The sequence below is a fragment of the Erpetoichthys calabaricus genome, chromosome 12, assembly GCF_900747795.2.
Source record: "Erpetoichthys calabaricus chromosome 12, fErpCal1.3, whole genome shotgun sequence".
Taxonomy (NCBI): Eukaryota; Metazoa; Chordata; class Cladistia; order Polypteriformes; family Polypteridae; genus Erpetoichthys; species Erpetoichthys calabaricus.
The window spans coordinates 147,206,012-147,278,100 of record NC_041405.2 but is presented as its reverse complement, the minus strand read 5'-3'; the positions used below and the strand labels follow the sequence as shown (position 1 = coordinate 147,278,100).

The 72,089-nt window shown below is 43.7% G+C and overlaps 1 protein-coding gene across 1 annotated transcript; it reads right to left on the bottom strand.

The window, feature by feature from the left end:
* Positions 1–13,924: 13,924 nt before the first annotated feature.
* On the bottom strand, positions 13,925–45,352 carry lpl (lipoprotein lipase). Its single transcript, XM_028816523.2, has 10 exons — positions 45,025–45,352; positions 31,651–31,826; positions 31,377–31,556; positions 28,723–28,834; positions 26,440–26,673; positions 25,481–25,723; positions 25,273–25,393; positions 20,659–20,841; positions 20,471–20,578; positions 13,925–19,603 (listed from the first exon to the last, which is right to left on the bottom strand). Exons 1-10 carry the CDS (start codon positions 45,116–45,118, stop codon positions 19,552–19,554), a joined length of 1,503 nt encoding a protein of 500 aa, XP_028672356.1. The 5' UTR covers positions 45,119–45,352; the 3' UTR covers positions 13,925–19,551.
* Between the last annotated feature and the right edge of the window lie 26,737 nt (positions 45,353–72,089).

The window sequence follows — 72,089 nt, the reverse complement described above, 5'->3', positions numbered from 1 at the left end:
GCACCACAGATGTGATGTTTGCTCTGAGGATGTTAATGGAGAAGTTTAGAGTAGGCCAGAAGGAGTTGCATTGCATCTTTGTGGACCTGGAGAAAGCATATGACAGGGTGACCAGAGAGGAGCTGTGGTATTGTATGAGGAAGTCAGGCGTGGCAGAGAAGTATGTAAGAGATGTACAGGATATGTACGAGGGAAGTGTGACAGTGGTGAGGTCTGCAGTGGGAGTGACGCTGGAGGTGGGATTACATCAGAGATCGGCTCTGAGCCCTTTTTTATTTGCAATGGTGATGGACAGGTTGACAGATGAGATTAGACAGGAGTCCTCGTGGACTATGATGTTTGCTGATGACATTTTGATCTGTAGAGATAGTAGGGAGCAGGTTGAGGAGACCCTGGAGAGGTGTAGATATGCTCTAGAGAGGAGAGGAATAAAGGTCAGTAGGACCACCACGATAAAATACATGTGTGTGAATGTGAGAAAGGTGAGTGGAATGGTGAGGGTGCAGGGAGTAGAGCTGGCGAAGGTGGATGAGTTTAAATACTTGGGATCAACTGTACAGAGTAATTGGAAGTATGGAAGAGAAGTGAAGAAGAGAGTGCAGGCAGGGTGGAGAAGAGTGCCAGGAGTGATTTGTGACAGACGGGTATCAGCAAGAGTGAAAGAGAAGGTCTACAGGACGGTAGTGAGACCAGCAATGTTATATGGGCTGGAGACATTGGCACTGATGAAAAAACAATAGACAGAGCTGGAGGTGGCAGAGTTAAAGATGCTAAGATTTGTATTGGGTGTAACGAGGATGGACAGGATTAGAAATGAGGACTTTAGAGGGTCAGCTCAGGTTGGGAGACAAAGTCAGAGAGGCGAGATTGTGTTGGTTTGGACATGTGCAGAGGAGAGATGCTGGGTATATTGGGAGAAGGATGCTAAGGATAGAGCTGCCAGTTAAGGGGAAAAGAGGAAGGCCTAAGAGAAGGTTTATGGATGTGGTGAGAGAGGACATGCAGGTGATGGGTGTGACAGAGCAAGATGATGAGGACAGAAAGATACGGAAGAAGATGATCCACTGTGAAGAAGAAGAAGAAGATTTGATAATTGACTAATGTGGCTCATTCTTCTTCTACCTCAGGAGGTGTTGACATGTAGCCCATTCAGGGGAGTGCAGCTTGTGAGTGGAGTGGCGTCTTGGCCCTGCTAAGATTTTGAAGCCATGTTGCTCTCTTTGATTTGTTCAGCCTTTTCAAAAGGTAGCCATCTGGGATGATGGCTCTTGAAGCAGCTCTTGGCCTTTGCTAAGGTTTTCTGAAGTTGCTTTGTATTTGCAGGCCTTTGGCTGCTGTTGTGTCTGCAATGTGATTGATGACTGCGGGGTGTACATGTAAATCAAGGCTAATCATTTCGGCATTTCCAATATTAACTTGTCCGCCAATATACAAAGAACCTTAGAAGTTAAAGTAAGTTTCATCCAGTTGGGGGCTACTGGGACCTTAGCACAGGGTCTCGAGCATTTATCAGGGCCATCTTAACAGCATCATGGGCCCCCAGGTAAAGTAGTGCCCTGAGACCCCTGTTTTGATTGCAACATTGTGGGCCCCCGTGCTCCTGGGGTCCCCAGCCAGTGCCCATTGTGCCCCTACGTTAAGATGGTCCTGAGTTTAGCCCCTGATCAATCGGAAGTCTTTGTCCAATCTGTCTAATGAACATATCCTTATAGCCCTTGATCTTCAAGACCCCAGCTCTTGCTCCTTCCATTTAGCATTCTGATCCCAGTCGTCATCAGCAATGAAAACTCCACAGGATACCCGCTTTTCCATTTAACTATTATGATGAGGTAATGGGTTTATCACAGAGGGGTCTAAGCCTCTAATAGATGCTGAAGCTAGTGATGCCCCTGCCTTCTTGGACACTTTCCCACCACAAATGAATGTAGAATGGAGAAAAAGAAGCTAATGATATAATAGCAGGCGATGGCGACCAGAAGTGTACAGTGGCAAACGATGTGAAAAATTATGTTGCATTATTCATTTGTCTGTTTTCTAGACATCAAAACATTCAAAATATTGTTGCTAAAGTATTGTTGTGCACTTACTTCCTGAATTATCAGCACACAGGTTAAACAAAAACCTAAAGCCTCATGGGAAAGCCCTTTTGAGTTGAAGACCCGCCTCTCCCCATATTTCATTGGTCAGAAGTCCTGCCTTCAATTCAACCAGTCTATTACATTTCTTTTCCTACAGCCTTATTTTCTATTTGTTTTATGCACAAAGAGCCACGGACACTGGGACTAGGAGCAGAAATGACAGTTAAGGAAAATTTGGAGCACCAATCGGGTTGTCCCTTTTATTGTCCATGCACAACAAAGTGAAAAGATACAAAAGAAACAACACCCTGTGGGACCGGTAGCCAGTAAGTGACATCTCCTTTCGGGACACTCGGGACACCCTGGACCGGAAGAAGCGGGGTCAAAAGCCTTCATTGGGCAGTCTCTCAGTGCTGAGGGGCAAAAAAGAGAAGACAAAGTGAGCACTAGCGCCCCCTCTTGTCCTGGTGGGGTACTACATACCCCAAATGAGCCTTGGATGAGGTCCGCCAACGCGCACAAGGAATACATGAACACGTAGTGTAACTTGATAGTAGGACTTTTGGGACGGCCTTATGTTATTTTGGACAATCTGGTCTGTCCTTGTCACAATTGTCCTAACGTTATAAAATAAGAGCGGTATGGACAGACAGACTGACTGATCGATGTCACACTGTACTCCCGCATCCTCGCAGTGCAATCCTCCAAGGATCCCATGTCCTTCATTGAACAAAACTCTCTGACGCTGATAAGCCTGAGAAGTGAGCACACAATAGACGGGGGGGCACAGACGGCGTCATCAAGGAGACGTGGCCTCAGGGCAGTTGGGACACAAGGGCTCCTTTAAGGAAGTCACTACAATGGCCCTTTCTGACTACAACCTTCTGTGAGGCTCGAGAAATAATATTCACACGCCAAGTGGTGGGCTTTTTTCCCCAGAGAACTCCTTTGACGGCCATTATATGGAATAGACTTATTTCAGTTGAAACAGTTTGAATAGACATTTCGAGAAATGCCTTGAAGGGTCAAATTTTTGAAGCAGATCTTCTGGAAGGGCCTACAAACTGCCACATAACTCCACCCTATGATGTACAGTGTGCAGCCCTCAAAGGAGGAAAAACGGTGATGCATAGCAGCGCGCTACAAACGCAGAGATGTGCTGGGCCACACGGGGGCAACATCTCCCAATTCATTCGTACATTTTTACAAAGAGAGATCAAAAAGTTTAGCGGCTGACCCTTAAAGGGACATTGCATTTTAGGCACTTCTGTGTCCTCAGATCTGTGAATGACATGTTTCCAGACTTTATGGTTTTTTCTCATTTTGTTATTGTTTCAGATTCAAGGCAACGGGAAGTTGAAAAACACCAAACCAAATATTGACCAATCGTTGAGGTTCTAATGCAACCCAACAATTCGCCGTTACATCGATGTCACATTACACGGCTTGTGGTCGGAGGGAACGTCAAATTTATCGATTCCAGCCGTTGCTGATCTCCTCACCTTAAGGCTGTCAGACTGCACAACTAGAAACCGCAGAGGATGAATAATTACAGTAGCTGACCCTGAGGCAATTTTCCGGCACAGTTTCACATTTCCAAAGTATCTCAAGCTCTCCACTGTCTGACAGCCAGTAATGTCTGGTCTGCCAGAGCTGGTGCTGTACAAATGCTTTCCAGGTGTATTGAGCCCTTTTGATTCCTTTTTTTGCTTTCTGTCTTGGTATGTCAAACACGAGCCTCTCTTCTGCTTAAGGGGTCCAAAACACCCACGTTACTTATTCCTTGTGCCCACATTGTACTTCTGGGTGAACTCTGGTTAGTTGTCAGCTGTCATGCACACAGAGTGCCCACCTCTATGGCTTAGGGCAAAATTAAACATGTCATGTTGGGCTTCAGACTGGCTGGAGTGATGGAGTCACTGGCTGTGTCAAACTACATCACTGGAGGTCACGGGAGTGCAACATGACTGCCACCAACTCACTAAAGTTATATAAATGAAGTCTGTGACTGATAATCAGTGTACAAACATTTTGTTGTGGTGGGGTCCTAGGATGCCCGTTTTACCATTCATACTCTTTATTATGAGACCTGAACAGAATGCCCAAATCCCTGCTGTAGTCCTCATTATACTACCGTTAATGACTGTGACCTCAGGCAACAAGTTGGAGTACTAAACAGGCAGAAGATAAAGTTACAATTGAATATATTACTAGCTATGCTACCCCACTAAGACGGGTTTATATACAAACTAATCAACATAGACTTTAACGTATCACTCACATTTGAAGTACACTGTGCAATGCATATGTCTGTGTTATATGCCATTTGGTATGGGATTCGTAAACGCAGTGTTAATGTTTGTGATACGTCTTCTACTGGAATGACAAATGTAATGCATTGGTAGGTCTCTGTTATATGCCATTTGGTATGGAAATCATAACAGCAGTGTTAATGTTTGTGATGTGCCATCTGTTGGAATGACAAATGCAATGCATATGTCAATCTTATATGCCATTTGGAATGGGATTCATAAAATCAGTGTTAATGATTGTGATGCACCATCTGTTGGAGTGACAAATACAATTCATATGTTTCTGTTATATGCCATTTGGTATGGGATTCGTAAATGCAGCGTTAATGTTTGTGATGCATCTTCTACTGGAATGACAAATGCAATGCATTTGTAGGTCTCTGTTATATGCCATTTGGTATGGAAATCATAAAAGCAGTGTTAATGTTTGTGATGTGCCATCTGTTGGAATGACAAATGCAATGCATATGTCAATCTTATATGCCATTTGGAATGGGATTCATAAAATCAGTGTTAATGATTGTGATGCACCATCTGTTGGAGTGACAAATACAATTAATATGTTTCTGTTATATGCCATTTGGTATGGGATTCATAAAAGCGGTGTTAATGATTGTAATGCACCATTTGTTGGAATGACAAATGCAATGTATATGTCTCTGTTATATGCCATTTGGTATGGGATTCGTAAACATGGTGTTAATGATTGTGATGCGCCATCTACTGGAATGACAAATGTAATGCTTATGTAGGTCTCTGTTATATGCCATTTGGTATGGGATTCGTAAATGCGGTGTTAATGATTGTGATGTGCCATCTACTGGAATGACAAATGTAATGCTTATGTAGGTCTCTTTTATATGCCATTTGGTATGGAAATCATAAAAGCAGTGTTAATGTTTGTGATGCACCGTCTGTTGGAATAATAATAATAATAATAATAATAATAATAATTCATTACATTTATATAGCGCTTTTCTCAGTACTCAGAATGACAAATACAATACATATATTTCTTGTTATGTGCCATTTGCTATGGGATTCATAAAAGGAGTGTTAATGTTTCTGTAGGAATGACAAATGCAATTTGTTTTATTACTAAAATTGTTTCTGATGCACAACCTTTTGAATTGACAGAGACATAGCAACATGAAGGACGCACAGACAGACATGCAGACACTTATCCAATTATTAAGGTGGACTAGTAAAACATGCAGCCCTATTGTCCTAAGGACGTAAAAGCAGTGCTTACATATGGTTGGAAGTTTTGGGTATTTGACAATTTTCTCATTTGTGGACTGCATTAGTTTCTTGTTCTTCCATGCTGTATCCTGAACTTTGTTTTTGCATGCTTGTGATTTGCATGATTTGTTCAGGAGATATTGTTGTTGTTCTTCTTCTTTGTCTTCCTATTATTGTAGGGGTTAACAGTTTGTTTCACTATGACTTTACTATAAACAAAGCAGCACAGGTCTCTTTGCTCTCATTTCTGCATGCTTTATAACGTGAAATGATTGCTGTTCAATAAATATGTTAGGATGCTGTTTTGATAAGCACACTTTTTTTAGATTGTAAAGAAAGGAGCCTTTTGACTAAGAGATGGGGTGGTGTTTCTCAACCAATGACTACAAATAAAACAGCTCTTTACACACATAAGGACTCTCACATTATTATGACTTCCGAACACATATTTGGCAAGCTTCTTGCCGTGCATTTCTTCGTCTTTCTCGTTCTTGCATTTCACATCCTGCACTTGACGCTCAGTACATTTTGGTGCGCTTCCTCTTTTTTTTCTTATTATGGTATTGCTCATCACATAAAGAGGTCTGTGAATTCACTTGACTCTCAGCAGATGTCGCTTCTCTTCTTTTTCTTTCTGCCCCACCACTTGGTTTAGTGCTCACTTCGCTGTACTAAACCCACGATTGCAGATCACTTTGCAGAGGCTGCCACTACCTAAACTGTGTTGAATTTCCAGAATGGATCAGGCCATACGCTTTTGAATAAGACCAAGATCATGGTTCTAGCTCTAGCAGTTCAAGATTAGTTACATGACAGATGGGCAGACCTTTGAATTTTATTAGGCATGATAAACGAACTTAGTTTCTAATTATTCCTTAAATGTTAAGTGACAAAAATACCATTGCAACCTATGCAGCAGTTCACCTTGTGTTCATATGCTTACTGTCAGGTGGCTCTCTGTGTCTTTCAGTATTTCAGTCAGTCATTTTCTAAATTGCTTAGTCCTGAACAGGTTTGTGGGGGTCTGCTGGAGCCCCTCTCAGGTGGCATAGGGTGCAACGGCAGAACAAACCCGGGACAGTGAGCCAGTCCATCACAGGGCGAACACACACACACACACACACGCACGCACACACACACAGGCACACACACATGCACACACACTCACACACGCACGCACACACACATGCACATGCACACACGCCCGCACACACACTCACACACACACACACACATACACACACACACAAACACACAAGCATGCTCACACATGCACACAAACGCATACACACACCCACACATGCACACATGCACTCACACACACAGAGGCGCACACACACGCACATGCGCTCACACACAAACACACACACACGCTCGCACAGGCACTCACACACGCATGCACACACACATGTGCTCACACACGCACTGATACACATGCACACGCACACACATGCACATGCACACACACTCACACACACCCACACATGCGCTCGCACACACACACACACACAAACACACACGCACACAAACACATACACACACCCACACATGCACACACGCACACACACCCTCACACACACAGAGGAGTGTTTTGCTGTATAGCAGATTGATGCTGTCACTGTACATACTGATTTTTATTGTTTATTATCTTTTATATTCCTCTTCTAATTCACAGCCTTGGAATTTACCAATTGAGCTATTCATTACAAAGTGTAAAGTGTACTGTGTATATAATTGTATGTGACAAATGACATTTGCTTTGACTTGATTTGTTACATACTGTGCCAAATAACTTTAAGATAATACTTCATAGTTATAAATTCCATTCCTCCATCTGTTCCATGATGCGACATTTTCCATTAGAGTATCACAGGCAGATGAATCACAGATAAAACTGAGAGATGTTAATTATTGGAGGGAATGCTGCTGATTTCTATAATATTTAGTCAGTAACTAACTCAGCTGGAGTCACCATTAGTTTTACTGAATCAGCCCACAATCTCGGTGTTTTCTTTGACCCTAGCATGTTGTTTACAAAACTATCCAAAACATTTTTTTACATCATAAAAACGTTGGAAATTTAAGTTGTTTTCTAAACATGCAGGAAACTGAGAACTTAATTGATGCATTTATTTCTGGTAGGATTAACTACTGCAATGAGGTGTTCTCTGCCTGTTCAAATTGTTCTTTACGCAGCTTTCAGTTAATTCAAAATGCTGCTGGAGGAATCATTACAAGAACTAGAAAATAGAAACTCATCACTCCAGTTCTTAAATCCTTACACTGGCTGCCAGTTAAGTTTAGGGCAGATTTCAAAATCCTCCTTTTAACATATAAAGCCTTAAATGGCCAAGGACCTGCTTACTTATTTGAACTTATTATGACTTACAAACCAGAACACATACATTAAGATCTCAAGATGCCGGTCTGCTTAGGATTTCAAGGATTAATAAAACAACAGTGGGGGGTCGAGCTTTTAGTTACAGGGCCCCTAAACTGTGGAGTGGTCTGCCTGCTACTATAAGAGATGCTCCTTCAGTGTCAGCTTTCAATCCCAGCTGAAGACTCATTATTTCAGTTTAGCACACCCTGACTAGAGCTGCTGATTAACTGTGCAGACTGCATCTCTGTTGTTAGTCATTAGCACTAAAATATAAGTAACATGATAGTTATAATCTGTTGCTAACTCTCACCTGTTCAGTTTCTCTTCTCAGTATCCTCATGTGACACTCGGTGCCACTGCTGTACTGCCAAGTTGTTTGCCTTCCGTGAAAAGTCACCTCAGATAAAGGAGCACTGGAATCATTGGAATCATCTGATTGGCTGGCCCAGCACTGACTCAGCTGTAGAATGGCCAAAAGGGGGGGGGGGGGGGGCAGCTTGTTGGCTGACGTCTTCAGGACTCTGACTGTGTCTGCTTGTCTGACTCCTTGTCTACAATCTGCCGGTGGTTCTCCAGTCAGCTGATGGTCACATGTTGTTGTTTCTCATTTATGTTAATTGGTTTCTGTTTTGTTTTTGATGTATTTGAGTAAATCTGTGTCCTCACGTGTGGTAGTTCTGTTTTTAGAGAGTGGTATCATCTATTCTTGCAGTTTGCCTTGAGAGTTGCCATGGCGGTCCGTGCCTCCACTTGGCGACGCCACTGAGCAAGAACAAAGTCACTTGTATTGTTGTGTTGTATTTCTGAGGTGGCCATGACGGATTGACCATCGGGCTCTGTGAATGGATCACTTGTGTTGTATTTACCCCATTTTTTTTGATGCCCATTGAGCTCCCATCATACCTGGAATTGGGTCTCTCTCTGAATTGCCTTTCCGGAGATTTCTCCATTTTTTTCCCAACAATGGTTTCTTTTGGGGGAGTTTTTTCTTGTTTTCTTAGGGGCTGTCAAAAACAGGGCATGTTAAAGCCAATTGTTTTATTCCTTGTGTGATTTTGATCTATACAAGAAATAAATTGTTGTTGGTGTCCTTGTTTAAGAAGAATCCTGCACCTTTACCTGGCCATGAGGCCATGGGAGACAGATAGCTAGGAAGCTGTGATATTCCCCTGCTGTGCCAGGACAGGGCCACAGGAAGAGGCTGCAGCAACAGCTATAGAGGAGTTGGCATCCCAGCAACCTCAGAAGGACACTTTGATTGGGCTAGGGCTCCTGGAATGCCAGGACAGTGGGTGACTATCTGCTATGTGCAGAACGTTCCCCCCTACACTGGATGGTTGCATCCCGTCTGGCAAGCCCTGGTATGGACACCCACAGGCTAGCATGGGAGTTGTAGTCCCAAGGACCTGCCCTGCCAGGTTCTGTGGGGGCCGCCAGGGAGAACTGTTGGATACTGACGACACAAGAACCATTTGGGTTCCTGCCCGACTTGGAAGTGCTTCCTGGGGGGGCAATAGATTAAGCACCGGGTCTGCAGTTAAAAGCGAGTTGGAGTCGGATGTAGAGGAGGGCATGGAGATGTAGAGAAAGAAAAGAAGGAGGTACGGTGTATTGCTGAGTTGTGCAGAAGGTGTTGTTTAAATTAAAAACACTTCAATTGAACTGGGAGAGTTGTGGTGTAATCGTACCTGGGGGGTAGTGGTGCCCCCTAGTAGCCACAAAGTCTATTCTTGCAGCACCAAGCATACATCATCACAGGATCAGAAGGCGCATTCACTCACAATACAACAAATGGAGACCCATGAATAGAAATAATGAATAAATCTCTGGAATATCCAGGGTGAAAACCCACAGGAGCACAGCAGAGAAAAGGCAAACTCCACACGGGCAGTCATCAGGCCAGGACTTGCACCCGGGTCTCTGCCAGCTACACAGCAGCAGTTTGAATCCACATGCCAGTACAACGTCTATGTGCTAATCGTCATCCTCATTTTCACTGTCCTTTCCAAGATGAGGGTCACCGTGGCAAAATGGACTGAGCAGGCAGGCCTCCCTGGCCCCACAGCAACTTCCTCCAGCTCCCCCTGGGCTAATTATTCACAGGGCTAGGAAGTGACCCATCAAGAAGGACTGAAGCGGATGAGATGTTTAGATAGTTTATCTTTGGATTTGACAGTCCTAGGAAGAGCACAGGACATTACGGCCCTGGTATTGCAATTGCCAGGAAATAAGTTAAGAGATAAAGCATTTATCATAATGTTCTCATACTGATTTCAAGATGCCATCTCATAGAAACAAGATGCTTATATCGTAAACATAGGATGATACTCTTTTGGGTATTTATACCCCATCTATAATAGGAACTGTGGTGTTTAGCGGCTAAGGCTTTGGACATCAAACTCTGCAGCTGTGGGTTCGAATGCCACTACTGATGCTGTGTGACCACCAGTGAGGCACTTCACCTGCCTGGGCTCCAATGGGGAAAAAATGCAAATGTAATCAACTGTATCTCAAAGTTGCCATAGATTAGGGAGTCAGTCACGTAATCATTTAAAATAATGATAATAACAACTAGGGGGCTCTGCCTCCTGCTCGCTTCACTTGCCAACTCCCTGGGCAGGCGCTGGGTGTCAGCTACGTTGCAGCTGAGCTGCTCAAAGGGCATCGGGGTGGCCCTCAGTTAGAGAAAGAGATTGGTATATAGAAGAGTATGCTGGACGTGGGAGGAAGACGGCTTGGTCCTTAGTTATTATAGATAGAAAATCAGTTACTTCAGTATTTCTCTACAACTGTCTATTTTAAAAATCAATAAGTAATAAAATGTAGTAAAAAGTAAAAGTAGATGTAAAAATTTGCATGTGAGCGTCAGTAAGCTTTAGGAACCAAGTTACCCAAACTATTCTCTAACATTTCAGTAATTATTTACCGCACTGATGCTGATCTTTCTGATCATAAAATATGTCATTATGATAGCAACTGATGAGAAGAATTTATACTTAAGTGCAGAATTACTGTATTTTCTGACATGATTTAGCTCAAAAATTAATCAGCACACTGTCATCTCATAACAGGCTTAAGTTTTGACTTTGGTATGTTTCCATCCAGCCGTTTTAACTCGAAATCGTCCTCAAGAAACTGTGACACACATAGACACACACGGACACACGCTATTACTGAGATATTGATGTTTTTCGGTATCGGGGGACGCTAACACGTCGAAATCCATTAAAAATCGGAGATCGAAATTTTTGACAAATCTAAAGATTTCGCTCCTCCACCATAGACGATAGATAGATAGATAGATAGATAGATAGATAGATAGATAGATAGATAGATCTATCTATCTATTATTATATACTGCCTTTCCCATCTATCTATCGATCTACCATATAGTGCCTTTCATATCTATCTATCTATCTTATAGTGCCTTTCACATCTATCTATCTATCTATCTATCTATCTATCTATCTATCTATCTTATAGTGCCTTTCACATCTATCTATCTATCTATCTATCTTATAGATATCATACACTATAATATAGTGTCTTTCATATATAATATTGTTATATAGTGCCTTCTATCTATCTATCGATCTATCTACCATATAGTGCCTTTCATATCTATCTATCTATCTTTCTATCTATCATATAGTGTCGTTCATATATATTGTAATATAGTGCCTTCTATCTGTCTATCTATCTATCTATTATATAGGCCTTTCACATCTATCTATCTATCTATCTATTATATAGTGCCTTTCACATCTATCTGTTATATAGTGCCTTTCACATCTATCTATCTATCATATAGTGCCTTTCACATCTATCTATCTATCTATCATATAGTGCCTTTCACATCTATCTATCTATTATATAGTGCCTTTCACATGCTGATACACTGCACAACAATTTTTTTGAAAAGTCTTGCTTCCTGAAACAGATTGTGACAGGTACCTACTGGGTATGCACAAATATCATTTTGGTTTTACTGCATCACGTAGGAACTCTGAGAAATAGACATTTATATGTTTACTGACAATTACTGACTAACGTATTTAGTCACGTTTATATTTCCATCCATCCATCCATTATCCAACCCGCTGAATCCGAACACAGGGTCACGGGGGTCTGCTGGAGCCAATCCCAGCCAACACAGGGCACAAGGCAGGAAACAATCCTGGGCAGGGTGCCAACCCACCGCAGGACACACACAAACACACCCACACACCAAGGCCAATTTAGAATCGCCAATCCACCTAACCTGTATGTCTTTGGAATGTGGGAGGAAACCGGAGCGCCCGGAGGAAACCCACGCAGACACGGGGAGAACATGCAAACTCCACGCAGGGAGGACCCGGGAATCGAACCCAGGTCCCCAGATCTCCCAACTGCGAGGCAGCAGCGCTACCCACTGTGCCACCGTGCCGCCCCAACGTTTATATTTCGCATAAGCTAATAAATTCAACAGAATTAAAAGTGTTTTGCTCCTGATTTTGTTTTGTATTCAATGTCTGGTGCATGGACGGCACGGTGGCGCAGTGGTAGCGCTGCTGCCTCACAGTTAGGAGACCCAGGTTTGCTTCCCGGGTCCTCCCTGTGTGGAGTTTGCATGTTCTCCCCTTGTCTGCGTGGGTTTCCTTCCACAGTCCAAAGACATGCAGGTTAGGTGCATTGGCGATTCTAAATTGTCCCTAGTGTGTGCTTGGTGTGTGTGTGTGTGTTTGCCCTGCGGTGGGCTGGCGCCCTGCCCGGGGTGTGTTTCCTGCCTTGCACCGTGTGTTGGCTGGGATTGGCTCCAGCAGACCCCCTGTGACCCTGTAGTTAGGATAAGCATCAGCAAGCACTGACAGATTCCAGGTGCCCTGGTATCGTCTCTCCATCGTAGCAATGGCCTGGTAAAACCTTTCACCGTGTTCGTCACTGACAGCACTGAGATTTGCGGGGATGAAGTCCAAGTGTGAGTGGAGGAAATGAATCTTGAGTGACATGTTGCACTTCATTGTCTTGTATACTTTGAGAAGTTTGTCTACCAGCTGAATGTAGTTTAGGGCTCTGTAATTGCCCAGAAAATTGTCAACAATGTCTTTGAAGGCTTTCCACAGTCCATGCTGATAATGAAACTTGGTATTGAACTGTTTAGCTTGTCAATGCTTGCATTCAAGAGCAATTTGAATTGCACTGTAGAGTTTCCTTCTCTGAGACCAAAATCCAAGTGTTTTGTGGACCAGAATAGATTTAAACTTAGTGCTCCTTCCAATTCTCCTCTCATTCATTTCTAAACATTTTTTATCACAGATACTTCATGGTAAGCATGTGAGCTGGAGAGCTGCTGGTTTATTGGTTATCTGCATCTCATTATTAATTAAAAGTTAAATGCAGCTGCTAGAATCTAAAATAGGCAATTAAGGGTTCTGAATGGTAACAGGCAAGAGAACTAAAATTAAGCCCAAAAAACATATTGCTTTAGTAGTAAATAAAAGGGTTCTAATTAAGAACTTGGTTAAAGTGAAAACCTGCAGCCACAGCAGACCTCCAGGCCAGTAATTGAGGACCTCTGATCTATAAAGTGACTCAGATTTGTCTTTGATGAATAAAGGCACTAACAAGGCATAGAGTTAAACAGCAGCTTTCATTATCAGCAAGGCCCGAGTTCTAATTAGGACGCTGGCTGGAATGAAAACCCGTAGCCACTGCGGCCCTCCAGGACCGTGACTGAGGACCCCTGCTTTAAACTGTGGAGCAGAGAGGCAAATCAATCCCATACATTATGGAGGGCACTGTGTCTCAAATGATCCAAGTCACCATGGATGAAGGTGTCTGTCGCGTAATAAAGCACATTTTGTTTTTTAAAATGATACCCATTATGTAACAGGAAGGCATATTGAAAACAAATAACAAGAAAGCAGACATTTTTTTGGTCACAGTGCATTTATTTCATAAACAGTTTGAACAGACAAAACATTTGCTTAGAACAGCAAAGCTTACCAACCCAGAACATGGAAGCTCCATTTGTGCTAAAACTCGCCCCACAAAGCACAGCCCGTCTTCAGTAATAAGAGTTCACAGTATGGAGCAAATTTGTCCCATATATTTCCACATAAATATATATATATATATATATATATATATATATATATATATATATATATATATATATATATATATATATATATATCTAAGTAACAGACTGATCCAAAAGTCTATATGGGGTGCTGAGTAAAGAAAAGATCAATCCATCCATCCATTTTCCAACCCGCTGAATCCGAACACAGGGTCACGGGGGTCCGCTGGAGCCAATCCCAGCCAACACAGGGCACAAGGCAGGAACCAGTCCTGGGCAGGGTGCCAACCCACCACAGGACTAAAGAAAAGATAACAAGAAAATAAAAAAGAGGACAATTCAAAGCCCTGCTCGGGTATTTCTCGAATGTTCACACCACCTAAGTAACTGAAGAGGGCCTGCTTGGAGCTCCCAGACAGCCTGCTTGTTGTGTTTCAAAATCAAACAAGTCGTAGGGTGGGCTCTAACGACTAATGAGCACTCGCACGGAAGTACAAGGCATATAACGTGGCAGCGAGGAAGAAGGAACACGGGGGATTTGGACTTCGCAAAACAGAAAAGAGACTCGACTGTCTGATGAGTTGTGTTTTACATACCACGGCAGAATGAAAAAAGCAGGAATAAGGAGGGCAGAGACTGTGACTGAACCCATCGTACCCGTTTGATCCAGCAGCATGTTATTAGCTGTCAGAAAAAGGGACAAACTCGCCATGCTTTGGAAACATAAAACTGTGCCGGAAAGTCTTCGCGCAGTTGTCTCATTTGACATACCCCGCTATTTCGATCCGAGTAATTTGACACAGTCTGGCAGTCGTGTAACGTGACATTGGCTTAGCACCCAGAAGAATGCTGCTTGCCTTGAATCGGGATGTGCTGTGAGTTGACCACCATCTTGTGACATCCTTCAAGAAGACAGAAATACTTTTACAAGATACTGTGCAAAAAAATCATGAGAAATGATCGTCGAACCCTAATCCAGTCCTGACCCTAACCACTTCTGACGCAGCAATGCTGTGTCCACCAGGCGTCGATACGAATGCTCAGATGTTGGCATGGCTGCTCTGCAGAGTCCTATGTCCACGCGGAGGCCACGTTTTCTGTGGTGCCGTGTGAAATTTCTTCACATACCCCCAGTTACCACGTAATCCTAAATCACAAGAATTGGCCGTTTAGCAAAACTTTATAGGTGGGCAATTATAAGCGAGTGTGCCCTCCGATGGATTGACGGGCTGGACAAGAGATTTCACTACACCCATTTGCCAGCTAAATCTCTGTGATTTGATAATAGAATTAAAGCATTTCAAAAATGGATGAATGTTTCTGGGAAAACGGAAAAACGACTTCTGCTGGATTTTGCTTTTATGAAACATTTATGACGCTTTTAATTTTTAAACATAAAAACGCTGGAGAGTGCACTAGGCAAGTTAAAAAATGCCAGTTTCTAAAGCAGTGTCGTCCATTGTGTGTGTTCTGATGTTTTAAGAGGAAGTGGTGTCGTTGCCATCGAACACTAAAGATTCACGTGTGGAAGTGCTGCCTGTGAACCAACTAAACACTCAGTGGATACTAAAAGAACACACTGGGGACGGTGGACTTTTCTGGAACTGCTGGCGGTGTTGCAGATTCTCACACCTGGAGTGTACAATTAAGGTGAATTCACGTCACTAATATTTAACATCAATTTGAAAATACTGCTGTAAGTATATAAATGAAATCTGAGGAAACAACATCACCACCATACAAGTATAAAATGATCAACATATTCATGTTTGTCCTTCTAAATATATATTAAAATTAATACTAGCGATTCGAAAGTTAAAAATTAAAATTAAAAAATTAAATTAAAACCCAGCTCCTTAACTCAACTTTGCATACACCAGATTGGCTTTGATTAAATTCACAGCATTTCTACATGACACAACGGAGTGGCACGAGACCACCAAAATATAAAAAATGAAAAATACAAAATGGCAGAAGAATAAATAGAGAAAATATGCAAGTCATTCTTTTGCAATTTATCAAGTTTGCTGGTGGCATGAGAAGATTGATTTCGATTAAAACGTAATTGCATTTGTACAATTTTCCACGATAGGTTAGGAAATAAAATCAAAACTGGAATATACTGTCATTTGGTTAGAGCGTTCTGAGCAGTCAAATAGAAGGAGTAAAGAGAATCGCAATTGGATTGAAAAAGTGCAGACCCAGGGGTAAAAAAAAAAACAAGTTATTGTCAGTGTGTCTAAAAGAAACATAAATAAATAAATGACCTTCATAACATATTTGTCATTGTTAAATTGTTAGATTAACATTTAAAAGTATATACAGTATAGGGAATAGTGTTTTCATATTTATATACAGTATACTAGATATATAACATATATGTATTGTCACATGTGTGCGGTTGGAAGACAGCTAAAGGGCTCTAGTAAATGTAATTACCCATTGAGCCAGGGGTTGGCGCTGTTCTCTGATCCCTTTTCTCTTTCTCCCTCTGCAGACCTGGTGATTGGCTGCCCTACCATCACTGATGTCATCTCTGGTGTCCGTCCTCCTGGACCCGCCCCTTCCTACCTTCATAAACCGGCAAACCAGTTACTTACGTCAGCTCTGTTTGGACTCGTGTCTGTAAAGACATTCCCGCAACTATCTGTGTGTCGATTTACACAAAAAACTGTCAAGATTATACGGGGTTACCAAGGTGGTACCCAAGCTCTTTATCTGTGCTCTGTGTGTCATTTTACATTATATATAGTATACTGCATATAATATATATATATATATATATATATATATATATATATATATATATAGTCAAGTGCCAATTATTGCCAACTGATTTGAGCTGATTCATACTTATGGCCAAGGGCCATATGAAAACAAAAGGGTAATAATGCTCTAGAAATTGCCAAAACCAGCCGCACTATTTATCATAATTATTATTATTATTTCACAGGGTCTCCTATGTTTTCTGACTCTTAGAGGGTCCTTTAAGGTTTGTTTTGCTCCATGAGGCTAATTTGTAGGCATTCAGTCCACATCATCTTCCTTACATCAGTGTTTCTCAACCTTTATGGTCCTGCACCCCAGTTTTGCCTTTTTAAATTCATTGACAACCCACTAGCAGCAAATGTGAACTGCCCCCTTGGTGAAATAAATGCAATTGGGGCTCTTCCTTGGTGTAACAAACTCTCATAGAAACACTAAAATATATGGCACATCGCTGTCAATTATTTAGGCAACCCACCATGAGCCACACATGGTCCACTGTAACTTACTTTTGAACCAGTGATTGCAACCTGTGACAGCCCAGTGCTTGAAAAACACTTCCTTACAACAGGGCCATCTTAACGCATGGGCACACTGGGCAGTTGCCGGTGGCCTATAATGCTGTTAAAAGGGGCCCTGCCTTACAAGGACCTGACGTGCAGACAGTTAGACATGAAGAGTGGTTTGTGTTCTCCATACCAGCAAAGTATGCGTATCAGTGACCTACAGAACGTTAATTGGAATGACCTGAACGACATACCGCCAATTTGACAAATGAACACATGGCCAGTACCAAGTGGAGCTGTAAAGTGGCATGTGACTGTATGTGTATGTGTATTATATACTGAACAGTATACACACTAGGGGGCTTTGCCCCCTGCTCCCTTCACTCACCAACCCCCCTCCCCGGCCTGTGCTACATGCCAGCCACTTCATGTCTCTGCTGCTCACGTTGTGAAGAGGGGAGTTGAACGCACCCCAAGGAAACACTGCGGTGTTTTTTTTTTTACCTCCTCTTTGCTCGATCAGCTGCTGGCTTGCTGCTGCTGCCGTGCCGCGTGATCTGCATCTTGCATGGCGCTTTGAACATTTACTGTAAAAGCCTGTCTTGTCTCTCTCTTGTCTTGCCTCTCTTCTCCCCCAAATATCCTCTGCTCCTGTGGGGGGTCCCGCTCCCGAGGCGCGCCCCTATGAAGAGGAAGATTTTCTATTCCTTTGAGAGACGGAACTGTCCCCTCCGACTACACACTGAGCTCAATTCACTACTGAAAGAGACTTATGTTTGTTTGAAGTGGCTGAATAACGATTCTGTCTCTAAAATATCCTGTGGGTCTGTGCAACTCTGTGACTCAAGCGTGACAGCGTATGTGGATTTCACTTTCACCAAACAACAAATCTTTCAATTCTCATGGATACTCCCCTTCATTGGGAAAAAACAGTACGTTTCCCTGATGGCAACATGAATTAGACGATCTACAAATCTCTAACTTAAAGTTTAAATCCAAACAATATATTAATCTCTTTTCACTGTTCTGTTATTTCACCGAGTAATAATTTCCATTTGTTTGCGCTAATGTGATCTTTACTATCATTTCTCTGAGACTTTCAAATTTTAGTACTTTCATAATCTCTAACCTGCTCTGCATGTAAGTCGCGCCAACATTTTTGGAATTGTTACGACGTTCTACTTTGTCATCTACTCTTTGTCTTTTATTTCCGGCCCTGGGCGTGGTTAAATCTCTTGGCACAAAGTCTCGTCTCGCGGGATGTGAAAGCGTCTCTCTGAGAAAATCACATCTCGTCTCTCCTCCCAAGATTTTTTCATTATAATAGAGAGATATACTGTACAGTATATATATATATATATATATATATATATCTCCATAGGTCTGAATTGCAGTCTTATTTGGCTGGTCACGTAACAGATAATGCTTGTGGTCTGCCAGGTCCTCCCAGTTGCATCAAGCAAATCATATATATACTGTATATACCGTACATATACACATATATATATATATATATATTATACTGTACATATACACACACACACACTATACACATTATGTATATACTTTAAAATGTTAATGTGCTATGGTAAATAGCACCCTAAGCCATGAAGCTGCACTCACATCTTACAAAGGAAGGACGGCCATCACCCTGCTGTTACTCAGTTTATGGCAGAGTCCCGTAAGTCAACTTCTGTCAAATAGAAATTAATTCAAAAAGGCAGCTGAGCCTGGATAACAAGTTGGGGATCCCAGACTCAAGAAAACAGAAACCACAGAGGAACGCTGCTGAGCATCTGTCCAAGCTAATGATGGGTCTTCTTCTTGAAACATTATCCCGGTGTATATCATCCTCAAAAAAATATGTTGGAAATTGTTAAAAACAGGATGCCAAGATGCCTACCAGCCTGGCAGCCTCCAGTTGCTGAAGTGAAGGCCATGTTGACCTTGGCCCAACACAGTATGAGACAAAGGATGGAAGTAGATACAGTTCACCAAGATGAATATCAGAAACCAACCAAAAGAACTGAGCTGAGCTGATGTCTTCGCTAGGTGACAAGTGCTAGAAGAGGTTTTTATCCCAAATATGGATTTCCAAGTTGATCCTTGAAGTCTGGGATGCATATACAAGCACTGGGCAGGCATGTATATAAATATAAATATACTGTGTCATTGTCCATCGACGACAGTCTGTATTTGTTCTTCAGTCACTGTTTGACTTCCAAGGGTTTTTAGATCTTCGGTGTCCATGTCGTCTACAAGAGAATAAAGAGAAAGCTGACTATTGAATTAAGAATGGAAAACTCATTATGTCAGTAGACCATTTAATCAGAATAAGACAAAAAGGAAGAGTCTGAAACAATCAAAGAAACATCTTTACATTATATGGCACCCTTGTGCAAGGATTGCCATCCCAAGACACTTAACGCTACAGTGCCACTCATTTGTGTTTCTACCATTAGACTCTTAGTAAATTCAGTGACTCCATAAGGGTCCAAACTTTCACTAACCTGCCAAACTTTGCAGGTTAAGTGACTCAGCGTCACACAGTTAAGTTAGAAATGGGGGCCACTTGCAACTGTAAATGGTGCCTCCCTATAGAGAACACAATGCCAACTCACTTCTGTTATTTAACAGAATTTAACATCGCAGGTATATAAACACAATGGCAGTATAACCAGGTACTTGTATAATCCTCCTAGGACTAATGTCTGTTTATGAAAGGCACTATATACTGTATAATTAAGGGGGTGTGCTTGATTCACTGTTGGGGCCTTGGGCAACTCACTTACCATAATTGTATTCCAATTTTAAAACATTATACAGTAAAATATGCATTATAGCTCTGCACTTTGGATATAGTTGATCATAAAAAGGCACTATATAAAATCAATGTCGCTTATTTGGGTGGCCCCCTAGTGGCTGATGTGTTGGACTGTGGAGCACAAGTTAGCCGGTTCAGTCCTCACTGATTCTAATGTGTGACTCATTTAGCCACCTGATGAATGTAGAATTACTGCATACAACAAATTCCTTTTATCCGAATACAACATCAGCTAAATCCATAAAATGTGACGTTGTGAACCTGCGAAAGTCAACGGCCACTTTCTTAGCAGACGTACCTTGCGTGTCTTTTGCTTGCTTGGTCTTCTTTAGATTTCACAAAATCCACAAATTCACCTCCTCTTACTAAGGCGGCCATCTCGCCATCCTTGGCGCTGAATGTCATCCTGTAAGGAAGAACACAAAGGGTTTAGTGTGCCTGTCATGAGTGAGAACAGAGGCTCTACGGTGGGTAAGGGGTACGCACTTGGCCTGGGTCTCTCCAGCTTTCACTCTGATCTTGCGAATGTTGAACTTGTAACCCTTCCACCAGTCAGTCCAGCTGAAATAGGAGTCCTTCTCCCACATGAGCTTTACCATCAGAAGGTCTCCGATGTTGATGTCAGTAGTCACCAGGAAGGAGAAGGTCTTGTTGGCTGAGAGTTTTGGTCTGTGAAGCAGAAAAAGAAAATGGATGTTGATTCTCAATCAACTCCAGTGGGTCTCTCTCTATGATTTATATGATTACATCTTTGGCAGGCCTGGTGGTCTTAGGGTCAACACTGCTGCTTCACATCTCCATTGACCAAAATCACATTCTGTATAGAGTTTGAACGTTGGGTTTACTCCCACTTGCCAAAAGCGTGCATGTTAGTTAATGGCGGGCTGGTGAGTGTGCCCCACGTATAAGTCAGTGTGAATGTGTGAGAGTGTACTGGACTGGCCTTCATGAGTACGTATTTGTAACTGTGTGCCATGTTCTGGATTGGTGTGAGTAAATGTGAGTTTGCCCAGTGACAGAGTGGGCCTGAGTGACACCATGGTGGACTGATGTGCAATGGTGTGGTTGTGGGTTAGGGTGTGCCCTGTGCTGGACAGTCATTTATAAATAATGGATTTGTGTGTTGTGTTGTGTTGTTGTGATTCAAGATTCAAGATGGAGTTAGTTAGTGTGAGTGTGTCTTTAAGTGTGCTACTGATGTGAGTGTGAGTGTGCACTGTGATTTGATGGATTGAGTTGATTCAGATCTGTGTGTGAGTGCCCTGTGATGGGCTGGTGTGAGTTTTATGTAGGTGCTCTATGATGGAGAGAGAGTGTGATTCAGAGTTTGGACTGTGATGGCCTGGTGTGAGTGAGTGTGATTGTAACCTATGAGAGATGGAGTGAGGTGGGGCAAGTATACCCTGCGTTAGGCTAGTGTGAGAAGATGCATGTGAATCCACTCTATGATGGAGGAAGTGATTCAGAGTGGGAAGTTGGGTTGTGACGGATTGGTGTAATTGAGTGTGATTGTGAACTCTGATGATTGGCGTCCGGAAGTGTGGATAGACTGGAGTAAATGGATGAGTGCAAGTGCATTGTATAAGGTGTCACACACGTGAGCATGGAAGGCAGCTAAAGGGCTTGAGTGAGGGCAATTCCAAATCTGACCGGGACGTGGCAGAGTGCACTGATTCTTTTTTCTTGCTTTCCTGCAGACCATTCACGGGAAATTCCACCTGGCCCTGTTGATGTCACTTCCAGGTCTGAACCTATAGATGAAGATCTTTCTGCTTCCGGCCCCCTTGATGTCATGTCCAGGTTAGAGCCTATGGATGAAGACCCTTCCGATCCCGGCCCCTCTGATGTCACTTCCTATCCTGACCTTTAAAACCCTTCACCTTTCCCCTATTCACTCAGTTCTGTTTTGGACTACTAGTTCGCATAAGTGCTGTCATTTATTTACAATTTGCAGCCAGGAAATTAATAGACGAGTGGCTTCTCCAAACCTTTCTACGGCTCTGTGTGGAGTTTGTCACAATGAGAAATAGTGATTTGGAGTGTGTGTGCATGTGTGCTTTGGTGGGCTTTGATAGACTGGTGTAATTGAGTGTGACTGTGAAGTAAGGAGTAAGGAGGTCTGTGATAGGCTAGTGTAAGTGGATGAGTGTGAGTGTGAGCACATCGTATAATGGAAACAGTGATTTGGAGTGTGTGTGTGTGCTTTTGTGGGCTTTGGTGGGCTTTGATGGACTGTAACCGAGTGTGATTGTGAAGTAAGGAGTAAGGAGGTGCAAGTAAATTCTGTGATGAGTTGGTGAAAGTGGATGAGTGTGAGTGCGAGTGTGATAGCGTTGTACAATGGAAACAGTGATTTGGAGTGTGTGTGTGTGTGTGTTTTGGGGAGCTGTGATGGACTATAACTGAGTGTGATTGTCCATTCTGATGGATGGAGTAAGGAGGTGCAAGTACATTCTGTGATAGACTGGTGACAGTGGAGAAATGTGAGTGTGTTGTATAATGGATTGTGTGATTTAGAGTGTGTGTGTGTGGGTGTTTTGGTGGGCTGTGACAGACTGGTGTAATTGAGTGTGACTGCGAACTCAGATGGATGGAGTAAGGAGGTGTGAGTAAATCCTGAAATACACCGGTGTAAGTGGACGAGTGTGAATGTGTCGTAGGATGGATATTATGATTTGGTGTGTGTGTGTGTGGTTGGGTGCTTTGGTGGTCTTTGATGGACTGGTGTAATTCAGTGTGATTGTGAACTCTGATGGATGGAGTAAGGCAGCGTGAGTAAATCCTCAAATACACCGGTGTAACTGGATAAGTGTGTGTGTGAGCTTTGCATAATGGAAACAGTGATTTGGAGTGTGTGTGTGTTTTGGTGGACTTTGGTGGACTGTAAATGAGTGTGATTGTGAAGTAAGGAGTAAGGAGGTGCAAGTAAATTCTGTGATGGGTTGGTGAAAATGGATGAGTGTGAGTGCGAGTGTGATAGCATTGTACAATGGAAACAGTGACTTGGAGTGTGTGTGTGTGTGTTTTGGGGAGCTGTGATGGACTGTAACTGAGTGTGATTGTGAAGTAAGGAGTGAGGAGGTGCAAGTAAATTCTGTGATGGGTTGGTGAAAATGGATGAGTGTGAGTGCGAGTGTGATAGCATTGTACAATGGAAACAGTGACTTGGAGTGTGTGTGTGTGTGTTTTGGGGAGCTGTGATGGACTGTAACTGAGTGTGATTGTCCATTCTGATGGATGGAGTAAGGAGGTGCAAGTACATCCTGTGACAGACTGGTGTCAGTGGAGAAATGTGAGTGTGTTGTATAATGGATTGTGTGATTTAGAGTGTGTGTGTGTGTGTGGGTGTTTTGGTGGGCTGTGACAGACTGATGTAATTGAGTGTGACTGCGAACTCAGATGGATGGAGTAAGGAGGTGTGAGTAAATCCTGAAATACACCGGTGTAAGTGGACGAGTGTGAATGTGTCGTAGGATGGATATTATGATTTGGAGTGTGTGTGTGGGTGGGTGCTTTGGTGGTCTTTGATGGACTGGTGTAATTCAGTGTGATTGTGAACTCTGATGGATGGAGTAAGGCGGCGTGAGTAAATCCTCAAATACACCGGTGTAACTGGATAAGTGTGTGTGTGAGTTTTGCATAATGGAAACAGTGATTTGGAGTGTGTGTGTGTGTTTTGTTGGACTTTGGTGGACTGGTGTAATTGAATGATTGTGAAGTAAGGAGAAAGGGAGTGTGAGGACACCTTGTGATAGGCTGGTATAAGTAGAAGAGTGTGTCACAGGATGAATATTGTGATCTGCAGTGTGGGTGGCTGCTTTGGTGGGCTGTGATGGACTGGTGTAAACTCAGATAGACTGGTGTGAGTAGATGTGTGTGTTTTTCTGCTCTGTGATGGATGGAGTGAGTTGCTGTGAGTGTGTATTTAAGTGTGCCACTGATACAAGTATGACTGGATGACTATGAGCATCAGGGCCATCTTAACAGAATCATAGCCCCCGGGGCAAAGTAGAGCACCTGGGCCCCTGTTTTGATATCAAAACAGAAACATACATAGGCATCAGAAACAACGTGGGCCCCTATGCTTGTGGTGCCCCCGGGCAACTGCCCAGCGTACCCATGCGTTAAGACGAACCTGATGAGCGTGCACTCTGATAGACTTGTGTGAATGGATGGCTGTACCCTGTGATGGATGGAGTAATTTTTAGGGGGGGGGGGGCTCCTCTGGGATGGACTTGTCTAAGTGAGCTATCATGAATGGAGTGAGCTGGTGTGTGTTTGTGTGTGTGTGTCTCCTGATGGACTGATGTAAGTGGGTGTACAGTATGTGAATTTCCTCTGTGAAGCTAATTTAAGATCAACTTTACTGTAATGTGTAACTGCATGTCTCCTCAGAAGAGTGACAATAGTGCATTAGCTGGTGTGAGTGTGCCCAGTGATTGAGAGTGTCACACAGGTATGCTTGGGAGGCAGTCAAAGGGTTCAAATCAGGATATCAACAAGTCGGACCGAGGATTGGCACTGTGTATTAATGCCTCTTCTTCTCTCCCCACAGACCCTCTGAGGAGAAGTCCAACTAAATATCTTACTTCCGCCTGTCCATGACCTCACTCCCGGCATCCACAGATGACCTCACTCCACTTCCTGTCCTGTAAATACGCCCTTCCTGTGTTCCTGCTATAAATTCAATCAGTAAAACTTATTTGCTCAGTCCAGTCATATGGTACTTGTCTCAGTCCTTAGAGATTGCTCAACTTCTTCTTCCATATACGGGGTAGTTCCCCAACTCTTTCCGATTTCTCTTGTGCTTTATTAAAATCAAAAGTGAGTGTGTGTGGGTGTTTGTGTGTGTGTGTGAATGCACCCTGTAATGGCCAGTGTGGCCGGTTGTATGTGAATGTGAGTCTGCCCTTTGATGGACCAGTAGATCCCTCCAGGCCCGATTTCTCACTTGCTGGTGTCGGCTGTCATTCTTTAAGCCACCATACCAGACACCACAACATGGATGGGCGCCATTTCACCTAAATTACACCTTCTCACATTTTAATCATAAGAGCGTCAGTGTCCAAAACCCCGACCGGACTCTTGAGCAATACTCACAGGACAAGCGCGATGTTCTGGGCCTCATCATGGGTGCCATACAGGGACACTTGAACCGGCTGGTCTGTGAAGGTGATGTTCTCTTGACTGAAGAAGTGGACCTTCAACTGATAATGGAAAACTGTGGAGAGACACAGAAAGGGGCGTCACCTCAGGAGTCGGTGCCCAGCGGACCCGTCTACTTTGGTCGTGCCAGCCCACCGCTCACCTTTGTAAGGCATCACCTCGCGGGTCTTCAGATACATGCGGCTGCTGCGCTTGCTGCGCACTTTGTTGATCTCGTAGCCCAGAGTGTTGCAGCGGTTTTTACGGCAGCTGAGGCACAAGCCCTTCTCGAAAGTCTCCTTGGCGTTGCAGCGGTATGCCATGCTTTGCTTTTCCTCGTTCAGGAGCGAGTCGATGAACAGGTGAATGGAGCGTTCATGAGAGCACTTGACAATCTGGTCCATTTCTGTCAAGAGATCACAGGCAATTGGAATAGTCTGAGCTTGCTACGGGGTCTCCTCCCACCTTGCACTCAGTGCTGTGGAGGTAAGCTGCAGCCTCCATCACCCCTCACATTGAATTATGCAGGTCTAAGAATGTTTTGTAATGATCAATCAGCTGTGATGGACAGGTCGCCCATCCAGGGATGATGGCTGCCTTACATACTGTAGAGTACTGCTGGGGTAGGCGCCAGCCCCCCATGACTCTGAAGTGAGTTAAGCTGATCTGTGAATGTTATTTTATGTTATAATCAATAGCTCTGCTGAACTGGGGTCCTATCCAGAGATGGTTTCTGCCCTGAACCCAGTCCTGTTGGGAGTGGCTCCAGCCCCCCAGGACCCCATGAATCTGAATTAGATTAAGCAGGGTGTTTTTTAATATTTTAACATGTAGCTGTGATGGACTGGTCACCTGTCCAGGGCTGATGGCTGTCTTGCACAGAGTACTGCTGGGGTAGGCTCCAGCCCCCCATGACTCTGAATGGAGTTAAGCTGGTTTGAGATGTTATCTTATTTTATAATCAATGGCTCTGCTGAACTGGGGTCCTGTCCAGTGTTGGTTCCTGGTTGCACCCAGTCCTGTTGGGATAGGCTCTAGCCCCCCATGACCCCATGAATCTGAATTAGATTAAGCAGGGTGTTATTTTCTACTTTAACATGTAGCTGTGATGCACTCACTCACCTGCAAAACCATTGGCGGCAATCATGAGCATAGCCTTGTGCAAGTCGCAGCCAGGCTGGAAGCTTCCTCCATTGGGGTAGATGTCCACATGGCCCACGGGTTTCTGGATGCCAATGCTGCGATCTGGAGAGCCACGGGTGTAGGTATGGAGCACGTCCACGAAGTTTGCATCATCAGGTGAGAGACGCACCTTCTCCTCTGCATATTCAAAATTGGGGCCGGCAGGGTCCAGACCTAAAATGAGAAGTGCACTGTGGTGGCGATTTGGATTGATAGCACCTTTCAGAGGCGCAGGCTTGTTTTTTGATCATTGCTCCCAATATGTGTGAGCGGAGTATGAATTCAGAGGGGGTGAAAGTGCTGGAGCCGAGGTTCTGTAGTACTTTATTGTACTATTTACTTTAGATACATTGATATTGAGAAAGAAGAAAAAACATTATTAACTGTAATGATTATTAGTATTCATCCATCCATCCATTTTCCAACCCGCTGAATCCGAACACAGGATCACGGTGGTCTGCTGGAACCAATCCCAGCCAACACAGGGTACACGGCAGGGACCAATCCCGGGCAGGGTGCCAACCCACTGCAGGACACACACAAACACACCCACACACCAAGCACACACTAGGGCCAATTTAGAATCGCCAATCCACCTAACCTGCATGTCTTTGGACTGTGGGAGGAAACCGGAGCGCCCGGAGGAAACCCACGCAGACACGGGGAGAACATGCAAACTCCACGCAGGGAGGACCCGGGAATCGAACCCAGGTCCCCAGATCTCCCAACTGCGAGGCAACAGCGCTACCCACTGCGCCACCGTGCCGCCCCTCCATCCATTATCCAACCTGCTATATCCTAACTACAGGGTTACGGAGGTCTGCTGGACCCAATCCCAGCCAACACAGGGTGCAAGGCAGGAAGCAGACCCCGGGCAGGGCACCAGCCCACCGCAGATGATTATAAGTATTTAATTCACAAATACCAATGACTGTATTTTGTATTGATCATGCGGCAGAGAGCTATATGATTTATTACTTTTATATGAATTTGTTCTTCATTTAGATAGAAAAAGAATTAAGCTTATGCACAGAATTATATGATTAACTTACATTCTTCTATGAGAAAATGCTGACCTCTTGATACTAACAGAACACCCTGTGATATTATAAATCAATGTCATCGTTTCTTTACTCTTGTTTAATATTATAAGAAAACATGTCACTTATGAATTAATAAATAAGGATTATTAATCTCTGCGGTGGGTTGGCACCCTACCCAGGATTGGTTCCTGCCTTGTGCCCTGTGTTGGCTGGGATTGGCTCCAGCAGACCCCCGTGACCCTGTGTTCGGATTCAGCGGGTTAGAAAATGGATGGATAGATGGATGGATGGATGGATTATTAATCTAACCAAACAAATATAATCTAATGAAGATATTAAAACTAGAAGAATGTAATCTCTTTATAACTAATGTAATGAAATATAAGAAACTGCTTAAATTGGTGTTGTGTGTGTATACTGAGAAGGGCATATTCCTTAGGAATGCAAGTGCCTGATAGCTCTTTGTTTTGGTATACTCCTGTATGTCATAAATTAAGATGTAACCGTAATACTGTATATTACTACTTAATACTGTATATGTTTTTTATATCTTGTGTACTGCACCTTTTGACTCTGGAGGACGATATTTCGTCCCACTGTGTACTGTAAGTATATTGTTAGGATGACAATAAAGCTCGACTTGACTTGACTAATCTATGTATGACCTCAGAATGAACTGCTAAGTTTTTTTCTGTTCTCTCTTTGGCTAATGAATAAGCTAGGTGATAAAAGAGAGAACATTTTTTTCTTTTAAGTTAGTCTGTCTGAACCCAAATCAGTTGACTGACCTGGGGGGGGGGGCAGTCTCGCAGTCTTTTTAACTCACCAAGAATAAAGAAATTGCTTTTATTTTTAAATTGATGTTTTTCCCGTTTTTTTTTCGACTTCAACGTTCACAATATGAAAGGCACTATATAATAGATAGATAGATAGATAGATAGATAGATAGATAGATAGATAGATAGATAGATAGATAGATAGATAGGAAAGGCAATAATACAAAGATATGAAAGATGCTATAAAAACAGATATGAAAAGGTCTATAAATTATACAAATATGGAAGGTTTTATCAAATATATAAATATAAAATGATTTATCTAGATAGAGAAATATGAAAGGCACTATAAAAAGACATGGACAGGTAGGTCTAAGTTCAGCCATTTCAGACTTGCTGCTCACCTGTAATTCGGCTGACTTTGTTGTTGGTCAGGCTTCCAGCGATGCCCGCCACATGAGCACCCAGGCTGTACCCAAGCAGATGCAAGTTGTTTAAGGTGTAATTTCCCTCTACCTGAATGAGGCAAATGAAGAACAGAGCGAGACAATAAACATTACATTTAAAATTAGTCAGCATTGGAGAGCAGCAGTTCAAGTTGGACAGGTGATGAGCTTTGACATACAGCCATATTATTATTATTATTATATAGTCTCCAGTAGCAAACACTGGCAGTAAAGCGGGTCATACTGAAGAGCTCAGTGACTTTAAACTTGGCACTGTCATAGGATGTCACCTTTGCCACAGGTCAGTATGTACAATTTCTGTTCTTCCCCAGTCAATGCTATTGTTGTGAAGTGGAAGAGCATCGATGAGCAACAACAGATCAGCCATGAAGTGGTAAACCACCCAAAATCACAAAGTGGCATCACTCACAGAAGAGTTCCAAACTGCCTCTGGAAGTAACATCAGCACAGGAAAACTGCTCGTCAGAAGCTTCTTGAAGTGAGCTTCCATGGCCAAGCAGCTGCCCACAAGCCTATGTGAGGAGCTCTTGGCTGTTCAGTGTTACACAGTGACTGTAGAGTCAGGGAGATCCATTTGGATCTGGAATCGTCATCAGCAGGCAGTTCCTAATGACAATTACCAGACTAATGAACTAATGAGTTCTGAGGCTTTACATCTGAATGGATGTCCAATCTTTTACAAATGCCACATTTACTCAATTTTTTTAATTTTCTTTTCAGTCCGGCAGAGTGTCTGAGTGGGGTGTCAGGCCCCTCTAATGGGTGACCCCTTGCTGGTACTCCAGCCCCCACAGTTCTCCTAATCCTAGCCTAGTTTAACTTTGGAGGGATTTCTGACCCTAAGGAAGCTTGGGGGTAAGGGGATTGATCTGAGTGAAGTGTCAAACGACAAGGCTCATCCCCCTCTAATAGACACCCCCCCCCCCCCGCCCCCCTCACCAGGACCCCTGCCATCGTGGTTCTCCTAACACTAGGACCCCTGAATGTTTGAGGCTGTTTTGCAGGTCTGAGTGGGGTGTCGGAGGATGGAGCTCCACCACTTCTACCGGACACACCCCACTCCCCTTCAGCAGAGGAAGAGCAGCTAAATTCGGTTAAAATGCAACCCAGGCTGGTGGCAGCCAAAAGCGGCAATTGCTCTAATAGAACAGGTTCAGGCCTTTGCAGCAGACCCTCCCGTTACCATCCTCTGCCGAGTCTGAAGGTCACCCCAGCATCCTTCCCAAAAGTCTGGTCCCAGCTGATATGTTCCTGGATACTATGGCACCTTCAAACACAGGGTGAAGGCTTGTAGGTCCTAAGGGACCAAAACTGGGGGCAAACTGAGGAACCTGTGAAGTTAAACAATTCTTCTTCTTCTTTTGGCTGCTGCCATTAGGGGTCACCACACCGGATCATCTTCTTCCATATCTTCATGTCCTCTGCATTTTGTTCTGTCACACCCACCACCTGCATGTCCTCTCTCACCACATCCATAAACCTTCTCTTAGGCTTTCCTCTTTTCCTCTTGCCTGGCAGCTCTATCCTTAGCACCCTTCTCTCAATATACCCAACAATTAAGTCCCAAAAATGTAACCTTAGTGGCACAGTGGTGAGCGCTGCTTCCTCACAGTTTCCATTAACCTGGCCTGGTCACTGTCCATGTGGAGATCCCCATTGATCCTTGTGTTTTCTAACGCAACTATATTGGCATGGTGTGGCTGAGTGTGCCCTTCAATGTACTGGCATCCCTTCCAGGGTTGGCTCATGCCAATAGCCAGGATAGATACACAGCTCTAAACTGGAATGAGGGGATGGATAGATGGAAGGTTTAACCAAAGTGTTAACCATTCCTCAAGATACGGTATCAGTTTGGTTTTCTTGTGGTCCTTCCTCCTGTCCCATGATGGCCTTCGCTTTCTCTACAGCCATCTCCCCTCACCTGGGTACTCAAATGGTTGATCCAGCAGCCCGCACATTTTTTTTTTGTCTTTAGTCAGGACCCATCCATCCATCCATTTTCCAACCCGCTGAATCCGAACACAGGGTCACGGGGGTCTGCTGGAGCCAATCCCAGCCAACACAGGGCACAAGGCAGGGACCAATCCCTGGCAGTATGCCAACCCACCGCAGGACACACACAAACACTAGGGCCAATGTAGAATCGCCAATCCACCTAACCTGCATGTCTTTGGACTGTGGGAGGAAACCGGAGCGCCCGGAGGAAACCCACGCAGACACGGGGAGAACATGCAAACTCCACGCAGGGAGGACCCGGGAAGTGAACCCAGGTCCCCAGGTCTCCCAACTGCGAGGCAGCAGCGCTACCCACTGCGCCACCGTGCCGCCCTTTAGTCAGGACCTCCCCATTCATTTCAACCAGTAATGGCGAAGCAATGAAGCACGGGATGTATTTCAGGTTTGGTGGCTCCTATCTTTTAAATTGTATATATTATACCATTTCTATTTTTTAAAGTTAAAAATTGGCAAGTCTACCAGAAAATGAGACTCATTCCAGATCGGATGCCAGCTGGGTTTGCCATGCCCTGTCCGTTATCGGCTAACACCTGAACCCGCTCTCTTAAAGTCCCATGCCAGCAGTTTGTACCTACCTCAATCCAGTTCATGAACTTGGCGAGGTCCTGCCCGACCAGCTTGGTGTAGGCCGCTGACGTGGGATAATGCTGCTGGGCTCTGTACAGCCAGTCCACCACGATCACGTTGGCGCTAGGCTCCCGCTCAAACAGAGCTGTCACCAGCTTCGCAATCCAGCTTTCATACAGGCCAGTCACCTGGAAGAAGACCGTTTCACTTGTTTAGTTCAACTAAATCGGCAAACATAGAGAGAGCAGAACGTGTCAGCCATGATGCATTAAGCAGGCTTACCGTCCACCCATGAATGACGACAAAGGTTTTTGAGGTCCGCTTAAAGTTGCACTCTTCAATGGTGTTAATCTGTCCAGGAACCAGGTAGCAGAGATCATCATCTGGGACCTCGGGACTGCGGAGGGAAAATTTCGACTCAATGCTGGTATAGTCGGCAAGCCACTCTGTGCTGTTTCCTGGAGAAGAAAAAACAACCAAGCATTTTAATAGGCAAACAATTTAAGCAAAGGCCCACTGACTGACTCTAGACAACCTTCTTGATGGACATTGTAACAATATGCTTGGTTCAAAGTGGAGTTCAGGTATTGTATATCAGCAATGAACATTCCAAAAATGGTCAGAAATCATCAATGTTCTAAAGGTATCTTTTCACAGGGAGCTGATGTTTAGGACATAAGACAGGACAACTGGTTCATCACAGCACCTACGCCTACCCTTCTACCCGTTGATGCACCAAAGCTCAAGAGAATTATGAGATCTCCATTAACCAGGTGATAGTTAGATGTGGTTAAACCAGGCAAGGGTCAAAGCTGTGAAACTGTGCCAAAATAAGCAAATTGAGAATCTTACGTCAAGAACAAAAGGAAGTCGAAACCTAAATCATAAACCGAGCACCAGGGCCTACTTGAATTCAGAAACTGACTACACAACCGCGAAACACTGAAAGTAGTGTAGCCACTGAGGGATAATTCAAGGAGAGATCATCGTAATTAAACATCGTCAGAGTTGTGACATTATCCACATGAGACTTGAGGTCATGTGACACCTTCATGAGGTGACGCAAAAAATAAATAATACAAGATGTCAACCAAAATAAACTCTGTCAATTAGCATCAAAATAAAAAATGAACCCACAAAAACTACTCAACATTATACAGTATGTATAACCACATTTTAAGATGGCACTACTATTTTAGGGTTACTGATTAGCCTGACACACAGCTATTGTCGTGAGTGCTCTGCCGGCCAAAATAAGTAAAGGGGTGAGGCCCCCAAGATATCCCACAAAACAAGTTTAACTTCAAGGCAAGCCTGGCCCCAGGAAAACAGGAGGCTTCAGGCCTGACTAGGCCTAAGAAGGGAGGTCAAACTTTTATATTCAAAATAAACGAAAACTATTCAATTCAATTCAATTCTTTATTGTCATATGTACAAGTACATATGCAGACAGTGAACATAGACAAAAAAAACACACAATAAATAAATGAATATAAATATGTACATAAATAAAACCAGAATCCTAGGAATAAACACTAATCATATTTCTTGAAAAATCCAAACAATCAGAACCAATATTTTCCATTAGTCGCTCCTGCACAATCTCTGTCCTCTGTTGACTATCTGGACTTTCAAATCTTACACTCATTCTACCATTCCCCTTGTTATCCACTAAAAAACCCACCTAAATCAAAAGGAAAGGTATTACTCTATCCCGTTCTCTCATCTCATCCTCTGAACTAAACACCTGAACATCAACTTCAAGCCCTCTCTCATAGATTTTAACTTCAGGATTTAGGGAGGGGTTGTCCATATCCAGTTCAGAAGATAAATCCATATTTGAGAGTTGGATATTAACATTAGGGCAAGTGATCAGTTCTTTATCAGGGATGAAAGGAGCTACATTAACCTCAGTGCATCTGAAATTATTAACATCAGGACCAGTGAGACACTGATTAACCTCAGGGACCCAAATATACTGATTAACATCAGGTTTAGAAATATATTGATTAACATCAGGGACTGTACAATAATTAACCTTAGGGATCCCAAATATTTTTTCTGCCTCTAGAATATACAGTTAGGTCCATAAATATTTGGACAAAGAACTTTTTTCTAATTTTGGTTCTGTACATTACCACAATGAATTTTAAATGAAACAACTCAGATGCAGTTGAAGTGCAGACTTTCAGCTTTAATTCAGTGGGGTGAACAAAACGATTGCATAAAAATGTGAGGCAACTAAAGCATTTTATTAACACAATCCCTTCATTTCAGGGGCTCAAAAGTAATTAGACAAATTAAATAACTGGAAATAAAATGTTCATTTCTAATACTTGGTTGAAAACCCTTTGCTGGCAATGACAGCCTGAAGTCTTGAACTCCTGGACATCACCAGATGCTGGGTTTCCTCCTTTTTAATGCTCTGCCAGGCCTTTACTGCAGCGGCTTTCAGTTGCTGTTTGTTTGTGGGCCTTTCTGTCTGAAGTTTACTCTTCAACAAGTGAACTGCCTGCTCAATTGGGTTAAGATCAGGTGACTGACTTGGCCATTCAAGAATTTTCCACTTCTTTGCTTTAATCAACTCCTGGGTTGCTTTGGCTGTATGTTTTGGGTCATTGTCCATCTGTATCATGAAACGCCACCCAATCAATTTGACTGCATTTAGCTGGATTTGAGCAGACAGTATGTCTCTAAACACCTCAGAATTCATTCGGCTGCTTCTGTCCTGTGTCACATCATCAATAAACACTAGTGTCCCAGTGCCACTGGCAGCCATGCACGCCCAAGCCATCACACTGCCTCCCTCCACCGTGTTTTACAGATGATGTGCTATGCTTTGGATAATGAGCTGTTCCACACCTTCATCTTGCCATCATTCTGGTAGAGGTTGATCTTGGTTTCATCTGTCCAAAGAATGTTTTTCCAGAACTGTGTTGGCTTTTTTAGATGTTCTTTAGCAAAGTCCAATCTAGCCTTTCTATTCTTGAGGCTTATGAGTGGCTTGCACCTTGCAGTGCACCCTCTGTATTTACTTTCATGCAGTCTTCTCTTTATGGTAGACTTGGATATCGATACGCTTACCCCCTGGAGAGTGTTGTTCACTTGGTTGGCTGTTGTGAAGGGGTTTCTCTTCACCATGGAAATGATTCTGCGATGATCCACCACTGTTGTCTTCCGTGGACGTCCAGGTCTTTTTGCGTTGCTGAGTTCACCAGTGCTTGCTTTCTTTCTCAGGATGTACCAAACTGTAGATTTTGCCACTCGTAATATTGGAGCAATTTCTCGGATGGGTTTTTTCTGTTTTCGCAGCTTAAGGATGGCTTCTTTCACCTGCATGGAGAGCTCCTCTGACCGCATGTTGTCTGTTCACAGCAAAATCTTCCACATGCAAGCACCACACCTCAAATCAACTCCAGGCCTTTTATCTGCTTAATTGATAAGGACATAATGACGGACTTGCCCACACCTGCCCATGAAATAGCCTTTGAGTCAATTGTCCAATTACTTTTGAGCCCCTGAAATGAAGGGATTGTGTTAATAAAATGCTTTAGTTGTCTCACATTTTTATGCAATCGTTTTGTTCACCCCACTGAATTAAAGCTGAAAGTCTGCACTTCAACTGCATCTGAGTTGTTTCATTTCAAATTCATTGTGGTAATGTACAGAACCAAAATAAGAAAAAAGTTGTCTCTGTCCAAATATTTATGGACCTAACTGTAATATTGTTCCCCACTGTTAACATCAGGGACCCAGTTCACTAGCAATACTCCCCTGAGAGGTGTTTTGAAAGGGTTACAAAAAGCCCTTATCCCTAAGATTTTAAGTTTAAACGAGTCCCAAAAAACATTGAAATGTGTCTCTCTGGAGGGAGAACCACGCAACATCCGGCTGGAGCAAAGATCAGTCCACAAAAAGGGATTTGTATGTACATAAAAGGCATAACTCAGCAAAAAAAAAAAAAAAAAGAAGTTGCCAAAGGCAATCCTGATAAACAAAATCCCAAAAATCACTCATCTGAAAGAGTATCCTTATTCCAGAGTCACAAAACGTTTCAAAACCAAATAGAAAAAAAAAAAAATCACAAAGAGCACAACATTTTCAATTTCACTGAACACCGGGAGCACATTCAAAATGAACTGAACTGTAGAACTGGGATGGGGGGCGGGCCCTTAACAATGATGGATGGGTGGCCCCGCCTCTTGTGGAACCACCCACAAAATACAAGGGACATGATATGACATATTCTAACAGAGAGAAACTAAATAAGGAAAAAAGAAATTAAAATTGACATAAACTGCATCACAGTGGTGCAGTGGTAGCGCTGCTGCCTCGCAGTAAGGGTTCGCTTCCCGGGTCCTCCCTGTGTGGAGTTTGCATGTTCTCCCCGTGTCTACATGGGTTTCCTCCCACAGTCCAAAGACATGCAGGTTAGGTGCATTGGCGATCCTAAATTGTCCCGTGTGTGTGCCCTGCGGTGGGCTGGCGCCCTGCCCGAGATTTGTTCCTTCCTTGCACCCTGTGTTGGCTGGGATTGGCTCCAGCAGACCCCCGTGACCCTGTAGTTAGGATATAGCAGGTTGGATAAAATGCATCACTTAATAATTAGAAAAACAGAAAAAACAATAGAAAACAATGAACGATAATAAAAAGAGCACAAAGAAGACGAGATTTGACCATATCACCTATTTGGAATGGAGGTGGAACCCAAAACCTCCCCAGTTCACTTGGAGAATGTGCAAATTTCAATATCTGAACACCGAGTCTCTGGGAGTGTGAGGTACCCAGAGGGTGCGGATTGCACCAGATGACACCAATAGACAAGGGTGACCCCAAGATGACTGATTATAAAACTTCGGTGCCGTGTTCGAGCTGCACACACTGTTGTTTTTATTGCTGCTGGGCTTTTTATCGTAACTGATTTGGGCAATTATTCTGGTTTAGCTACAATATTGTGGTAATTATTATTTAGGAATCTAAGTTGGTAACTTTTATGAGCCTTTTATAGAAATACCAAGGCTGAGAAGGCTCCTGAGAAGCCAACGACCGAGCAGCATTAGACAGTTTTGACATTTATGGCTGAAAGGGACTTTGTAGAATGTCTGCCCATGATTTCACTAATCCTAAAATGACTTCTGACAATCGTTGTGTGTGTCTGTGGCTTCATGTGAGAAGAGCTCTTCAGAGATGAAACTTCATGGGACAGTCAAGGCTTCCCGATCTTGTGAAATTATCAGTTGAAAGTGAGATGGCGAAAGGCGTTGCTTTCGAGGTAGCGATTCACAAGTTCGCAGCTTTATAGGCCCAGAAAGGAAAATTCCGCTTTAAGTGAGATGTTCACTAAGTGCTGAAATGCTTGAGTATTTGTTCCTGTTAATTTTTGCTTTGTGCCCCCCCCCCCCCACCATAACCTATCATATATGGGGGAACAGCGAAAGCTTTAGATTCTTGAAAAATTTTGATCTCAGGTTTTCATCGTTTTAGGGTCCCCTGATACCGAAAACATCAAAATCTCAATTATGAGTGTGTGTCTGCCTCTGTGTCACAGTTTTTTGAGGACGATCTTGAGCTAAAACGGCTGGATGGCAAAATACAAACTTGAAACTTAAGCCTGTTATGAGATGACGATGTGCTGATTAGTGTTTGAGCCAAATCGTGCAAAAGAAAGAGGCGCTCAAGAGGAACCCTGAAATACCGTAATCCTGCAATGAATTCTGAATTCTTTTCGTCAGTTGCTATCATGATGACTTATTTTATGATCTGAAAGATCTGCCTCAGAGCGGTAAATAATTGCTGAAATGTTAGAGAATAGTTGGGGTAATTTAGTTTCTAGGGCGCAAAGCCTACTGACGTTTGTGTATGAATTTTTTATGATATTACTTCATTTATTAATTTATTTCATTTCATTACCTGGGCCACTATAGATTATGTAAACTGGATCCATTAATGTATCTCATGTAATGGTAACATTTAACATGAAAAACAACATAATTTTAATGTAGTCCATAAACATTTTAACTTAAATTCTATCGTTTTCTTCCCTCGTTTTGATTTTAACCACATGAAACAACATCAATGTAAATACATTTAGACTGTGTGTGGCATAAAGGGTCATGAGGACCAAAAAGCTATTTAGGCAGCAGAGTTCAGGGAGGCAAACTTCATACTGGATAGGATACCCTTCATCAAAGACCACTTTCACAGATACACACACACACACACACACACACACTCATTAACACACAGCGGCCCAGCTAAAGAAGTATGTCTTGACTGCAAGATCAATCTGGAGACCCCAGAAGAAGGCCACATGAGCACAGCTTGGTGCAAATGACGCACAACTCTTAATGTGTCTCCAGGCTGTGAGGACTTCTACAGTAGGTGGCAGTTAAATGACAACATTGATAAGCCTGTAGGAGAGGGGCTCATTGTGACTGGAGCTGTCGGAATTGAATCTCCATTACTGTCTCGAAGGATTACAGATTACAGATAATTCACATCCTCATTATAAATACATACACTCAATGAAACTAGATGTGAAAGGCACTTTATAACAAGTAGGTAGATAGATAGATAGATAGATAGATAGATAGATAGATAGATAGATAGATAGATAGATAGATAGATAGATAGATAGATAGATAGATAGATAGATAGATAGCGGCACGGTGGCGCAGTGGGTAGCGCTGCTGCCTCGCAGTTGGGAGATCTGGGGACCCGGGTTCACTTCCCGGGTCCTCCCTGCGTGGAGTTTGCATGTTCTCCCCGTGTCTGCGTGGGTTTCCTCCGGGCGCTCCGGTTTCCTCCCACAGTCCAAAGACATGCAGGTTAGGTGGATTGGCGATTCTAAATTGGCCCTAGTGTGTGCTTGGTGTGTGGGTGTGTTTGTGTGTGTCCTGCGGTGGGTTGGCACCCTGCCCGGGATTGGTTCCCTGCCTTGTGCCCTGTGTTGGCTGGGATTGGCTCCAGCAGACCCCCGTGACCCTGTGTTCAGATTCAGCGGGTTGGATAATGGATGGATAGATAGATAGATAGATAGATAGATAGATAGATAGATAGATAGATAGATAGATAGATAGATAGATAGATAGATAGAAAAAGCACTACATAATAGACAGCTAGAGAAATAGATGAGAAAGTCACTATATAAAAATAATGCACATGCCATACCTATAAAAAGTATTCACTCCCATGGACGTTCTCACATTTTATTGTTATACAACTTTGAATCTCAGCTGATTTAATTTGTTTTTTCTGAGACTGACAACAGAGCCAATGAGGTTCTGCCCCTTTTGGTCCACTCAGTATAAAGGATAGACGCTCCCAGGAAGTGGTGTCTCAAATTGGACCTGATCGGCCACAGGCAAGGTCATTACAGATGCTTCATGCATTTATAAACGATGGCACCAACGAGTGCTTTTATTTTTGTTAAAAGATTTGCTTTATTTTTGTGGTATCAAATTAAATGAGGTTTTGCCCAGTTGGCACCCCACCTATTTTTGCTTTCCCTCTGTGCCATTCCTCATCCCGCTACATTAGATAGATAGATAGATAGATAGATAGATAGATAGATAGATAGATAGATAGATAGATAGATAGATAGATAGATAGATAGATAGATATTTGAAAGGAACTATATAATATATAGTGTGAAGTTTACTTTTTAAAAATCAACACTCCATTGTGAGGTTTGAGGCTGTGCCAGTCAGTGTAACTATTTGTTAATTGCTGGTTTGGGTGGCAGTCAGGATGTCAGTACCATTCATAACCCATGCTGACAACACACCCTTTTCAAACTCTGTAGCAAGCTGACATAGCACAGGAACAGAGAGGAGGAACATTCCTAAATTAAAATAAACAGAGGAAGTAACCGCAGGATCAAACAGAGCAGCCTCCCCACCCACACCCTGCGCCACACCTGCCCCCAGAGGTGACTTCAGCTGCTGTAGCTTAGCAAAGCCTCACGTCAACTATACTTGTGCAAAAGGAGTAATTTTGACCCCTCAGATCCCCCATGGAAGTGAACCCCTAGGGTCATCTTATATGGCCTCCTTAACTTCAAGTCCTTGTGATGATTTTTGCTGAAGACACCCATTGGGTTACTCTTTTTTTTATAATGGTGTCGTTTCCTGTGCAGAATATGGCCCAGAATGGCCTAAAACCGAGGTGTTTGGGGCATCTAGAGGGCAAAAAAATGACGTCTTGCAGAACTAGACATTGAATGGTGTATCATATTGTGGGAGTTTTCTCATACCAGTTAAGGAGACGCCAGAAAATAAATTAAAAATAAAACCTGAAGTGTTTTCTAAGTAATTCTTATGAGCTCAAAATGACAACAAACCTGAATTGTATGTGTGACATACTTATTAATTAATTGACATACCCTGTATGTATTCATTTAATTTCTAACAAGTGAGCAGAATATGATAGGGGTTAAACATAGCTTTGCTGTACCCCAAAGCCTGCGACCCCCCCTCCCCCGGGATGGCTGTCTGTCCAAATTCTAGCACATAAGCCACTCTCCACGCCCCCTGCTGAGCCCCATAAGGGGTAGGACCTGCCTGCACATGCCGCTGTGACCTCCGCTTCGGGATTACTGCCCAGCCTGTGACCAATCGAATGACTCTCGAGCTTTCTGATTGGCCAGAATTAAGACACGATTTACATAAATTCCATACACGCGTAATTCTAAACTGCCGATTTGCAAGCCGGCTGGGAAGTTTTTTTTTTTTTTTTTGGAGACGGCGCACTTTTTATGCCGGATAAAGAAAATGAATTTCCACTTTAATGACTTTCAAAATTGCAAAAAATTTCCGCACACGATCACAACACCATTCTTATCAGTAAATCAAACAGTCAGCCGCAACCCCTCAAAAAGAAACACGCCGGTTAATTATTGACTTCATTTGGCTGTCTTTCGGCCAGGTGTAAGATTTCTCAAACGATTGGAAAAGCCGGGAGAGGAATCCGCGTTTATTTAGAGCTGACTGAGCGCCCGCCGAAGTGTTAAACGGTACCGACGGGAAATGCGAGGAGCCAAATGAAGTGGTTCACTAACGCCCGCAGTTACGGGAATGTCGACCGCCACGTCACAGTTCTCCGACTGGAGAAAAAAATATGACACGGAAAACAATTTATGCAATGAATTTAAATTGGTGGATTTTTATTTGTTGGATTAAACGGGTTTGAAACTTGATTTGTATAAGGGGGAATGTATATGCTAGTCTGTGGGTACTTTACACTATCTGAACTAGAATATTAAATATATGAATAGAGTCTGCTGCCCTGTTGGTACACAAATACACACTGGTAGTGTGACAGGCCCGCTATGAGGGTTGGAGTGGCGCCGTTCTGCGACCGGTTTCCGCTTAACGGTCCCGAAAAGCGCTCACGCTGCAAGCACCGGTATTAGAGAATGAATGAAAGAATGAATGAATGAGGTCATGAAGGTCTGGGGTTTATAAAAGAGCCTCAGATATTTTGCTAAGAACGATGGTTAGCGGGTCTGTCAACCTGCGTTCGAATCCGCGTGGAGTTTCCACCTCCACAAAGCCATGCAGGTTGCAAGTGAATGAGCACCAGCGTGGGTGACCGTGCTAGTTTCATGCCCAGCGCTCGATGCCACTTTGATCAGATCTTGAACTGTCAAATGGAATAGACTTGTTAAGAGAATGAATGGAGGGATACATTTGGGGATTTCTGAACCTGCTATGGCGCATCCATAGGCACTTAGAGCTGAGAATGACAAGTGAAGTCATTAGCTATTAGTAAACACCAGGGGGGCTCATACATAACACCGTGTGTAGAATTCACACAAAAACATGGGGTAAGGATAAAAGTAGAAATGTGTGTATGCACCGTTTATACTTGAGGCCCCAGGTGTTGTAATTCTTACTAAGACTGAACAAAGTGTTAACATCGTAGACAATTCTGACAAGAACAGATCATTGAGCTCAACTGGTTCCTTAATGGCTGGCGTTTGTGGTACCTTGTAGCTCAATTGTTTGACAAAGAACCACTTCATTGTTGAAAGGATTCTTTGCCTTTGAAGTTGATTTTTTTGAGCTTTGAGAAGATTCCTAATATGTTCACAAAACAGAAACCTTTAATGTCTGGTAGGTGCCCTCGTAGGATACAAACGGAGCTTAGTCGGTGTTATTGTTCGAAGGAAGAGTCCTTTAAAATTGTCTCTTCCCAAATCTCTTATAATTATTCATGGTTATTTATGGAGTCTATTATGGATCAAAAGAAAAGGTATGTTCTGTGACCTTCATATGGATGGTTCCTCTATATGCTATTGCCCTGAAGAAACGCTTCGGGTGCCTTTATTGAGTGGAGCTTGTCCATCCCGTTCACCTAAATTGTCCAAAATAACATTAAGTCGGAGTTTGAAGGTTCCTAAAGTCCTCTTCACTTATTCCATGTGTCTGTGAAGGGAAAAACTTCTGCCAAAATCTGCCCTTAAAAGTTTCCTGCCCCATGTTTTGTTGCGTATTGATGTGTAATTAATAGACGCTCAATAAGTAGCTCTTATCTAAGATATTAACGTTGGTGCTTTAGGCCCTATAAGGACAGGCCTGCTGCCTCATAGAAGTAGCTGGCTAACAGAAGCCCCCACCTTGAAATGTTGGCCCAAAAACATTCATAAGCCCGCATTATTCAAGTTCTTGTCCTTCAATGACATGGATGTGTATGTTCACTGCTTCAAAGGACCAAAGCCCTGGCTACAGACTAAAATTTTAAGGGTGGTGGGTGTCTGAAATACTGGTGGGGGGAAGAGGGTCATGATATGATAAATCCCCAAAAATCCTGCCAGTTCCATCATGCCATGACATGATATTGGGGGGGGGGGGGGGTAACCAAGCTAAAGGACCCCCTGGATGGCAGAAGATTCACTGCATGCAAAGATGACAGACGCAGAGGAAACAGGTTCACCATCCAACACTCTTAAAAAATCAAGGTGCCAGAGCGGTTCTTCAGAGCGATGTCACAGGGGAACCATTTTTGGTTCCCAAAGACCCATCCACGTGAAGGTTCCAGAAAGAGCAGTTTATTTATTTAGAATTGTAACAGGCTTCAGAAATTAGGATGAATAATGATAACAGATTTGTGAAATCCCAATGGGTTCCTGATTTTAAAAGGACCCTCGCAGTATACAATCACACACGCTAAGTGCAGGTTTTCTTAATCTGTTAGTGTCCCACTTAGGTTACCCGCCATACAATTAAGAATTCAGTTTTATTTTTTTTTCCCACATATTAGGAAAGTTTCAAAGCACAAAGAACGGACTACATACCCAAAGAACCCATCCCAGAATGAAATGGCCATAAAGTGCCATTAAAGAGCCAGCATTTTTGGTTGCTTTCTATCTTGCAAAAGACAGAAGACAGTCACAAGTAGAAAATCCATCCATCCATTGTCCAACCCGCTGAATCCGAACACAGGGTCACGGGGGTCTGCTGGAGCCAATTCCAGCCAACACAGGGCACAAGACAGGAACCAATCCCGGGCAGGGTGCCAACCCACCGCAGGACACACACAAACACACCAAGCACACACAAGGGCCAATTTAGAATCGCCAATCTACCTAACTTGCATGTCTTTGGACTGTGGGAGGAAACCGGAGCACCCGGAGGAAACCCACGGGGAGAACATGCAAACGCAGGGAGGACCCGGGAAGCGAACCCAGGTACCCAGGTCTCCCAACTGCGAGGCAGCAGCGCTACCCACTGCGCCACCGTGCTGCCCAAGTGGAAAATGCACCAAACAATACATCAAAAATGCAGGTGTCATATTATGGTACCAATAATGTAAAGTTTAGGACCTGGAAAGTGCTAAACACTAAAGTTATTTGCAAAACGACAAAAAAAAAGGAACAGCAATAACAAACTAAAATTTGATTAATCTGGTCGTTAAAATCCTGAGCCGATATTCGGAATAAAAATCTCACACCCGAACAAACTCGTCGGAGTAGTGCTCTACTGCCATCTACTGGTTGAAAAAATACATTTCAAAAATAAGGCGCTCTAGCTACACACTTCAACGATATTCGGCAAACACAAGCTGACGGCCTTTTTTTTTGTATTTAATTTTACTAACTTCTGGAACTAATTGTAATTATTGTAGTTGTGTTACTGGCTATATATAATATATATTTCAATTCTTGGATCATCTACTAATGTTGAGCTGTGGGAATTTTGTATTATGTTTTGTGGCAACGCCGCTATTTCTGTATTGAGTTTTTTTGGGCGAGTTACCATTTAACACGCACAAAATAATAATAAATGGGCGAGTTACCACTTAACACGCACAAAATAATAATAAAAATAAAAGTAGCGTCTGTATTGCAGTACATGTTCTCATTCAATTTTATAATAAATAAAATATTATTTTCAAACAAAACGCACAAAGATCCCGCGCTACGGCAATTCATAATAATCGTGCTACACTCTTAAAAATAAACGTGCCAGGGCGGTTCTTCAGAGTGATGCCACAGGGGACTATTTTTGGTTGAACTATCCATATACATGTTCCAGAAAGAACCTTTTATTTATTTAGATTTTATTTTCTTTATTAAGAAGCGCCTTGGGCACTGGAACGGAGCTATATAAAACAAAAATAATAATTATTATTATTAATATCCATAACAGGATCTATACATGAAGAGACCGGAACAGATTTCTGGAATCCCAATGGCCATGATTTTCAAAGGACTCTCACTGCTTACAATAACTCAGACTAAGTTCAGGTTTTCTTACCATAACATTAAAGATTGTTTTCTACGTTTTTCAAAGCTCAAAGAACCAACTTTACATTCAGAGAACACGTCACAGAATGAAATTGTGCTTGGTCAAGCAATACTTCTAGGAGGAACCACACAACCCAGTAAAGAGCCATTAAAAGACCAGCATTTCTAAGAGTGTGTGGTGTCATTATGAAAAGATTCCGTTACACATAAAAGGTTTCCACAGACACGCATCTTACATGTTTAGGCATAAAAGCCTTAAACTGTAATACAGTCAGGTTCCTGAACCTAACTGAAAAATAACATTTTTTGTTTTGTTATTATACATTTGGAAACAAATCCCAAGTAGAACTCTTCACCTATGTGTTTAATACATTTTCTTTTCTGATAACATTGCCCGTCTCATTGCATTTATGACAAAGAATCGACATGAAATCACAGAAATTATTAGCAATATACAAGATAACCTTGGGCCAATTTGCGACAGAGGGTTTATCTTTCCGTTTCTTCCAAGTCAATGCCAGTTTGCTTTTTTGGCTCACATGCCACTGCTGTGCATATTAAAAGTAAACGAGCAAGTCGCTCAGGAGGCGTGATGAGATTTTTCTTAGAAGACAATCATCAAGTCTACAATGACTCATTCTTTTTCTTCCCAGACCTGCCGCGCTGGGTTACTTTCGGTCAGCTCAAGCTCACTCAAGCTTTTCCCAAGCACCAGATTGGAAGAAAAAAAAAATTAACGAACACTTTTAAAAGTTCACAATAATAAAAACTCACACGTAGTTCAGTGTTTCAGATTTTACGATCGCGGGCGCGTGGGTCCTAAAAGGCTATAAACACAATCAAAAGCCCCTTTCGCTTTAATCAGGTTTAGAATCCCCCCCTGAGCAGTTACAGTTGTGGTCACTCACCTAACGGAGTCTCCTCTGTGGTCGCAATAAAATCAGCGCGTGTTTCCAGTGCGTAAAACAACACCACGAACAATAAAGTACTTGGTCGTCCCATAATAGAAGTGGTTGGATTAAAAGTTCCAAATAAATAAATAGTTGATAAACAAAATATTAAATACTTCTGCTTCACAATTAAATGATGCTCTCAATGCAGGGATGTGCCTGCACGGACTAAAGTGCTTTTTTTGCAGTACAAAAAGTGCAGTTTCTTCCCTACGGCCAGGACTTCAAGGCTCCTTGCGCCTTTTTACTTGTTCACCCCCCTTCGGCGTCTTCGCTTTCTTTCATGATATGCTGGTATGCAAATCGTGTGTCTCCTTATTGGGCAGACGCGGGAGGCGGAGCCCTAACAGATTTTTCTCAAACTGGAATCACACAAGTAGTTCGTGTTCGTGGTGCTTAGACCGAGGGACCTCATACTTGGGGATTGGTGGGGGTTTTGGGGTGTGTGTAAGGGGCGGGGCCGTGGTGGTTTGGGGCTAAGCGTGCGCTTGATTGAAAGTAAACAAACATCTTTAGGCTGATAAGTTTGCTTACGGATCACTCGATTGCATTTTGAGATTCCCAGGAGTTTCATTTCTAACGACTCTGTAATGACTTTCTGAATTCATTTAGCAGATTCTGCTTAAACCTGACATATGCATATCATTTTATACCATTTTAAATCGCAAGGGCTCAAACCTGTCTTTGTAAGGTGGAACCCATTCCTGGACTTGGAGACCGCTCGCCGCAGCGCTGTAAAGTCGATTCGGGTGGTTTCAAAGCTTGTAGATGCATCCGTGTTTATTTTATTATTGATTTCCAAGACAAGATGCAACAATTCGTTAATCCGACCGTGGTCTAGGCACTTTTTATGGCAGTATGGTGTAGCGGGACTGTAATTTCGGAAGCGAACGAACTCTCTTTCTCATTGGTCAGTTTAAAACTCCTCAGTTCACCGGATAAGATGTGGTGGTGGTGTTAGAAAAAAACAGGGGACTCATAACGGGCAGAAAATTTAAAAATGATTAAAAGTGCACACAGATTCGAATTAATAATCAAGCGAAGTGCGCGGTGGGTCGTAATCTGCATTGCCTGACTCAAATAAATCCGTGTTTAACTGATAAAATGCTAAAATAAATAATGATAATAACTTAAAAAACGTAAAAAAAGCGGATTCCAAAAATGACTAAGGTGGCTTTTGTAACGTCTTTTCTGGTCAAAACCCACTAAGCGTTTTATTTTAGCAGCTCGTGTCTGTATCGCAAATAAAGCTTTAAAAATGCAGAGTGAGTGACTTACGCGGCATGTTTGCGAATGGTGGGTGCACTTCTGCTTCAATAAATTGTAACGAAACCCTTAGTTAAATAAGCCTTATATTGATTAATAGGTTGGTTAATAGGTGTGGAGCCCCTTCAGCTGGGTGTGCATTACTTCGTTAAGTGACATTGAGGCCCTATTTTTGCAGTTGTCGCTACTTTTCCAGTGTGTCATCAAACCGTGTTGTTACACTTGTCGGGTGTGCCCCAGTTGTTTCATTTCAAAAGGCAGTCAGCCTCCGCACTAATCACACACACACACGCGCGCGCACACCCTCTAAATCACACAAGCACATTGTGTGCAACAAGAAGTGAATTCGGATAACGGTGCGTGCCTCCTCACGTAAGGAGCGGATGGGGGAAGGGGAGGGGCGGGGAAGGGGTGTGTACGGACAGCGCTCGTCGTGATTGGACAGCGGTGGAGTCTCCTGTTACTTTGAGCGGTTAGGCAGGCAGACAAACGTCTCCCGGCTGCTTTTTTTTTTCAGTCTGCATAGGCTGCGTCTGGCCGCAGTCGCTCAGGTGACAACGCTTTCTGACTACAGTGACTCGAGCAACACCCTAACTCATTATTACTAAAAGGTTGCATGTATGTTTTTGCGCCATAGTAGCTTATTTCCATAAGGTCTCTTTTACAATGTGTGAGTTAAAAATACAAAAGTCCGTACAACAGTCCTAAGTAATGCATACTCAGTGAAAGCTGAAACAGGATAATAAAATAAGAAGCTACGAAATGGCAGTATAACTTGCATGTTACAAAACAGAGAGAAACACTGCGTATACTGTAAGTCTTGGTACCTGAATGTCCAACAACAATAACTCTTTTTTTGTTAGGTGACTGTTCGTGACAGGAGTGGCATCGCTAGCTGCAGCATTTATTAAGGGCTTAACGCCCGTCTCTGATAAAGCGAATGGAAAAGTGGGGTGGATTTGCACGGTCAACACCCAGGGAAGGAGAATTAGGGGTATATGGTCCCCATTGTAGTTTTCGTGTCGTTGAGAAGCATGGGGATTTGGGTGGGCCACAACCCACCTGGAAGTTCCCCCATTGAAAGAACAAGGGTCGGGCTTGTGAATATGGGGTGGAGGTGAGGGGAGAGGGAGGTTGTTATTGATCAGGGGGCTGGATGTCTGAGATCAGGGGATAAAACCCCTGAAGCAAAAACAACGCCACTTCTGCTTCATGGATCCAGTCAGTGCCAGTCGAAGCCCATTTGGAACCCTAGGATTGGGTGTTGTGCGGCTCCCTGCTGTGCCCACAGTGGGTAGTCAGTTTTAGATTTCAATGAGCAGGGGATCCCCCTCTGTGTTTGGAGTGAGCACCCCTTCATTTACATACTTGGCGCCCCTCTCTGTACATAACACATACTTTACAGAACGCATGCCCCTTGGTGTCCAGAGCACATGCCACTTACTTTAACTTTCATCAGTGGCACCCATAATGGATTGGCTGTAATGAACATTCTGAAATTTTTGGTGTGGACACCTCATGACACCCCCAGTAATGCGCTGGCTATGGTGCCCCTCTGGGGGAGGTTTGGGGTGAACAGTTTTGGCCCTTCCTGGAGAAAGGTTGTGGTGAAAATGTATGCAGTGGTGCTTTGGCCCCCCCTGGAGAAGGGTGGGAGTGAATACTTTCGCCATTGGCAACTCATTTTACTTGTGGGGTGGGGTGAGAACTTTTGAAAACCCTTCTTGACCCCTCTTGGGAGCCCGGGTAGGGGTGAAGACTTTTGCAGTGATATTTTGGCTGCTACAGAGAAGGGTGGAGGGGGGTGAAAACTTTCACAACCACATCTTCATCCCCTCTGGGGAGGACTGGGGGTGAATAATTTTGAAAATCCATCAAAGGAAGTTTAGGGATGAACACTTTTGCAATTACACTTTGCCCACCCACCCCCCCGGGAGATGTTGGGGGGGGGGGATACTTTCGCAGCAGAAACTCATCCCCTCTTGGCAGGGGTGGGGATGAATAATTTTGGAATCCCAGCTCAGCCCATTCTGTGGAGGTTTTGGGGTGAACACTTTTACAATAGAACTTCAGTCACTCCAGAGAAAGGTGTGTGTTTGGGGGAGAACTCTTGTAAAACCCTTGTCGCCCCCTTCTTGGCCTCTTCTGTAGCAGTGCTTTGGCCCCTCTGCGTGTGACATTTCTTTTGGGTACACCAGACTGCTCTGCAGCACATAAAGAGATGTGCAGGTTAGGTAAAGTTGTGATTCCAAAATCACCCTGGTGGGCTTGACCCAGCGCTGTACACTTTTTCAGAAATTAATGTGCCAAAGTGGCGATGCCATAGGGGAACCATTTTTGGATCTTGTGAGCAGCACCACGTGTAAGAGTTGAAATGCAGTCCCCAGTTTAATAACCAATAATAATACGTTTTACTGTATTTATATAGCACCTTTGCCATGATCAAGGCGCTTTTGGGGTCCTCCTTTATCTGTGGGGTCCCATCTGTCAAGCAGGTAGTGCGTCCAGAGCTCAGTGTGTCCTTTCAGCGAGTGCTTGCTGTATGAACAGTGAAGCATATGAGGAGCTCACAGTGCCATCAGCGCGACATGTCGAACACCACGTGCATACACACAGTGTCTTGATGGGTGTGTGTCAGGTGTCCCGGGGTCTGTGAGTCAAACACCCACTCTGTCGATTCCTCTTTCTATCCATAGCACATTACATCCACACATCATAGGCAGCACTTTGTGTGGACGTGTTGAAGCAGATTAGGCATCACGGGCACCCTCAGCCTCAATGAAGGCACTCGGAGTCTCGGGACAGGCAGCAGAATCAGGATTTATTGTATGGCGCACATACAGACTTAACTCAGCCCAGCAGTGGGCACCTTTTACTTTTATTACAATTCTTATTATTTCAGCCATTATTCTTCCTCATCTGACACATGATGTGACACAGGACAGAAGCAGCCGAATGAATTCTGAGGTGTTCAAAGACATGCTGTCTGCTCAAATCCAGCTAAATGCAGTCAAATTGATTGGGCGGCGTTTCATGATACAGATGGACAATGACCCAAAACATACAGCCAAAGCAACCCAGGAGTTTATTAAAGCAAAGAAGTGGAAAATTCTTGAATGGCCAAGTCAGTCACCTGATCTTAACCCAATTGAGCAGGCACTTCTCTTGTTGAAGACTAAACTTCAGACAGAAAGGCCCACAAACAAACAGCAACTGAAAGCCGCTGCAGTGAAGGCCTGGCAGAGCATTAAAAAGGAGGAAACCCAACATCTGGTGATGTCCAGGAGTTCAAGACTTCAGGCTGTCATTGCCAGCAAAGGGTTTTCAACCAAGTATTAGAAAAATACATTTTATTTCCAGTTATTTAATTTGTCCAATTACTTTTGAGCCCCTGAAATGAAGGGATTGTGTTCAGAAAATGCTTTAGTTGCCTCACATTTTTATGCAATCGTTTTGTTCACCCCACTGAATTAAAGCTGAAAGTCTGCACTTCAACTGCATCTGAGTTGTTTCATTTCAAATTCATTGTGGTAATGTACAGAACCAAAATTAGAAAAAAGTTGTCTCTGTCCAAATATTTATGGACCTAACTGTATATAGCCCTTAAGCTCAGCCTTCTGTGAAAAGGCAATGGCAAATGCACAGGGGAAAATAGAAGAATTTCTGCGAATACCAAGTGGAGGTACCTATTTGTTGGTTTAAACAGTGGTATAAACAACAAAAGGAAGTTGATCGAGTGACAGAGTGTCAGAGAAGCTCGAAAGCTCACATTCACAAAGTCGCACAGTACCCGAAATAAAAAAAGAGTTGTTAGATATTAAAGTTGCCGTGAAAAGGTGAGTTGTAGCCCACTGTCTGAGTGTCATATGTCATAGGGTACAGAGGAAAAAAAAAATAGAGACACAGTGGGGAAAAAAGCTTGAAATGTCAACTTTAATATCGAGATTTCCACTTTAATCACGTAGTTTATTTTGTCATTAAAGGAGAACATCATAAACTTCATCTTAAAATCGTTTAATTTACTAATTTCTCAAATCCCATCGTAACTAAAGTAGCATGTTAAATGCTTTGTATTGTATTTGATCTTCTTTGTGCTCTGTGTGTGAATCACTATGTGCTCTCCGACAGATCACAGAATCCATTACATTCGTGATATTACAGATCTCTGAATAATTAAAATACTGAGATGTATACTTGATATCATTTTCATGATGATAGGAGTTAAAGCATGTTATTAAACATGGGAACACGGTGGCGCAGTGATTGTTCCTGCCTCACGCAAGATGCTTACAGCGCCCTCCGTGACCTTCGATGAAATACTTTATTCTAGCAGTACTCTCTCTTTCAAACGTACTAACCTCCAATTCCTGTCCTTACTTTTCTTTTTCCAAGTAACCAATCGCCACACAATCAGCTCTGTAATAGACGTTAAGCCATCTGTAAGCTTAGAACGCCGATTCTTCAAAACTTTTAAGGAACATTGAAATATCTTCATAGTACGTGTTTAATTATTCTGTCCATCTGTCCTTCCTAGTGTCACTTCTGCACCAGCAAGAATACAGCGCGAGACAGGAGAACAATCCCTGAAAGGAGCGCCAGATCCTCGCTAGTGCTGCGACACCGTGTCCTCACATGTTTAATTATTAACAATATAGATTATTTAAATGAAGTTAAAGTTTTATCTGTATAATATAATAAACCCATTTTCCTGCATTTCATCTTAAAATGATATCGTCATCATATGTAAATATGCACTTTATAAAGTGGCTCAGGTTTTGTAATATTATAAATGTATCGCAAGTTTACAGTGAGGTAAATGTACTAATAGGTACAAACAGTTCTACAAGGAGCAGTTGATGGACTGATTGAGTGCGTTTAGAGTTCTTGAGATGAAACTGTTTGTGAACCGCAAGGTCCGCACAGGAAAGGCTCTGAAGCGTTGGTCGTATGAGAGCAGTTCGATAGACAGCATGGCTGAGGCAGCGTGTGCTTGATTCTGTATCCCGATAATTCTCTTTCTGATCAGCTGCTGTAGAGCTGTGATTCCCCACTCAGATACAGTGATATAAATACTCCGAGTGGTACAGTGAGAGTAATATGGAAAAAGATGATCCTCTGTGGCAACCCTTAACGGGAGCAGCTGAAAGGAGAAGAAGAAGGTGCAGTGAAAGTAACAACGCTAAAGCAGCTATGGTATTTAAAATAGTTTGATCATTTTGTGGACCATTCTATTGTTACAGATTAATTACAATCAGATGCATTAAACTAATAAACAGTATGCGGTTAATTTCAGTGTATTTATAAAGCCGCGTCAGGGATGTGGATCTAAAAAAGAAAGGGTAACCACACAGGAACAGTGGCACTGCTTTGATGCTGGGTGCCTCCAGTTTGCAAAACCGAGTGCAGAAATTGCGTACGCCAGGGTTGGAGCTTCCGTGGAAATGTGCATGGCTTTATGCCAAGTTTAGGTTTTATACATCGCGATTTGAGTATGGAAACGGGCTTACGCAACATTTATGTGCATACACACCGTTTATACATGAGCCCTCTGGTATTTGCCCTTTTATCTAAACAGGGTTTACCCCCCTCTAGTGTACATTTCAAAGAACTGTGGCACTCTTTAGTGCTTTGAACTCCAATTTCATAACAGCGACGCTGGATGTTTCTTACATCTCGGCCATTCCAAGTCTTGTTTTATGTCCTTTTCAGATATGTCTGCACCTATTACAGAAGCCCCTGTCTGTCTGTCTGTTTCTCCATCTGTCCATCTTTTTAGGTGGCACACCTGTGCTTCAAAGAAATTTTTGTTTTGATATCTTTATCAGATTGCGCTGAACGAACTTTTAAAATTTCAAAATTTCCTACTGAAAAGCACTGGCAAATTCATGTACTTGTCCATCTTAAAAATTTAAACTAGGAATGAGTTTACTTTTTCAGTTTCAGCTTGAGAGCAGTTCCTTGAATTTGTTTATTTTATAGATTTTCTTCTTTTACTTGTCTGACAGCCACATCGCTGCCCAATGCCAGTAAGTCAAACGCCGGGCAGACTATGCGGGCACAAACAGCTGACACAGCAGCACCCCCTCCTGCTGCTTTAGGTAAGTTAACAGAGTACACAAAAGTCACATCTCTGGAAGTAAATGAAAGGGATAAGCAATTATGTATGTAATTATGTAATGTGTAATTAATTGAAGAATATTATCTGCAGGTTATTATTTTAAATGTGCAGCTAGATGGTGTTTGAAGTCATTAATAACATAGGAAAGGCGCAGCTGCCATAACTGATATAAACATAGGGCAGGTTTAGAAATGAACAGCAGCATCGGGAGGTGGGGGGCTTCAGTGACTTACTGTAAGCCCCTGATCGCTGGCACCTACCACCTGATCTTTCAGTCCCAGATATGCACAAGCAGTCGCCGAACGCACCTGACTGTCCTGCCTTGTCTAACATGTTTGTTGTGCCATTCATTTATATTAATGTCAGCTCTGTTAATTATCTTCTGTATTTTCTTTGCCTGCATTACGTTCCATTGTGTTTTGTGGGTGGTCCTCCAAGAGGTGAGGCCGCCTGCCAATCACTGTCAGGAACTGCCCTCCGTCCTATAAATCCACTGCACACTTCCTGGCAGTAAATTTCAAATGCACTTGAGACTGGCGAGTTCTTGTGTTTTCTGTAAATTCAATGTGCTTTGTGATTTTTCTACCATCTTCTCTGTGTTGTGACCTTGCTATTGGAATCTGAATTATTTGATTTGGACTTCCTTCTTGCTGCAGTCAATTCCATTTTGCCGTTGTGCTCCACGGGGCTTCAGTGTTATTGGAGAGCATTTCTCATGAAGAATCCATCTTTAATTTTGTGAAGATTCTACAAGGCCCTTTTTGTGTCTCACCTGGGTTTTTGACAGGATGTTCCCCCTCTGTTGGTCATTTTTTGAAGTGCTTTTGAGATTTACTTACTGTGGGGAACAGCCCAGACACAGACAGGTAGACAAGATAGTTTCACCACACACACATTTATTATTCATATTTACAATTACTGAAGTGCACAATCCCAGTGCCGCAGCACCAATCACCCCTCAAGCCCTTGGCCACAACACAATGCCTTCTCAGTCTCTGGACCGCCTCCACTCCTCTCTACCAAGCTTCGTCCTTCTTTCACCCGACTCTTGCCCCTGACTGGAGGGAGGCGGCCCCTCTTATACACCCCGGATGGACTCCAGGTGCATCCCAATGAGCTTCTGTGGCCACACCCCTGTGTGGCGAAAGCTCTGGCGGTGTATCCGGAAGTCCTCCGGGTGTCCCCAATACTCTTCCCCCCAGCACTTTCGGGTGTAGAGGAAGTACTAAGGTCCAGGGCTCCCAAGGCATCGGGGCGCCCCCTGGTGGTGACCATAAGCCCCCTACAGGGTAGAATTTCCAAGCTCTGTACCCGTGGCCCCCAAAGCAACCAGGGCAGACGCCCCCTCGTGTTCTGGAGGAGGCATGAGCCCTCCTCCAATCCTCCTGGGCATCCCGGCCGGGCGAAAACCCCAGCCGGGTGCCACAGTACTTTGGGACTCCTAGTTCTTGACAATGTTCCATACTTATTAGTTTTCTGAAAAATATGTAACATTTTTAAACATCTTCAATCCAATTCAAGGCTGAGAGAGGCTCCTAGGAGAACTGGGATGCAACACAAGAACCAACACTTTGGTGGATTCCTGGCCGTCACAGAGCACATTCAGGCTCACATCCACAGGGTCAGTTGAAATTCAGCCTAACCAGAGTCTGGGAGTAAAACCTGAGCATCTGGAGGACAATCCCAGCAGACACCAACAGAACATTGAAACTCCACAAGGACCATGCCTACACATTGGATTCATGTCCAGGACAATGAAACTGTGAAGCAACAGTGCTAATCACGTTGCTAGTGTAATAACATTTCTCAAAAATAACAAAGATGAAAGTAAGTACATTTATTTAAATTAAACACCAGTTTAATTCAAAGTGATCTCAAGTAAATCAGAGCCATTTTGACAAAAACAGGCCATTCATCCCAGCAATCTCACCAATCCTATTCACCCGATTTCTCCAAAATAACATCAAGTTTGTTATGAAGTGGAATTTCCTCCAAGGTAAAATAGATGTAAGGCCTTCGAAAACAGGCCTGGGAGCAGGCCAGAATCTTACCTGGTCTGCCCAGCAGGGGTTCACCTGCCTCCAGCCAGGCCTCTAAAGCTACCTCTTGGCTTCCATTGGAACAGGTCCAGAAATAGATAACTGGCTAAATATTTCTAAATATAACAAAAACCCTACATGAGGAGGGATAACTGTAAACCCTAGGCTTAAGGGTAGATCAAGATCTTTTTATTAGTCAAGATCTATTTTTAAGAGAAGCTTAAAAGTAAAAAAAACGGGCACAATGGGGTTGCATAAAATACAATTCTAAGCAAATAATTCCCAAAACATAATCAAATAAATCAGAATTCTTTGAACAGAACACAATAAATCAAGAAACCAGAAACTCCAACACAGAAAGTGCAATACTAGAAATTCCACCTAAAGAATGCTTCCCATGCTGTTCGCCCAATCATGACTCTGATTGCGCCCATCCTCTCTCTGCCCCGCCCCCTGATTCTCTCCATCCTGCTAACTTGCCCGTCAATGCAGTCGGCTATAATGGCGAGGTAGAAAAGCAAATGATCTGTTCAAGAACGTTGAATTTTAGATCACGGAAGAAAAAGAGCGGCAAGAGCTGATAATAAACGTCGAAAAAAAAGAAAAATTAACAAAATATGTGCTATGGTCAAGCTAGGGTACCTCCCCGGGGTCATCTTCAGGTGATTCATTGTTAAACAGTGCGTAAAATCAGGAGTGAACACCTTGTGCATTCTACCCACATTTGAAAGCTGCTCACATATACAAGAAATATTCTACAGAAATGTCAAGATCACGGTCTGGGGGTGTTTGAATGTAATCTGTCCCTTTATTAAAACTGACAGCCGTCATTGTTAGTGTTACTTGAAATATTAAAGAAATGTGTCATCTCTAACTTGATGTCTTTTGGTGATCAGTTCTTCTACTGCACACTTAACTATTCACAGTGACAGACATTTTAAGCAAGGGGGCCCAGACTTTTGCATGCCACTGTATGCGCGTAAGTTATGGAATTGAAAGCAGCTTATACCTTTGCGTCACGCCGTGCCACAGGCATTTGCCTGAACGTTAACATGTTTTATAGAAAAAACAAACGATCCTTTAAAATACAGGCAGTTTTTGCTCTCCAGGATCACCGCTACACGTTTTCTTCCGTCGGTGGACATATTTGTTTCTCACATTTTTCCACTTCTTAACTTCCAGTCCGAAAAGCGAACGCAAATGCATTTCAGGAAAAACGTTTGTGGCAGGTGGCCGGGTGTGGTCATCAGCCACCTGCCTATTTAAGGGGCCGCCTCCCTTCAATCAAGGCTGGAGTCGGGTGAGGAGGTGGACGAGGTCGGAGAGGAGGAGGTGGCGAGGAGAGGCCTGGAGTGTGAGAGGAGAGTGAGAAAGAGAAAGAGAGGTGGCTATGTGAAGCCTGGACTTTGGAAGACTGTGGGGGTTTGTGTGTGGCGGTGCACTTAAGACTTTGTATATAATATTAGTGTAAATAAACGTGTGGTGATGGCTGGAAATGTGTCTGCCTGTCTGTGTCCGGGCCGCACTAATTCACACGTTCCAAGAGCTAAACTTAAAAGAAGTGCTGAGGCGGCCTTCTGTTGTTATGCACCTAAAATCTGGAATACCTGACCGACAAAAATTCGCCAGGCTGATACGGTGGAGCACTTTAAACAACTGATAAAAACACATTACTTTAACATGGCTTTCTCATAGCTTCATTTTAGTTTAACTCTGATATTCTGCATATGCATTGAATTATTTTTTCATTTATCATGGCTCCACAATCCGTTGTGATGAGATGGCCGGGTCCCATGCCTGGCCGGGACGCCCCTGCTGCTTATGTTCCGGGGGAGCAACCATGGGCAGCTCAATACCTCCCCTTGGTGCCTCCCTGGCAGTTGGTGATTCCCCAACCTCCCGCTGGGCTCCATGGGAGATGGAGTCCTCCACAGCCTGGTTGGGACCCTAGGTGGCCGCTAGGGGGGGCTGTCTGGATTCAACAGCCGGGCTGGACGAGTCTTCAGCCCCACCCGGAAGTGCAATTGGGACCAGGTGGTCAAACACCTGGAACACTTCTGGGTGGGCTATAAAAGGGGCCAGCCACCAACACTTGAGAGCCAGAGTCCGGAGGAGGAGGACTAAGCTTGAGGAGGAGTGGAGGTAAAAGAGAGAAAACTGTGTTGTGGGCCTTTTGTGGTGTTTGGGACTGTGTAGAAGACATGCGCCCACGGGTGAAGAAAAATAAAAGTCTTTATTTGTTTTATACGTGCCTCCGTGTCCATCTGTGTCGGGTCAGGCGCCTATATAGCGCCTTTGTTATACCATAATAACCCCTACTTTCTCTGCTGTTCTTTTTCCAGTTTTCTGTGGTGCTGATCTGCGCCCCCACCACCCTATCAAAGCACCATGCTGTCCCTACATTGATGGATTGAAGGCCAGAGGTCCACATGACCGTCATCATCAAGTTCTCCCACGTGAAGCCTGAAAGCCATGAGGACTGATTATGGGCTCATTTATGTTAGGTAGAATGCCTAGAGGGGGCTGGGTGGTCTCGTGGCTTCGGAAAACCTGCAGATTCTGTTTTTTTTTTTTTTCTCCAGCCGTCTGGAGTTTTTTTTTTTGTTTGTTTTTTCTGTCCTCCCTGGCCATCAGACCTTACTTTTATTCTATGTTAATTAGTATGGCCTAATTTCATCCATCCATCCATCCATCCATCCATTCTCTTCTGCTTATCCGAGGTCGGGTCACAGGGTCAGCAGCTTGAGCAGAGATACACAGACTTCCCTCTCTCCGGCCACTTCTTCTAGCTCTTCCGGGGGAATCCCAAGGCGTTCCCAGGCCAGTCTAGAGACATAGTCCCTCCAGTGTGTCCTGGGTCTTCCCCGGGGCCTCCTCCCGGTTGGACGTGCCCAGAACACCTCACCAGGGAGGTGTCCAGGAGGCATCCTGATCAGATGCCCGAGCCACCTCATCTGACTCCTCTCGATGCGGAGGAGCAGCGGCTCTACTCTGAGCCCCTCCCGGATGATTGAGCTTCTCACCCTATCTTTAAGGGAGAGCTCAGACACTCTGCGGAGAAAACTCATTTCAGCCGCTTGTATTCGCGATCTCGTTCTTTCGGTCACTACCCATAGCTCATGACCATAGGTGAGGGTAGGAACATAGATCGACTGGTAAATTGAGAGCTTTGCCTTACGGCTCAGCTCCTTTTTCACCACGACAGACCAATGCAGAGCCCGTATCACTGCGGACGCCGCACTGATCCGCCTGTTGATCTCACGCTCCATTCTTCCCACAGATCCCGAGATACTTGAACTCCTCCACTTGGGGCAGGATCTTGCTCCCAACCCTGAGAGGGCACTCCACCCTTTTCCGGCTGAGGACCATGGTCTCGGATTTGGAGGTGCTGATTCCCATCCCAGCCGCTTTACACTCAGCTGCGAACCAATCCAGAGAGAGCTGAAGATCACGGCCTGATGAAGCAAACAGGACAACATCATCTGCAAAAAGCAGTGACCCAATCCTGAGTCCACCAAAACCGGACTTTTTATATTTTTTCTTATTTCTTTCTTCATCCTGTAAAGCACTTTGAGCTACATAATAAATGTTGTTGTTGTACTTACCAAACTGGCCAATCAGAGTTATCTGGGTAGGATTCACGTCGACACGACGCACAGTCCCATTTTTGAGGAGATGTGTATCAGGACATGTGGCTGACCCCATACCTTCAGAAGTGTAAATCAGCCTCAACAGAAGAGGCCCACAATCACATTGAAGGACTTACAGATTTCAGTAACTGAGACTGGAGGAATGGTGTGCCAGTCAGCCATATACAACGCAGTTTATTTTTGTATACCCCAAAATCACATAAGGAGTGCCACAATAACAGGCCCTGACCTTTTGACTGACCCCCAGCATTGACTCTCTATGAAGACAAGGAAAAACTATCAAAAAATAAGCGGAAGAAACCTTGGGAAAGGCAGTTCAAAGAGAGACCCCTTTTCAGGTAGGTTGGGTGTTCAGTGGGTGTCAAAAAAAAGGGGGGTCAATACAATAAAATATACAGAACAGAACAAAACACAAGTAATCCTCAACATACATGGATATATCAAGATTTGATCTTCATTTAAGTAATATCTTTCAATTACGGTGAAATTTGACCTTATGATAATTTATTCCTTGGAAAATGATTGGGTATGCCATTTGCGTCTATGAAAAAAGTTTTGGCTCTAATATGTGGCATTGCCCCTCATGCAGCCATGCCCGGTAACTGCCTAGTAATCTCTGGCCTCAACTGAAAGAATGTTTATCCCCGCTCGTCCATGCAGACAGTGTGGTGTAGTAGTTAAGGCCTTGTAATAATAATAATAATAATAAATTTTATTTATATTGCACTTTATATTTTAGCAATCCCAAAGTGCTTGTACTTCAAACCCCTAATACAATACACAGAACAGAACACAAGTAATCCTCAATACAATAGAATAGTGCAATAGAAATATTACAAGTAGAGAGCAGAATTCAAGAATAGATGATATCACAGAATAGGATTTGGATTTGTTCAGAGTGTATCTGCATAACACTAGTCTGGATGTTCAGGGAGAACAGAAAAAAACTTTACTCCAAAAGAAATCATAGAGTTGCCCCAAAAACATGAAAGTCATCTGATTGTAGGAAAGCCATTTTGTGGTCAGATGGGCCCCAGGGTGGCGCTTTTCTTAAAACTTTCAAAGAGCTAGCATGGCACAAAATTATAAGTTGTGGAATGATCAGCCTCGACACAGACAGACGCCGACTCACAATGTCCCAAAACACACATGTTTATGAATTCTTCACTGCGCACAGCACAATGCACCATAAACAATTCACAATTTCTCTGTCCTTTTCTTTCCTTCTGCCGCCTCCACTCCTCTCTCGCAAGCTCCGTCCTCTTCCACCCGACTCCGGCTCCCTGTTTGGAGTGAGGCGGCCCCTTTTATAGTGCACCCAGATGTGCTCCAGGCACTCCCTCGTGACTATCCTGCCGCTTTTCCTGGTGTGGTGGAAGTTCTGCATGGGAACCCCGAAAGCACTCCGGGTGTACCTGGTTTCTGTTCCGGCAGCACTTCCTAGTGTGGCAGAAGTGCTGCAGTCCACTCTGGAACCATCCAGGTGCCCCCTGCAGGGTTGAGATTCCAAGCTCCGTATCTGTGGCCCTAATGCAATCCCGGGGAAGATATTGCCCCTCTCCTGGTACTTCCCTTCTTCAGGCGTCCCGTTGGGGCAAGGTGCCCGGTCGTCTGCCACAAAGGCTGCCCACACCTCCCAAATCCAAGATCTACAGGGGACATATGTTGATAAAATAATGGTCAAGAGGTGGGCATCTGAGTAAAAGAAAAAGAAGAATGGAATATAGAAAATACAAGCAAGTACTACAAAAGAGTTTGTTTGAGTCTACCTGTAAGCAAAAGCTTGGGTGAAAGTTCGCCTTTTCAGCAGGACAATGATCCCAAAAACACACAAGGCCAATTAGCAAGAAGTGGAAACTACGTCAGACCACCCACACGCTGCCCGGAAAGGGACATTTCAAGGACAGTAAGGTGAATGTCCTGCAGTGGCCCAGTCAGAGTTCTGAATCTGTGGGACAATTTGAACATTCCAGAGCACAAGCAGCCATCGGACTGGCCTAAATAACGTGAGGCAAATCTACGTGGAAAAATTGAACAAAATCCCTTGAGGACAAAAGAGGGCAATATGGTGACCCCGATAATTTCACTTTAAAAATTAAAGTAGCTTCAATATTTTGAAATAAAATGAAAGGACAAAATTCCACAGTAGGATTTATTATTTACTAAAATTACAGAGCTGACTGGGGAGGGGGTGGGGGGGGCGGGGGGGTCTGAATACTTTGGCTTGGCTTTGCATTTTCTCAGAACTAAAACCTGAGAGGTGGAGAGGTGGGTGAAGTGGGACTGCTCACTGGCACAAAGGGGTCGTTGCTCATTTAGGTGTCCAGGTGGGATGGCAATGGTGGGCTTGGTCTATAATTGATTTATTTCATATACAGGGGACTCTAAAAGTATGGAGACGCGTTCGCTTTCTGCACACTTTCCTGTGTTGTAGATTTAATTCAAAAACAGAAAATAAATGACAATTTTTGCCCATGAATCTACAATCAATAACTCTTAATGACAACATGAAAATGTTTACAGAAAGGTTTGCAGATTTATTTAAAAAAAATCAAAAACTGAAATCTCTCAATCATGGAAGTATTCAGACTCTTAATTCCACACACCTTTGGCAGCAATTCCAGCTTTAAGTCTTCTTGGGTAAGTCTTTACAAGCTTTGCACCCTTTGGTTTGGGCAGTTTCTGCCATTCTTGCTGGCAGATCCAAACTCTATTATTTTAATAATAATAATAATAACTTTATTTCTATGGCACAGGTCAGGTCAGGTTGGTGAGCCTGCACCCATTACACGATAAAACAGCTTGGGATCCCGGTTGGCAAACCCCCCAAGGCAGACACACGGTCCAGTCCCAATCTCCTTAAATGACCCACTATCTGCTGCAGCCAGGAATTACGTGGGCATCCCCTTGGCCTGGTCCAGCCACTCGGGTCCTCAACAGTGAGCTGGATCACCCTCAGGGAATCGCGCCACATGGCCGCAATGCCGTAACTGACACTCCCTCACGATGAAGGTAATGTGCCTCATTCGGGACTCTACATGAAGTCAAACCAGCGGTACCCAATATAGCGCCTTATCATACATTTACATGCAACTCAAGGTGTTTTCCAAAGAGTAATGTGGAACTTGACCCGGACACAGACAGGCAGACACATTAGTATTACCCCACACACCTTTATTTTGGTGCTCCGTAATACAAAATATCACTCACAGATCCCCAATACCCCACAGTCCAGGCCAACACAATGCCTTCTCTCTCTCTTCTTCAGACCGCCTCCTTCTCTCCTCCAGAGACCTTGTCCATCTTCCACCCGACTCAAGTCCATCTCTGAAGGGAGGCGGCCCCTTTAAATAAGCACCCGGATGTGCTCCAGGTGTGTTCCCGGTAATCTCCCACCGACACGGCCCAGTGTGGCGGAAGTGCTGGCTGTCTCCTGTTCCTCTTCCCCCCAGTACTTCCTGGTGTGGCAGAGGTGCTGAGGTCTAGGGTCCTCCAGGTATTGGTGTCCCCCTGGCCGGTGACCACGGGCCCCTACAGGGTCGAGCTTCCCAGCTCTGTACCCACGACCCCCAGGGTGGTCGCCCCCTCGAGGTCTGGAGGAGGCACAAGCCCTCCTCCAATGTTCTCGGGCGTCCTGGCTGGGTACCACCCCCATTCAGGTACCACAGTAATCAATATAAACAATAAATATATCCCATAGTTACTTCAATTTTATCATTGATTAATATTGCAATAATTTCTAATAAATGTCTCTCTATTATATAAAAAAATCCTGCAACGAGACGTGACTTTTTATCCTGCAACGAGACGTGACATTTTATCCTGGGACGAGATGTGACTTTTTATCCTGCAACGAGACGTGACATTTTATCCTGGGACGAGATGTGACTTTTTATCCTGCAACGAGACGTGACATTTTATCCTGGGACGAGACGTGACATTTTATCCTGGGACGAGATGTGACTTTTTCAGATAGATACTTTCACGTCCCGTGAGACGAGACTTTGTGCCAAGAGATTTAAGCACACCTGGGAGCGGAAAAAAAAAGACAAAGAGTAGATGACAAAGAAGAATGTCTTAAAGAGGTTCAAAAATGTTGGCACAATACACATGCAGAGCAGGTTAGAGATAATAGAAGTAAGAAAATTAGAAAATCTCAAAAAACTGATAGTAAAGATCGCATTAGCGCAAACAAAATGAAATTATTACTTGGTGAAATAACGGAACAGTGAAAAGAGATTGAATATATTTGTTCAGATTTAAACTTTTAAGTCGGAGACTTATAGATCGTCTAATTCGCGTTGCCATCATTTATAAGTAGTGTTTCTTCCCAATGAAGAGTCGTATCCGCAAGAATGAAAAGGTTTGTTGTTTGGTGAAAGTGAAATTCACATGTGCGAAACGGGAAGTGGCTGGCGTGTAGTGCAGGCTGGGGGGTTGGCGAGAGAAGTGAGCAGGGGCAAAGCACCCTAGTATGCTAAATCGAAAATCAACCTGGGCATTGGTAAACAAAATTTAAACACTAACAAGCAAAACAAACCTTCACTCTTAACAGAAACAGGTTCTTATTGTTTTCTAATTAAAAGCCTTACGCATTAAGATGGCAAAAGAACAACCAGAACTAATTTCCATATATACTGTATACAATTACCAGCTGCATGTGGTCTTCAGGACAAAAAACAACCCAAAGACTCCCTAGCAGTTTTACTCTAGTCGTGAACTTGGAAAGGCATCAGGTAACTCTTAAGAATTACCACCCAGGGCAGAAGACATGGACCCACCTGTGCTTGCTGCCCCACTGGTTTTTGTAAGAAGACACTGGCGATGCCATATCTTAGCCGTATCACTGGCGTATGAGGTTTTCTATTAATCTTTGTCTCAAGAAAATACCTCCAGATAGACAATGATTTTAGTGTAAACTTCAAGCCTTGACCTCCGTTGCCGAGGTGTTTCATTTTCACATTGTTGAGCCGCGGCATTTGCTTTATTTCGACATTGTGTCTCTCCAGTTGTGCCATTAGCACAACGTCATAGTTTGATGCACACGGGTCTTTCATGTTGAGAAGAGAGGTGCATGCAGGTGAAAAGTACATACATGCGCCATCTAGTGGCTGTGGTTATGTGTGGGCGCAGCAGACTGCTCCATACACACACACACACACACACACAGGTCTTTTGATTATATATTAGTTGTGTGGGGTCTTCAGGACAAAATACAACTGAAGACCCCCTAGCAGTTTATTATATTGGTGAACTTGCAGAGGAGTCTGCTAAGTGGACCAGGAAAGATGGAAGTGCAGTCGAGTGCAGCCAAGGCAAAAATTGAGAGGTTCAGACTGGCACCTGTCTCGGGCAAACGTATGGTAGCTCATTGTGTGAACATACAAAGCGCAAGTGCCACAAAGCTGAGTTTGTCTGCTTGGGTTGAACGAGAAGTGAGGTGCATGCAAGCGCCGAAAAAATGTAAAAGTGCGTTCATGTGCCATCTCACCAAGTGTAAGTCACACATGTATGAGCTTCAACATCTTCCATAGAATTCACACCAACTCATGTGACTGTGGTTGAGCGTGAGCAGGGAGGACAACTCCATACACACACACATACACACTTCTTTTATGGTGAGAACTGAGGTGCACACAAGCACCGAAAAAATTTAAAAGTGCATGCATGCTCCATCTAGGGGCTGTGGTTGAGTGTGAGCAGAGGTCTTTTGTTTATATACGTCTAACACACAGATTGGATGGAAAAGCATCTGTAAGCTGCCATCTTCAGGTCTCTCCACACACATTCAATGGGGTTTAAGTCTGGGCCACTCAAGGACCCTCAGACTTGTCCTGAAGTCACTTCAACATTGTCTTGGCTGTATGCTTCAACTCATTGTCTTGATGAAAGTGAATCATCGTCTCAGTCTGAGATGGTCTGCACTCTGGAGTAGGTTTTCTTCTCTGTAATCATCCCTCCATTCTGACCAGTCTCCCTGCCCCTGCACCCCCCCACAGCATGAGGCTGCCACCGCTGTGCTTCACCCTAGGGATGGCATTAGGCAGGTGACAGGCAGTGCCTGGTCTTCGTCAGACATAGTGCTTGAAGTTCTACAGATAATAAGTTCAACAACTGTTGCACTCTCATTGTTTCTCAGACTCACTGAGGAAGGAGAACCTTGAAGAATCATAACATGTTGTAATGGATGGCATGCAGAGACTGGCATCCTGGCTGGGATTGAACTGGGATCCTTACCCGGTCAGGAAGACAGTATAACAGAAGGACTGGGATAAACAATTGATTCGCAACATTTTCTTCCCCAATACATTAGGTGGCAGCCTCCTTGGATTAGGGTCTCCATGCAGATATCCGCAGCGCATGCTGGGACCTGTAGTCCAGTGAGGCAGCCCTGTTGGGTTCTGTGAGTGCCACCAGAGGGAGCTGAATTAATTAACAATCCCTGTTTTGTGGGACTTCTGATTGACCCAGAAGTACTTCCATTGGGTTATGCCCTAACACCAGAGCCATTCCCGGGTCCAAAAATAGACCACTCGACCTCCTGCAGGCGAGTTCGAGTTGGGTGGAAGGAGGACAAAGCTCACCTGGGAGGTATGAGAGAGAGAGAGAGGTTAGGAGCAGGCACTGATACACCCACCACATGACAAACCACCTCAAGATCCCAGATTAGGACCATGCGACGAGTGACACTTCAGCACCACACTAGTTCAGAAGGAATGGAACCAGTGTGAGGTTTTTTTATGGTGGCTGGAGTCACTTTTGGTGTTTATGGGATTCGAACTAGCCTCAGAGCCACCACTCCACCCAGTGAATGACGGAGTCTTAATATTTCCAAAATTCAATGTAATGGCATTATTTTTCATATTTTTAGCTTCTCTGCATTGACATGGGCTGTGGAGTGAACACCCTGTGTATTTTACACACACCTGAATGATGCTCATATATACGAGAACGCTTCAGAAACGTCAAGATCGCTTTCTAGGGGTTTGAAAGTCGTCTGTCCCTTCATTAAAACGGACAGCCGTCATGTTGTTAGTGTACTGTGGGGCTGCACCAGCCTGCATCTGCAAAGGAAAAAGGCTGAAGGTTATTTCCACCCTGAAAAGGAAAGAAGGTTAAGGACGCAACGTTTCAGCTGTAAAACCTTCATCAGTTATAATTATTTCATTAATTCATCACTAACAAATTTTCCGCTGGAATAATGAAGTCTGCGTAACCTAACCTATTTTTGTTTATGATCCGCATTTTTCAGTTGTTAACAGCAGCCTTGGTCTGATGTCACCTCATCCTATTCCTGTGTGTGTGTGTGTGTGTGTGTGTGTGTGTATGTGTGATGTCTTCACTTTACCATTATATAAGATTGCAGTGCACATTTCACTTTATTTTATTGTTGGATTCTTTTCCGTCTTCCAATTTTTTTTGCTAGTATTATGATTCTAAGGTTCTAATTTTAATTTTTTGCCGATTTCATTTATTTTTTTGAGTTATTAAAATTTTTTAGCCCTGTCCTGGCAGCACCATTTCGTGCTCTGACTATTTCCGCCATTTTGTGATCAGTTTTTACAACCTGTTTGGATGTTAGTCTTGCTGCTTGTCTTGTGAGAAATAGCATCACTGCTCCGCACCTATAGAAGATGGTGGCACAAAAATGTGTTCAGTAACCAAGCTTCCCAAAGGAAAATGTTACTGCTCAAAGGCTGATCTTTGATGGTTCGTGAGACTTAAAAAGATTCTCATTTATGTTTCGTTTAAGAGTCAACTTTGCCACTGATGTTTCTCCTAAAATTCCTTAGGAAAAAGAACTTTTGACAAAAAGATACAACTGAGATAAAAGCAGTCAAAACTGAGAAATTTGATTAAAAAGCATGGCATATTTTGTGAGAGCTTTTTCTATTCTTGCTTTAATATCTTTTGAGATTTCATATTTTTTTTACTTATTACTGGACTGATGCCTTACAACATTTGAGATACAATCAGATACATTTCTTTTGTTTTTGTAATTGGCGCACAGGCAGATGAAGTGAGTTGCTCAGAGCCACTTGGTGGAGTCAGTAGAGGGATTTGAACCCAAAACCTCTCTAGTCGGAAATCCAAACTCTTAAACACTATGCCACAGTGCCTGCCTTTACCTAATTGGAGCCAAATATACCATATATACTCACATATAAGTCAGGTCTTGAAACCCAAAAAATCGATCATAAAATCAGACGCCCGTTCAAAAATATGACACATTTTTTTTACGTCTTCTTGCCTCCTCCAACCTCGCACCAGTTTCTCAGACACATCGAATTTTGTTGCAGCGGTGCAGTTACCAATTTCTTTCGCTACTTCAATGACGTTTAATTTAAAACCAGCTTCATATGTTCTTCTGATCGAACGCTCCATCGTAGATAAGGGATGATTTTATAATAAACATGTACGAGGGTGTGAGATACAAAAAACACAAAACGGTGCAAACGTCGCTTTGGAATAGTGCGGGTATTACCATGTGGTCACGTAGGCACAAATACATAGAAAACTAAAGACAGTGTGCTTTGTCGTTACTCTCTCAGGTGGGCGTTAGCATATCATAATCTCTTGGAAATTCCGGAAATTATACGGTAAAATCAAGTCCCGACTTATCCGTGGGAGAACTTAAACGTGAGTATATATGGTAAATTCGAGCAACTGTTAATATTATTCAGAAGCAACAACTACAGCTTTGTAATCCTAGTAAAGTGTTTATTACCACATACAAACTTCCATACATTTCATTCTGTATTACAGAACACTCAATGCAAATACTTTCAAACTGCAAAAAAATTGGCATGGCACTATTCAGAAAATCTGAGCCCACTGTATGACTCTGCTGAGATCTACTGTATATATATACTTTTTTTTCTCAGGAGAAAAATCTGAGAAGCCTGAGACAAAAGAGCCTGCCTCCATCATACTTCTTTCTGACCTCATTACTGTCTAGGAGAAACCAAAAAGATCTTCAGGAGATCTCGTTTTTGGGTCCTCATAATTCTTAAAAAACAATCTAATTGCTCTCAAGAAATCTTCTTAGGGTAAAATTATCTAGTAACAATTAGGACCTTTTTGCTACAGATATTTTCAATTTTGATTTTTGTTTTCATGATCATCCATTTTGTTTTTTATGGTTTCTCCGACTCCTGCCTACCTCTGGCTCTCTGATTTTTATAAATTTATTATACAATTTTTTTTAGACTCAGTTCTGACAAGCCATATACTGAATGTGGGCTTTCAACACTTAGAGATTCTAAATTTAGGTCTCTTTTTATGTACAGTTTATTGTTTTGCTACAAAGTCCTACATTTATTTACATTTTTCTGCTGTTGTGAGACGTTTATCTCCGGGTATAATTATCAGAATATAAAAGATTACCAGGAGACGCAAACGTAGTGAGAGACAGAAAAAGGGTCAAAGTAAAGAATAATCAGAGACCAAGCAAACAAAATACAAGGGCAACCCAGAGAATCGAAAGTCAAGGGCACCAAGGGGATTCGAAAACCACAATGACACCCAGCACTTGGCCGGCATGTTTCACAAACCAGCTACTGTTTATCCAACCAAGAGATGCTAAATCCCTGAAGTCTTTTTATGGTCTCGACTCGTGATATAAGGAGCGTGATGATTGTGGTCATGTGGCTTACCTCCCACATTACGTATACAGGGAACAGGATGAACAAAGCAAAACATTTCTCTTTATTATAAACAAAAAATCTTGCAACAACACGTGATCTGGAAGAGAGACAGAGAGACACTTCAGAGAGGCAGAGACACTTTCACTTCCCGCGACACGGTCAAGTCACAGTCAAGGCACGTCATACTGACATCTGTTGGAAGCATGTTCCCGTGAGACGGTGATCTAGGCAAGCAAAGTAATAATCAGGCCTAAACAAGTGGAATTGAAGACCTTGCAGGTCCAAACGGGATCAGAAATAAAAGACAAGGGCAGGTCCAAACATACACATGCAGAGCAGGTTGCAGATTTTGACAGCAGTGGAATTCGAAAGGCTCAATAATAACCTTGGCGCGATACACACACAGAGCAAGTTAAAAAATATGACAGTACAACAATTCGAAGGTGTCAAACAACAGAGAGTACAGATGGCATTCGCGCAAACAAATGGAAATTATTACTAGACTAGTCATTAAGCCCGTTACAATAACGGGCGCTAGAACAGTAGTGCATAAACATTAGTAGGAACAGTCTGTATTAAATGGCAAGGGACTTTGACCTCATTCTTTTTGTTGGTCGTATTTTTCTTTGTCTTTCAGCCTTTCTTTTGTTGATGTTTACTTGCTGAGCTGACCGTTCTTCGTGGGCTGCCGCTGTTTATTGCGTGTCTTTAATTTTCTGTGACAGTAATACGGTCTTGTACGTCCGTAATATACAGTACCTTTAATTTTCTCTGGCGATAATACAGGCGTGCGCGTCGGTAATATGCCTTTAATCTCCTCTGACAGTAATACTGGCTTGTATGTGGCTGTAATATGCGTCACTGTATTGTGTACCTTTAATTTCCTCTCGCAGTAATACTGGTTTGTATTTCCGTAAAATGCCTGTAATTTTCTCTGACAGTAATATCGCGCATCGCACCGTTCCCGCGCATGCGCACTTCACCAGAAGACACACAAACGGACACCTGGACGCACACAGGGATTTTATTAAAGAGGATGAAATAATGGAACAGCAAAAAGAGATCGAATATATAGACATAGGTGCTATGTAGGAAGTATGTAGATATTGTAAGGCTGTAGAGTTTACGGCAGAAACTTGCAGATCGTCGAATCCGTGTTGCCATCAGGGAAAAGTACCATACACTATTAAAATCTGTATTCCCGCAACAATTACAGCTATGACAAGTTTAATTTAAAAAAAAAACACAATTTGGTCAGGTGTATGTTTATGATCACAGAGAAGTGATGCAACATAGAATCGAAAGAGTTCAACGATCCGACGTAATAGAAATTATACATCCAATAATGGATACAAATCCATACGTCCAAAAGTATCGCACTTTACACGAAAGTTATCAGCAAAACACAGACAAAGAAATTATCTTGGATGTCTATATGATTCCAAAAGATCACAGTCGCATTTATAATAAACCCACATGTGAGGAACTGTCAGCGATAATAATTTTGAAAAACGGAGATATCAAAGACAGAGTAGATAATCGTGTATATCCAAAGGCAAAGCATGATTCGTCATGTACAGTATGTCAAATACATCGCCACATGCCGACCCTGTACTCTTTCCTTTGTTTTTCCCAGTTGGCGAAACAGGATGGTCGTACAATATGAAGCAAACGCATTCAGAAAAACGAATAACACCCACACAATAGTTTGGGTAAAAGTCGCACCTAATCGTCTCTTCTTTATTAAATTGAATCACGCTAAACTTAGAATGGAACATATGCAAGGTTTCATTGATCACATTCGCAATTCAAATATCAATAGGTCTGACAAATTCAAAACAGGTAAAGCAGTAATATTACCACCATCATATCAAGGTAGTCCAAGAGCATTGCAACAGTTATATCATGATGCAACCAGAACTATCGGTCAGCCAGATTTCTTTATTACAATGACATACAATCCACTATGGCCAGAAATCCGTAGCTTCTTGAGAACAATGCCACTGGCAACATCGGCTCTGGATATTCCCACTTTTGTAAGTAGATTGTTTTATCAGAAAGTCTTATTTTTATTGAATAAACTTGAAACAGGATCCTAATGTTATGTGCGAGATCTTCTGTGACAAGACCCTGAAGGCTGTTGAGGGTGGTGTTGATGTTACCGGTGTTCCCAGAAGGAGGTGTTTCATCTCGCAGGGCACCATGGATATCATTGAGAGAAGTCACAGCGCACGACCCCCTCCTTTAACCGCCACCTTATCGTGGTGGAGGGGTTTGCGTGTCCCAATGATCCTAGGAGCTCTGTTGTCCGGGGCTTTATGCCCCTGGTAGGGCCACCCAAGGCAAACTGGTCCTAGGTGAGGGATGAGACAAAGAGCGGTTAAACAAAACCTCCTATGATGAAAAACAATTTTGGACGGCGTTTTCCCTTGCCCGGACGCGGGTCACCGGGGCCCCACTCTGGAGCCAGGCCTGGAGGTGGGGCTCGATGGCGAGCGCCTGGTGGCCGGGCCTGCACCCATGGGGCTCGGCCGGGCACAGCCCGAAGAGGCAACGTGGGTCCCCCTTCCCATGGGCTCACCACCTATGGGAGGGGCCAAGGAGGTCGGGTGCAGTGTGAGTTGGGTGGTGGCCGAAGGCGGGGACCTTGGCGGTCCGATCCTCGGCTACAGAAACTGGCTCTTGGGACGTGGAATGTCACATCTCTGAAGGGGAAAGAGCCTGAGCTAGTGCGCGAAGTTGAGAGGTTCCGGCTAGATATAGTCGGGCTCACCTCGACGCACAGCTTGGACTCTGGAACCAATCTCCTTGAGAGGGGCTGGACTCTCTACCACTCTGGAGTTGCCCCCGGTGAGAGGCGCCGAGCAGGTGTGGGTATACTTATTGCCCCCCAACTTGGAGCCTGTACATTGGGGTTTACCCCGGTGGACGAGAGGGTAGCCTCCCTTCGCCTTAGGGTGGGGGGACGGGTCCTAACTGTTGTTTGTGCGTATGCACCGAACAGCAGTTCGGAGTACCCACCCTTTTTGGAGTCCCTGGAGGGTGTGCTAGAGGGCATACCTTCTGGGGACTCCCTCGTTCTGCTGGGAGACTTCAATGCTCACGTGGGCAATGACAGTGAGACCTGGAAGGGCGTGATTGGGAGGAATGGCCCCCCCTGATCTGAACCCGAGCGGTGTTTTGTTATTGGACTTCTGTGCTCGTCACGGATTGTCCATAACGAACACCATGTTCAAGCATAGGGGTGTTCATATGTGCACTTGGCACCAGGACACCCTAGGCCTCAGTTCGATGATCGACTTTGTGGTCGTGTCGTCGGACTTGCGGCCACATGTCTTGGACACTCGGGTGAAGAGAGGGGCGGAGCTGTCAACTGATCACCACCTGGTGGTGAGTTGGCTTCGATGGTGGGGGAGGATGCCGGTCAGGCGTGGTAGGCCCAAACGTGTTGTGAGGGTCTGCTGGGAACGTCTGGCAGAGCCCCCTGTCAGAAGTAGCTTCAACTCCCACCTCCGGCAGAACTTCGACCACATCCCGAGGGAGGTGGGGGACATTGAGTCCGAATGGGCCATGTTCCGTGCCTCTATTGTTGAGGCAGCTGACCGGAGCTGTGGCCGTAAGGTGGTCGGTGCCTGTCGTGGCGGCAATCCCCGAACCCGCTGGTGGACACCGGCGGTGAAGGATGCCGTCAAGCTGAAGAAGGAGTCCTACAGGACCCTTTTGTCCTGTGGGACCCCGGAGGCAGCTGATAGGTACCGGCAGGCCAAGCGGAATGCGGCTTTGGTGGTTGCTGAGGCAAAAACTCGGGCGTGGGAGGAGTTTGGGGAGGCCATGGAGAATGACTTTCGGACGGCTTCGAGGAGATTCTGGTCCACCATCCGGCGTCTCAGGAAGGGGAAGCAGTGCAATGTCAACACTGTATATGGTGGGGATGGTGCACTGCTGACCTCGACTCGGGACGTTGTGGGTCGGTGGGGGGAATACTTCGAAGACCTCCTCAATCCCATTAACATGCCTTCCAATGAGGAAGCAGAGCCTGGGGACTCAGAGGTGGGCTCCCCCATCTCTGGGACTGAGGTCACCGAGGTGATCAAAAAACTCCTTGGTGGCACGGCCCCGGGGGTGGATGAGATACGCCCGGAGTTCCTCAAGGCTCTGGATGTTGTAGGACTGTCTTGGCTGACACGCCTCTGCAACATCGCATGGACATCAGGGACAGTGCCTCTGGATTGGCAGACCGGGGTGGTGGTCCCCCTCTTTAAGAAGGGGGATCGGAGGGTGTGTTCCAACTACAGAGGGATCA

Excerpts from the sequence above, each read along its gene's own strand:
- lpl (XM_028816523.2), bottom strand. The coding sequence starts at position 45,118 with ATGGGACGACCAAGTACTTTATTGTTCGTGGTGTTGTTTTACGCACTG. Across the intron at positions 28,835-31,376 it reads AGTTCATGAACTGGATTGAG|GTAGAGGGAAATTACACCTT; the intron begins GTAGGTACAAAC and ends TGCCTCATTCAG. Across the intron at positions 26,674-28,722 it reads CAAAGTCAGCCGAATTACAG|GTCTGGACCCTGCCGGCCCC; the intron begins GTGAGCAGCAAG and ends TTCTCATTTTAG.